Genomic DNA, 72,089 nt, shown 5'->3' on the forward strand with positions numbered 1-72,089 from the left:
TCTTGTTTATTATACTTTTGAGCTGCTGCTGGGGTCGTTAAGACTATAATAAACAAGATCCTAAATGGATGAAAGTGAGTGCTGCTGGCCAGACACTTTCACCTACATGCAGTAATTCACTGTTAAGTGGTCAAAGGTCCCAACATAGATAGATTGTAAGGTTGTAGAAGAATCTATTTGTATTGCATATCACATATTTAGATGCTTATTACGTATACACTTATATATCATGCCCACATATTTATTTATGTATGTGAGAGGTCATGGGTCATGGGGGAGATTGTGTCTATCTTGATCCTCGGCACGGGAATGGTCAAAGCGTTGACTTATGTGTTGACTCTCTGTGCTGAATGTAATAAAATTACTCAATCCATAAGTGTCATAGTTCAACTGTTGCAAATAATAATTTGCAACACATTGATGCAGCAACTGCTGCTAGATGTCCTCCTGATTAGATTCCAACGCGATAGTAACTGTGGGCCCTGTTTGTGGGTTGCAGATTGCAGCCATCTTAAGGCGAAGGAAAAAGGACTACTATTTGAAGAGGCTTCTGCCTGAGATCTTACAGTCTACTTCATTCCTCACTGCCAATGGAGGACTCTATATATTTTTCTTCTGCGTTCTCAGGTATGGAGCTCCCACTGTATGTTCCCAATTGCCCTCAATAATCTCCTTATCTCCAATATGCCCACACACACACACACACACACACACACACACACACACACACACACACACACACACACACACACACAAACTTCTGCATGCTAGCACATACACAATCAGTCACCCATTCAAGGCCTGTCAATGACACTTGTTTTACTTGTTGCGAAAGAGCTGTTGATCTGTTGTCCACAGATACACATTGACTTTTATATGTGTAAGCGCCCTCGATGTAAATGATGAAGCGGATTGGTTTCAACGGGTGTTTTTATTTTTCTTTGAAGCACCATGGATGAACACCGTGAAAACTATGAAAGAGGAGAATAAATACTTTTACAAATGTATCAAAAATATTTCATAGTTTCTCAACAATAAAAGCAGTGCATTTGAAATAATTACTTTAGTACAATTCAACAATAAAATACTTCATAGTCGATTGTATTCAGTGATTCAACACAAGTAAAGTCATTTAGCATAAAACCCAAGCAAACATAAAGCAAAATGCACCAAAACCAAAATATCAAAGACCCAACAAAACAAACAAAGTAATTAAACCTAAAGTAAATAACAAATGAAACCCAAAACAAACAATCCTAACCTTGCTCCGGCTATCGAGGGGCTAATAAGTTGTTTGAACGCCACCTGGAACCTTCATTCATCATCGTCACCCATCATAACAGTTGCCTGTCAAAACTGATCACAGCGGCACTGTGGAAAATACAAACTGCTCAGTACACTGAAGCTACACATGTCTGGATTCAACGTTTATCGAAATAAGATGCGAGGCATTTCTAAACAAACATACCGTGTTGCTTTGTGCTAGGAGCACACACGCCGTCTTCCTCTCTGGACACAGACTGAGTGTGAAAGCGTGGAGGCGTGTGAAGCGAGCTAGTTTAAGTGCGTGCCGGTGCAGGACGTTTCAAAATAAAGGTAACCAAAAGTACAGGAAGTGTCAAAGTAAAGGTATCCCAAAATAACGTAAATAAACAGAACTTCAAACCACAAATAATTGAAGTTAAAACAGCAAGTGTCCCCGACACTTACACTCCCCCCAATCATGTTACGGGGTAACTTATTCTGAGCGAAACATGATTCATAACAAAACCCATCGTTTACAGGCTTTATTTATTTGAAAAGCCCACTATGCTCCACCCCAACACGGTTCTTTTGGGCGAAGGGATTGCTGTTATCGTCTCAGGTGATGACCTTGAGAGGTGCCAACGCTGTTGGGCAGTAATTTCCAATCAGGAGGCCGACTTTGCAGTCTTGAAGTGGCTCTCTGTGGCTCCTCTGTGGATGACATGAGAACGGGAACAATACTTGAAGTGGCTGAGGCTCTTTGAAACACAGTGTGCGTTGTAGCAGTATGGACCTCCTGATCCGAATGATTATCTGTGGAGGTGGACTCCGTCGCCACTTCTCCCACAGATTTCTTGACTCTGTCGTCATGTAGGCAGGTCGGATGTCGTCGACTACACACTCTGCAAGTATGTCTCTTCGTACATTCTTTACTGCCATGTCCCCGCCTTAGGCATCCGAAACAGAGATGGTTCTCAAAAATGTATGCCTTTTTCTCTTCCATTGGTTTATTTGCAAACACGGGACAGGTAGCGATGCCGTGCGCTTCCTGGGCACAGATGGGACAGGTGAATGAGGGTTTGAAGTTTGAGTAGTTATTCTGGGTACTGGTATGGAAAGCCCTGGTTTTTCTCGTTTGGTCATCTGTAGACTGCTGATGTACCAAAAAGGGAGAGGCGATGGGGTTGCAAACTATGTTTGCTTCTGTCTGGATGTACTTAACAAAACATGCAAAGTTTGGGTAATCCCCAGATTGATCCAGTTCCTTCACCACCACTCTGCTCCACCCACGCACAAACCAGTCAGGTAATTTTTTAAGTATTTTATGGTTTTCCTCACAGTCATTCAATATGGAGAGTCCTTTGATGTGTGGCATTGCTTCAAGACAGCTTTGTAAAAAGTCCGAAAATTCTCTGAGTGCAAAAGGGTCCTTTGGGCTGATGTTGGGCCACTTCATTACTTTATCCCGAAAGGCCTTTTGCAGGATAAATGAGTTTCCATATCTTTCTTGTAGAACCCTCCAAGCTCCCTGGTACGCGTCCTCAGAACTTCTGTAAAAGAAGCCTTCCACAGCCCTGAGGGCTTCCCCAGCTAAGTAGTGTTTTAAATAATACATCTTCTCGCTAGAGGGTATTGGCTGTCGATCTATCAATGCCATAAAGGCCATTCTCCAGTCCAGAAACTCCAATGGCTCACCGGAAAATATTGGTGGCTCTGGGGTGGGGAGACGATTTATACTTAGTGAGCTTATGAGTGATTGCGTGAAACTGTCTGTATCCAAAGTAGCTGCTGTATTAATGGCCGTTTGGGATGTTGTTGGCTTTGGGTTTGAATTAGGGTGGGGACGTGATGATGTGTTGGGGGGAGCAGAGGGTGGGTTGTTGCAGTGATCAGCAGTACCTTCGAACTGTTGGTAAACTTGAACCCGTGCTGCTGCCACTCGGATGTCCCTTTGCGCTTTAAGTTGCTCTAGCTTTATCTTTGCCTCTTGTAGTTTGGCTTCTTGGTTGTGGATCTCCTGCAATGCCTTGGCCGCTTCTTGTTTGGCGGCGAGATCTGCTTCTGCGTCGGCTCTTTGGGAGGAAGTGCTGGATTGATGGCTGGAGTTGGATTTCGAGTCGTCGCTGTGTACTATGGAAGAGGGCTTGGGAGGGTATAGAGGATGAGTTCCACGGGACTGCGTACGGTTTTCGGCTTCGTCTGATGCGTTAGAGACAACTGTTTCTGTGTTTGTGTGTCCGAAAATTGAGCCATAGTCTCCTTTATTCAAGGCCATCCTGATGCGTGTTTTTGCGAGCTGCTCATTGAAGGGTTGATTAATAGTTTGTAAGTGTTTTTCCACAATTTCGTTTATTTCCGAGGTGACAATACCACAGGCGTCCATTTTCTGTACGATGTCAGGAGTGGGGGTACAGTTGCATTGGATTGATTTGTAGCATTCATTAATTGCAGTGTGTAGGGTTTGAATAGCCTCTTTCATGTCACAAAGATCCTCCTCTGAACAAAATGTTTTCAACGCTGTTCGAATGCTTTTGGCAGATTGCACCCAGGTGTCATATGCTTTGGTAAATGCTTTCAGTGGTGCACTGGACGCTCCCTCTTCAGGTTCATCAACGTCCAGTGTGACACCTGTTGGCTTTTCTGGATTTATAGGCTGCTGCATGTTTACAGCCGTCTCAGAGGTTGACATTTTAAAGGATGGTTTGAACACTTAACACTTAGAGGGTATTGACATTCAGAGTATATACACCATAGACCATGACACAAGGAAACTCCAAAACAAACTTTGAACCCCAATAAAGAATGATATCAAACACATTAATCACAATTCATGTGAAATGACCCATTTAAATGTTCAATGGTGCATTCAGTAGGCCAGCACTGTTTGATTAATACCTTATACCAGAAATAACACATTCAAAAAAAAAACTTCACCTTTAAAGACACATTGGATTTTCCCAATTTTTGTTTTGTTTTTGTTTTCTTCTTTATTGTCCTTTTTTAGAACCTTCAGTCCGGGAGTGAATGTAGGTCAAAGGTACCTCTTAATAAGTATAGATGCTGTGATGTGAGTGTGACAAACTTGTGAAGATGGGCCGGTGGATTGAAGCACAGGGTGGCTGTAGTTGAGAAGGAGGTGTCGACGTTGAGTTGCTTCAGGGCCAAGTTTTCACTGTAAGCGCCCTCGATGTAAATGATGAAGCGGATTGGTTTCAACGGGTGTTTTTATTTTTCTTTGAAGCACCATGGATGAACACCGTGAAAACTATGAAAGAGGAGAATAAATACTTTTACAAATGTATCAAAAATATTTCATAGTTTCTCAACAATAAAAGCAGTGCATTTGAAATAATTACTTTAGTACAATTCAACAATAAAATACTTCATAGTCGATTGTATTCAGTGATTCAACACAAGTAAAGTCATTTAGCATAAAACCCAAGCAAACATAAAGCAAAATGCACCAAAACCAAAATATCAAAGACCCAACAAAACAAACAAAGTAATTAAACCTAAAGTAAATAACAAATGAAACCCAAAACAAACAATCCTAACCTTGCTCCGGCTATCGAGGGGCTAATAAGTTGTTTGAACGCCACCTGGAACCTTCATTCATCATCGTCACCCATCATAACAGTTGCCTGTCAAAACTGATCACAGCGGCACTGTGGAAAATACAAACTGCTCAGTACACTGAAGCTACACATGTCTGGATTCAACGTTTATCGAAATAAGATGCGAGGCATTTCTAAACAAACATACCGTGTTGCTTTGTGCTAGGAGCACACACGCCGTCTTCCTCTCTGGACACAGACTGAGTGTGAAAGCGTGGAGGCGTGTGAAGCGAGCTAGTTTAAGTGCGTGCCGGTGCAGGACGTTTCAAAATAAAGGTAACCAAAAGTACAGGAAGTGTCAAAGTAAAGGTATCCCAAAATAACGTAAATAAACAGAACTTCAAACCACAAATAATTGAAGTTAAAACAGCAAGTGTCCCCGACACTTACAATATGCAACAAGAATAATGTGTATTCAATCGATGGCGCTTGTTTTCCTTGTTGCAAAAGAGTTGTTGATCTGTTGTTCACAAATACTAATAATGTACTTTCATGGGCTATAATAATAACATATTCTTATTAAATTAAATGATGTTTTCCTTTTTAATAATTGATACTAAGTTTTTCCCACTCTCAGGAAGATGCTTGGAGGTTTCTATCCCTGGTCTGCCGGGTTTGGTGCGGCTCTGCCTGCCTCCTATATCTCCATCCTCATCGAACGCAAAAGCAGGTGAGAGGTGCCTGTCTTCTCTCCTTTGTCTATCTTTGTCATCTTCTTGTGCACTCAAGAAATAAGTGGATTGCACATACTTCAGTTTATGCTATTGAATACCTGTTCATATTGTCTTGAAATGTTATCTATGTCCCAATATATATACAGTATACAGTACATTCTAAAGATCTTTTTTTTTTTTTGCAGAAAAGCAGTCGCATACTCAATACAAAATGTAGTCTATTCATCACAAGCTAATCTTTGGAACTGACAGCTTTTACGTTTTCTAATATGTATTTATTTGTTGGGCATTTCTGCTTTGCTGCAATATGGAGGTGAATTAGTAATCTGGCTAATAATGCCCAAGTAGCGTATTTAAGAGAGACAGGAAAGTGAGGCCTGCGACATAGGTCCTGAGGTGGGAATCAAACCCATTACTGTACATGTCGCCTGCACATTGACTGGTTGAACCCCCATATATCAGTTTAACATTAGTTTGTCTCTGTTTTCCTACTTTCAGGAGAGGACTACTGACAATATACATGACCAACCTGGTAAGAACCGCTCTTTGTTCTGATCTGTACAGTACCTACCAATTGCCTTTAGAAATGACTGCAAAACCTTCACCTTTTATCTTTTTATCTAAACTTTTATTGGTTGGTTGAGAGAGAAGTCTAATTTTCATTGGGCGTTTGAGAGACGTTCCTCGGCTCTCCTCTTACTGTAAAGCTAATCTTATCTGGTGGATGCATTTGATTTTTTAATAGACCGCTTTTCCTGTGTAAACATGCATTTGTAATCTTGCTGGCAGGCCACTGAGACATTGTTCCGCATGGCAGTGACGCGAGGCATCATCAACCCCCTCAAACATGGAGAGGTAAGCAAGGTGGTGGCGAGTGAGGTGTTGTACTGTGTGTCAGATCAAAACAGAGGACAGAGGTATACATCAGTTGTTAACACAAAGAAGTTGTCTTGGCACTTGCCAAGAAGAAGCCATTTGCTTTGGTTCTTGGCTAGAAGGAATTTGTCTTGGCGGTTGGCACGTTATGAGGAATTTGATTTGGCACTTGTTGCAGAAATAACTCGACATGAAACAAATACAACTCACCTATTAGGCCTCCCTACAAAGCGCACATTGGTCTCAGCGAAACGGGACCTTTCAGTCAATGTAGCATTGACAATGTTCCAGTAGACTAGACAAGTACACACTACACAGCACGGCCAAAGATTGATTTTTGGAAAAAGAACACAAAGTTTGAAGAAGCATCTAGCTTTGTGAGGTAAATGTTAGTATAGTTAGTTAAGTTTTTTTTTGTAATTTACAGTAGCTCTTATCCAGAGCGAATTGAAATAATTGCAACTTAAATAGAATTGATGTTTTGACCATTGGTTCTCAAAGCTTGTGGGGGGGGGGGGGGGGGTTCCCAGTTAATAAAGCATCACAATCATTTTAACCACTTTATCCATTTATATGTTGGCTAATGGCTATTCAAAAATAGAAGATATACAAGCTCCCAGTGTGTGACTTCGTGCAGCGCTGCAAGCTTGTATATCTGCTATTGAAAAGATTTGGAACATTTTATATGATTTAGATTTTTTTTGGTTGCTTTTACATAAATCTCTTCTGGGGGTCCCTGGCACAAAACCTTTTCAGATGGGGGATCCGTGGCCAAACACATAATTTTGGGGGTCCACTGTTGTAGACATTCTAAGGGGTGAGGGACTTGAACCAAGTACCCTCAGAATGTGAGCCCCTGAGTCTGTTACTGTTTGTCCAACAAACACCTGTGTGTGTGTGTATGTCCGTATTGCACCTGTTGTGTCTGATGCTATCCGTTTCTGTCCATCTGCAGGTGCTCTTGTTCTGCATAACGGCATCACTTTACATGTTCTTCTTCAGGTAAGCGGGACAATGAGGACAGATGCTTTATGGTGAATTGTTTGGTTAGGTTTATCAAAAGCCTGGAAGCAACAGCTGCCATTTAACCCGTTAAGGCCTGTTACACCGATACGTTGTTGTACCTTTTCAAGCTGGGAACGCCTTCTTGTCATCTTATTTGTTGCTGTATATTGTTGCTGTCGGGCAGAAACCTCATCTCCATATTTTAACTTTTTGTTTTTTCGTAAATGTTTGCCCTACTTGATCATACTTCAGCGTCATACACAAGTATAAAAAATATGATATGCAAAATTACGCGTTTTGAGCATGTAGATCTGCTATTTTTTTATTTGAATCCTGAAAAGGCACAGTTTTGGGGGTTTCCACCCGACAGAGATGATACATAGCAAAATATATTTTTTTTAAATCAGCCTCAGGTCTGGTTAATGCTCGTCTTGGGTTTTTGTCTTTCCAGGAGTAAAGACGGTCTCAACGGCTTTGCATTTTCTGCGTTAAAGTAAGTTATTAACCTCACCATTGATTTTTAAACCAGTGGCTTTTATCTTCTTGTTTGATTGCTGCTGGTTTTATCTTCCACCATAATTGCATTGACCTAATTCCTAAAATCCAAATTGGATACAAAGAAACCTAATCGTATTCTGGGACACCGCACAAGAGCAGAGAATCACTGGACTATACTGCGGTATATGCGATGTTTGTTGATAACATCTCATTGTAGATAGAGAGCTAACCATACTGTCTTTTTATTCATTTATTTATTCCATCAGGTTCATCGTTGGGAAGGAAGAGATTCCTAGTCACTCCATCACACCAGAGCAAAGTTCCCACATGCCCTCAGAGAGGATTGCTGCTATAGAGCCTGAGATTTCAGAGATATCACGAGAGGCACAAGAACGCCCTGGCTCCAGCAGGAAAGATCTGCTTGCCTTCACTAGACGGCTGCTAGAATCAATGTGAGGGAGTACACGCCGTTCATTTATCATGGACTTGATTATGTAGATTATGCACTCACAATAGTCACAAGCACAGTGTGCACAGTAACACAATAGAGCTTATGGTATTGTAAACGTTATTGTCATTACACTATTGTACACTGATATAATTTTCATGTGCTTCCTTGTGTCTCTTTATCACACATAATCAAGCATATGCAAACATGATGTGCACAGTTGTAAAGTTATTGTATCTGTTATCTTTCTTGAATCCAGATGCAAGCGAGGGCCCAGGCATAGATGTTGTAAACATTACCAGGACAACTGCATCGCCTACTGTGTCAAAGTAAGAGCATTTCCTTATTTATTGATCACCCGTTGATGCCATGATTGATGCAACATTTTTCAGTGTAGTTTGAACTCAGTAGTAGATAGATACTATCCTATAACTACTTACCTACACACTCACTGACTTAATTAGTCAGCTTAATGCAACTGTAAACCTAAATGTATATTTTATTTCATTTATCATGTCTAGGGTTTTGTCAGGATGTTCAGCGTGGGCTACCTGATCCAATGCTGCCTCAAAATCCCCTCTGCCTTCAGGCAGGTGTTCACCAAGCCCTCCCGCCTCCCCTCGCTCTTCTACAACAAGGAGAACTTCCAGCTCGGAGCCTTCCTGGGTTCTTTTGTCAGTATATATAAGGTAGGTTTTCCTCACACTCCACTCTTTTAAAAGAATGGAATCTACTGTACACTCGAATACAGAGAATATTCAAACTAAATTATGATAACGGTGTGAAGAACCTATTGCACATTTCATCAACAAGAAACCTGAATGCAACATATTGTTTTATATTCTTTCTTTAAGCTGACAATTATGTATTATTCACAACAGTGTGCTTTCACCCAAATGCTAATGAGAGAGTCAGTCTTCAAATAAACTCTCTTTTAACTCAGGGAACGAGCTGCTTGTTGCGTTGGATGCGTAACCTTGACGATGAGCTCCATGCAATCATAGCTGGTAAGTCACAGCATCATTAACTGTCCAATTAAATCCTTTTCCTTTTCTTCAAGACCAGGAGTCACATTTATCAAGGGTGTGTACACTTGAAAATGATGCTGTGCAAAAATCTTCACAAAGTTGGGAAGCTAGGTACAATTTGCACTCTCTTTGCACTGATCTGTGTTCTGACTGTCACCTGATCAAGAACAGGTATATGTATATTTTTCTACATCTGAGAAACTTGTGTATGCAAAAAATGTATATGCATCCATTTTGTGTGCAGGCTGCACATAGCACATATGGCCCCAGGCCTCTTTACAGGAATTCTCAGGAGATTTGAGCTCTCTTTCTCCCCCTCTCTCCCTCTCTCTCTCTTTATCTCTCTTTCTCGCACTTTGTCGTCTCACTCGCTCTCCCCCCTCCTCTCTCTTTGGTTCTCCTTCTCACTCTCTATCTAGAGACTCAAAACTGTAACAGCAGCTCAGAAATTGTGTTTATTATGCAGTAGGATTGTTTGTGTTGAGAGGCTGTAATTGTCCAAGATTTGTCCAAAGCAGGTTATTATGTCTGCGGTGTGCCTCACTCATGGACAGATTTTGACCAAATGTGCACATTATACTGTATCTACTGAAATAAATCAGATATCCTAGATTTTAGATATGCAAAGCACATATTGAACTTGATTATATAATTATTTCTCTCTTTCCCTCTCACTCACTCCCTTGTTGTTTTCCTGAAGGATTCCTGGCTGGCATGTCAATGTTCTTCTACAAAAGCACATCGATATCTATGTACCTCTTCTCCAAGCTGGTGGAGGTAAGAGAAAGCTTTGCATACATTTTGTGGGTGCATTGTTTCTGTTTACCTGACAGAAACATCAGCCGCTATCCACAGCAAGAGCAAATCATGCTGTTGAGAAGCTGCTTGATGATAAACATTAATGTAAGATTCCCCATGTGTAGAATTGCATGGTAATTTAGCAACACTATGGAAAATGTTCCTCTTCCTGGAACGTGCTTTAAATAACATTTAAAGCATTTTGTTTAGATTTGACTATTTCAATCCTGTATAAATGGGCAGTTTAACACTTGCGTGACGGCATTTAGTCACGTCGTTAGTTAGACATTAGACCTCATCGAGTTAATAATGGATGTGCCGAAGTGACAGGACAGATGGACAGAGATGGGGCCGTCAGACCATTTGGTTACAATTTAGCCTCCACTCTCTGGAATTAAAAATGGATAAATGAACACTGAGGATTTTAGGGCAGCGTGCTCTGAGGGGCCGACAGACAGAAATATGAGGGTCCGGGTCCACAGTCAGTCCATCTCTGAGTTAAAAATGGATAAATGAACTGAGGATTTGAGTGTGCAGTGTGGCATGTGCTGAGGTGAGACAGGCAGGCAGAGAGACAGACATAGAGAGAAATTAAGGAAGTTAAGTTCAGAGATGCCAATTGTTGGAGTTGTTTTAAACACACCATTTTAGTTTTCATTTTTAGAGAGAGAGAGAGAGAGAGAGAGAGAGAGAGAGAGAGAGAGATGCGATTTTTAGTATGCCTCACGTGGTACACAACCAAGTAGGATACGAGCAAGATATTTGATTTGGCTGTCATAAACTGTTCTAGTAGCATTCGAGTTTACAGTGAAAAACTTCACCGTATGACTTTATACACGCATGTTCGACAAAGCTGCTATGATCCCATTAACTATAATAATGACACATCTCCAGGTGGTGGTGTGAAGACATGCCCTCCTTGGGGGAGAGTGGGGAGACGGGTCAATGTAACCTAAAATTAACGCCCGGGATGGTATCAAGGTGCCATAGAAAACGTTTCAGATAAATAAAAAATAGATAATTTCAATGGAATATTTAGGAAAAGTCAGGGAAGGGGGGCCTTCTGAGAGCTTCCTAATTGACTTAACATTTTCAAAATTGGCTGGGTCGGCGCTCAGTCAAGTGTGTGTTAACTGCATGTGTCAGCCTGGTATTTGTAATAGTTGTGTTTGATGTTTGTCCCTCTACAGACCATGTACTTCAAGGGTATTGAGGCTGGCCACTTCCCCTATTTCCCTCAAGCCGATACCTTCATATATGCCATCTCCACTGCCATTTGCTTTCAGGCTGTAAGTAATAAAAGCACACATGCACATAATGATATTGTTTCATGCTCAGGACAACTTACGATATTGTCTCCAGGCCAGGAAAGCATTTTTTTTTTACCCTTTTTTAGGACTAAGAATGGCAATGTACTGTAAGTCCATCCATCCGACTCTCCGCCCGTCACTTTGGTCCCAAACAACATATCTTGAAAACTATGTCTGGATTGCCATGGAATTTGCTGTTCATTGTTATGACCTTTCCTCTAGTACCACCCTTAGGCCAAAACCTCCACTTGTTTTCTGTTAGGCATTTGTCGCTTTTTAATTATGGTACTTTGTGTTTCATTGTAAAGCTTTTGCTGTTGCCTTGCCAGGTCTCCCTTGAAAAACACATGTTTTAATCTCAGCGGTGACTATGCTGGTTAAATAAAGCAAGTCCAGTGAATATACAATATCCGCCCAGTTTCCATTCTACTTTTTGTCCCACACTCCATGTATATGATTTTACATGCCAAGTATTCCAAGTATGGTTTCAAAATGGAACAGGACTCTTGAATGGTAACTGGTTGGACAGTGTAGACTAACATAGCAACATTAGTGAGGTGCCTCGTGTTAATTTCCCTTCCTGACTTTATTACTCACACCAACTCACAGGCCGTGATGGAAGTGCAGAACCTTCGACCGTCGTACTGGAAGTTCCTCCTGCGATTGACCCAGGGCAGGTATGTTAATATGCACTTTGTATATTCATTTTTATTTTGTATGTGTGAGTGTTAAATGTTTTTGTTTCCCATGTGGGAGATCTGGGTTTCAATCCAGGTTTCCCTTGCATTTCTTCCAAGAGAAACCTCTATTTCTCTATTAAAGTAGAAGAGTATAATAGAGAAAGACAAGTGGATAAGATGAAAATAGTGTGCCAGCATTGTTCAGTGTAGCGATCAGGTAGCGATCAGGTATGCCGCTGGCAACACGTCAAACATGTTGGCTCATTTGAAATGCCACCAGGCAAATGTGAATTTGTCCATTTGATTCAGACTGTGGGAGAAAGTATAACGCTGTATCCATAATGTATCACAATTAATATACCTTTAATACGATATCGAAGCAGTAACAGAAACCTCTGTTATAAGTTGACAAAAATATGACAATAGAATCTCTATTCCTTTCCTGTGTTTAGGTTTGCTACGATGAACCGGAAGGTACTGGATGTATTTGGAACCCAGGCTTCTAGGGATTTTAAAGGCTTCGTGCCAAAACTGGACCCCCGTTATACCACAATGCCAGGAGCTGACATTACACTGGGCTGACCTGGGACAAGGCTTAGGGATAGGGGTGTGAGGTGCAGGAGGGAGCAAGGGGGTCTGGGACTCCAGGACCCCCTGTTCTCCAACCCCTTGGCTTCAGTGTTAACATCCATATCAAACGAGCAGCACAGAGTCTTATTATGAAGACTGGTTTGAAAGGTTTTTGGAAGCTGTAATGGCAGCTCAGAAATTGTAGTTATGTATAGAGAGGCTGTAATTGTACAGATTTATCCAAAACAGACTATTAATACTTATTATTTTGCAGTATTGTCTGCTATGTGCCTCGCACATATAACATTTACAGAACACACACACACACACACACACACACACACACACACACACACACACACACACACACACACACACACACACACACACACACACACACACACATACACATACGGGTAACTGCTAAAATAAATCTGAAGTCCAAATTAAGAAGAGATGATTTATTTTGTTTTTTTTAACTTTTACATTTAATTCCCTGAGATCCACAAATGCTGCCTTTGTTGCAGTTCCTAAATCCAGATTATGGAACAAAGGGGATGGAGCCTTTGCCATCAGGGCCCCTACTTTAGTGTACAGTCAGCGCTGGAACCGGTGGTTGTAATACCTGGATGTCCCTCCGATGTACTGTGGGATTTTTTTTCAGGGACGTTTTGCCATTTCGTGCGACAGGTTGTGTTTATGCAAGGTCACTCAGAGAGGGATTACAGAGGTGTTGGCACCTCCTGCAGGTTGACTTGTGACATAGTGCATAACCTAATCAGCCAACGTCTCTTCAAAACTATTGGTGCTTCCCTTGCTGGCAGAATGCGTAAACAAAACTAAATATATTATGCCCACCTTGAATGTCTGACCGCCTTCTGACCAATCACACTGTCCAAACGTTATTCGGCGAGTCAGAACATCTCGGAGGTGCAAGAACAGCCAAACACAGTTTTGAGGGCCACTGCCGAAGTTCTAAGTGACGTCATTTTGTAGTTATAGCCTACCCTGTCCAAACACATTTTTAGAAGTCGGTTGAAGTATGTAGTGGCCTTTATTGTACTCGAGTGCATTGTTGTCTTTAATTTTGCAAAGCACTGTTTCCCTGTTTGAAACCCTGTTTCAGAGAGTTGCTTTATAAAGCGTTATAATTATTATGTTTAACACGATGCCACAGGATTCCTTCATTTTTAACGCTTGTTTTATTTTAGAAGTTACCTGTAAGTAGGTGGGTGGCGTGCTTGGCCAAGTCTGTGAGTTTATCGTAATTGCCTTCATTTTGATGGGTTAGACCAATATTCATGTTCATGATTCATTTTGCAATATGAATATACAGACTCAAGTGTGATTTTCACTAGGACTGACAAGGTGAAATTGTTTGAAATCAGCACTCACTCAGGATCATTTGTGTGGCTTAATGTAATAAAATGTGTAAATGCTTAGCCTTACTGAAGTAACATTGCTATTCTATACAGTCCAAAGGACCCCCCCGAGTTACTTGTGCAGCCCGAGTTCAGCTGGTTGTAATTCTAAATCGGTTAAGCACAGGTGAAAAGTATCTAGTTATCACAACTAGGGTTTCTTTCTTTCTAAAGAAAGTCTGTACTTTCTTTACCTCTACTGAGGTTTTTTTTAAAAAGTGATGTAAATGTATCAAGTACAATAAGAACAAGAAGTGAAAGCAGTTCAGAACTGGAACACAATGATTGATGCCTAAATTCAGGAGCAACTCCCATCATTTTGTTTGAGCTCATGAAAGCCCCAGAATTTCTGATTATTGCCCAAGAGTAGCAAGTATTTTCTACCAACACACTGCTCACTTTATTTTTGATTAATTATAGATATACTGTATGTGGTACGTCTCTTAATTTTATTTTTGACACTAAGTGATTATTTTGAGTAGTGATACAGTAGGCTAATGGTTATAATTATAAAACATCCGGTAACAGTTTGGTGTATGCATTGACGTAACAATAAACGGTGAAGATGAGCAAAGGCTCATGTTGCCACCATTATTTACATTTTGATTATATAAAATATCAAAGCTACAATTGTGTACTTGTTTGTTTACTAACACACACATTATTCAGGTGGACCATCCGGCCACAATGGGACTGTACTCCAGGTACCTGGGAGATTATTGCAGGTGGTTTAATTGTAGAAAGGTTCAACCATTTGTGTCGTCCTGTCTGTAAACTAAGTCTTTAGGGGGGGGTTAATGCTGAAATGGAAGTTTACTAATTACACAAAATGAAGTATCCATTCCCTCAACGGACTACTGACTGGTGATTGTGGAAAAAAAAGAATAACACACCCTGCAACAGAACTCTTGTGCAGAATGTAGGAGAGATGTTTTAAATGAAGCAATATATATATACGTATAAACCACAGCAAATGTATCATACATCATTATCAGAACAATTGGGATGTAAATGTTTGTAATTTATGTAAAAAAAAAAGATCATTGACTTTATAATAAAACATTTTGTTCACTCTAGTGTGTGTGCCAGTGTTATAAATGTATAAAGTGAAGTAATTAATGTTTTAGCCTATGTCGGTCTATTATTATTATTTTTTTTACAAGAGCAAGATCAGTAGACTAATTAAGGTCCAAACCTGTCTTTGGGACTTTATGTGTGGACTTTGCATGTTGTGTTCATGCGCCACGTAGTCGGAGTAATGGGATGTCGGACTTATGGGCAGTCCCAAAAAACTAGTACAGTATGTGCCAGTGCCCTTGAGCAAAGAGCTGGTCTCTGGTACCCAGATATACTCCTAATAGTTGGGTCAAATGCAGAGGATGAAATACCCCATCATCAATACAATACAACAAACTTAACAGGCTGCTACAATATAGGCATTACGTTTGGAAATAGTGTGTCAGTGTATTGGATAGATTTGGAATAGAATTATTACTAATATTATGACTATACTATTATACTAATATTCTGCATAGCTGCATAAGTAATTGGCCACACAAATACAACAGTGAGTAGACATGAGATAATGTAATATTTAAGTCATTGAGTTAGGCCAGAAGGACTACTGTATGTGGCTTACAATAAATGACAAGCAGCTTAAAGGCTGCAACGGACAAGCACATCAACTATGTAAATACAGTATGATTGATCAGATTTGGAAGTAGATGGACAGTCTACATCAGTGGTTCTCAACCAGTGGTCCGGGGACCACCAGTTGTCCTTGAGGGGGTTCAAGACAAATTAATAGTTAGGAACCAAATTGACCCTTGTGTGTCTAACTCTGAGAGTGTACAAATGGAACCAAGTTCACCCTAACGGGCCCATTTGGTTCCATTTGTTCACTCTTAGAGTTAAATGAACACTGATGATGATACTACAGTGTAGATTGGGACCCCCCCAAGAATGTGTCAATTTGGGGTCCTTGACGCAAAAAGGTTGAAAACCACTGGTCTACATGATTGTTTTTGATGCTGATACAAAGACGCTTTGACATGGACACCTGTCACACTGACACTGACCAGTGAATGTGAAACCCCACAGAACAGCCTGTGGAGGTTGAATGCTGTGACCACTACATTACCACGGGAGTTGTGGATTTGTGGCAGTGGTGTAAGGTAACTAAGTACATTTACTCAAGTACTGTACTTAAGTACAGTTTTTAGGTATTTTTACTTCGCTGGAGTATCTCCAATTTTCAGTACTTTTACTTCTACTTCTCCACTACATCTCAGAGGCAAATATTATACTTTTACTCCACTCCAATTATTTGAAAACTTTAGTTACTATGCAGATATAAATTATTACATTATAAAACATATATTAACCACTAGCTCTGTTTTGTGTTTTATACCTAGGCTATTTGAAAATAGCCGGTCTACAAGCTCACAACGTGTCGCATCGAGTGAGCTTGTAGATCTGCTATTTTCAAACATTTTAGTACTTTTACTTTTGGTACTTAAACATGTTTTGATGCCAATACTTTTGTACTTTTACTCAAGTAACATTTCGAACACAGGCCTTTTACTTAAGTAAAATATCTGAGTACTTCTTCCACCACTGACAGCCTGTGGAGGTTGAATGCTGTGACTTGGGCCTGACCACTACATTACCACTACATTACCAAGGGAGTTGTGGATTTGTGGTCAGTCTAGGGCTTAACATCAGACCATGAAGGCGGTTTCACATATCTGAGTGGAGCAGGAAGTGGCCTTGGTGAGAGAGAAAGGATACCATCAGACACCAAAGTATAAATATCCATCTCGTGACTCACTGGATAATCCATGGTTCCTGGTTCAATACTTATTACATGGTTGAGCCTGTTTGCCAGTGGTGTAAAGTAACTAAGGACCTTTACTCAAGTACTGTACAATTTTGAGGTACTTTTACTTTAATGGAGTATTTCCAATTGTTTATAATTTTACTTCTACTCCACTACATCTCAGAGGCAAATATTGCACTTTTGCTCCACTACAATTATTTGAAAACCTTAGTTACTAGTTACTTTGCAGATTTAAAGTATTACATTATAGAAACATTCATTAACCACTTTAGCCCTATTTTATACATAGGCTATTTTCAAACATTTTAGTACTTTTACTTTTGGTACTTTAAGTACATTTTGATGCCAATACATTTCTACTTTACTTAAGTAAATTTTGAATTCCGGACTTTTACTTGTAACAGAATACTTCTACATCGCAGCATTGATACTTTTACTTAAGTAAAACATTTGAGTACTTTTCCCACCACTGCTGTTTGCTGAGGCAATGTGGTTTCTGATGTTCTGATGTGCTGAGTGGACCATTTCCAGCCAGAAATGTCAGGTATCCATTAGCCTATGATTGTTGGTACAATGTGGCCTCAGAAGTCCTGAGTGGACCGGTTCAAGCAAGCAGTCAGTTGTCTCTTTAGCCTATGATTGGTGACACGGCACACTCTCGGAGCTGCTGAGTGGGACGTTTCAAGCCGGCAGGGTCAGCCGTCCTATTAGGCCGTTGTTATTGAGACTAATGGTGAGGTTGGAAATTATTGGGTGAGATGATGTTGGATGATGTACGGTAATTGTAAGCTATCTTGCCCTTGTGGTTCAACCAGATAATAATGTGTCCTACACAGGAACAGACTGCATCACAATGTCACAGGTTTGAACCGGCTCATGGCCTGAATTGCATGTCATCATCCTCCCTCTTTCTCATATAAGCCTAATGTCTAATAAAAGCAGAAATGCATTAAAACTAAGGCATCCAAATGTGGTTGACCTATCAATGACATTTATGTCAGGTAGGGCACATTTATTAAAGTTTTCTGTGGCCTGGCGTGCAGTTTTTTGTTAGTTAGTTAGTTTGTTTATTGTTGTATTTTATATATAATAATGCCTTTATAGCTTTGTAACTGTTTTCAAAATTTCACAAATGTTACTATAGCATAACATTGAGGTAGGTAGAAATGGATACAGAAACTCAGGTGGATAGACAGTGATAATTGCCATGCACCTACAGTATGTATGTATATTGTTTATCTATAAAGTGCTGGGTAATCTTCCAGCTTACCACAGTACCCTCTGCCCCAGCTCTGTTATAATTATCTCCTCTCCTTCAAGTGGCTGGTTTTTAATTTCTGCTTGTATCAGGAATAATTGGAATATCTGACCTGTTTTCCATGTTCTTTATTTCTATCTCTATGATCTTTCATTTCTTGAAACTACATATGTGACCTTGTTAGTACGAAAAATAATTTCACCCACTTTTTTCTTTTTAAATACCTACAGAACATATTGGGATGATTTTTCAGCACCTATATGTTCCTAATGTATTATTACAATGTGAACTGCAATATTTATGTTGTAGATAGAGGACAGCAACGCTCTGTTCTTCTGTGAAAGTCACCACGAAGAAGAAATCACAACCGGAAGTGACCTATGAAGCTGGATTCATGCACATGTCAAAATTAAAGCATAATCGACGTGTACAATTCATTGGTACAATCAGTGGTGTAAAGTAACTAAGTATATTTACTGAGTACTATAAGTACAGTAAGTACTGTACTTCAGTACACTTTTGAGGATGTTTTACTTTACTGGAGTGTTCCCAGTTTTCAGTACTTTTACTTCTACTCCACTACATCTCAGAGGCAAATATTGTACTTTTTACTCCACTACAAGATTACTAGATTTTGATTAGAAACTACTAGATTTTGATTATTATAATAAAAAATACTTTAACCACTTCAACCCTATACATTTTGGCCATTTGAAAATAGCCGATCAACAAGCTCACTTATAGATCTGCTATTTTCAAAAGATTTTTTATATATTTGAAAACTTGTGAAATGGGACATTCTGCATAATGAGTACTTTCTACTTTTGTACTTTTAGTCAAGTACATTTTTTAAATGCAGACTTTGAGTATTTCTATATTGCAATATTGATACTTTTACTTAGTAAAACATTTGAGTACTTTTTCCACCTCTGCATACCAGTTATAATATATCTGGTACATAATATAGCTCTTCGCGACTTTTGTTTTGGAGAATGTAAACCGGAAGTTAATGTAACTAATCACATGCAGCTTTACAGTAAATGTGTTTATGGTTGTAGGAACCATAATAATACTGTTAGCTTTGATACTTATTCCTTTTTACATATCCAACTAACGGATGAATTAAACTCATTACATGGGGGGCAAGAATAAACAGCGAACGAAGGGAAATGTCCGGGTAAGTGGCAGTGCCACGTTAGAAAAGTAAACAGTAAAGTAGCCATTCAAGCTAACTGTAGCTTATTATAACTTTTGACAGTTACATGTGGGGTGAGTGTATTCAAGTGTTTTTACCCAACAACAACAACATTATGTCTCTGTTCCTTCCAGCCGTCTAGTAGTGGCCGGGCGGCCGAGCTGCTGGCCCGGGAGAGCGGCGTGGTGCCGGGGTTCGTGGGCTTCGGCTCCTCGGTCACCACAGAGCCGGGCTACGTGCCTGCGGTCCACGGCGCGGAGGAGATAGACAACCTGGTGGACGCCGAGTTCCGCCTGGTCCTCAGGAAGCTCACCAAGAGGGACGCCGTCACCAGACTGAAGGCAAGCTGAACTCAACCACTTCACATGTCATGATCACAAAATGTTATGAAACGGTGGCCGTTTCATAACATTCCCACATGTCCTTAGTGCCCGCTCTTCCTAGTGCCCAGTTTTCTAGGTGCCCACTCTTCCTGGTGCCCAGATTTCCGTAGTGCCCACTCTTCTCCACCCCTAAGTGCCCACTCTTCCAGGTGCCCAAAATGTTTTGGTGCCCAATGCCCATCTACTAACTATCCTGTTACCACCTGAACTCATCACACATTGATTGATAATAAGGGGCAAATTCAGGGTGTCACAGGCACAGCAGAATAGCAATTGGTTAAAAAGTAGAAAGTGCACAGTAGATACAGTCCTAGACCATACAATGCACACACATGCATTTACTTATGCTTGCAAAGCACACTCACACACCCACAAAACAATGCAAACAATACAACAATGTACACTATGCTCACTTCAAACACACACAGGAATAATAAACATATTGGGCAACCTTGGATGCACAGTAATCTTGTATTGTCCATTTGGTAAAAGTTGTACACTCCGATTACAAATACTGATAAATCTACTCCACCTAGCGTTGCTTTAATAACTTAATAAATAGATAAATAAGATATTAACTTAATTATATCTTGTTTATGTAGGCTGTTCAGGAGTTTGGTACCATGTGTCAGGAAAGAGATGCAGAGGTCGTCAAAGGTGTCCTCCCGTACTGGCCGAGGATATACTGCAAAATATCAGTGGTAAGATGGTCGTCGATAGCAATTAAATAATTTGATGAAATACCCTATGTTATATATGTGATATGGGTTAAAGAGTAAAAGCAAGCAAGAAAAGATCTAACGATCTATACAGCCCCTATACAGTGAAAAAAGCACACTAAACTAACCTTGCTACAATCGTTTTGTGGTGAGTTTGCTAACATTGCGTTTAACAGTCTTATGTGTTCCCATCAGGACCATGATCGCCGTGTAAGGGAGGCGAGCCACCAGGCATTTGAGCAGTTGGTGCTGAAAGTTCGCCGCAGCTTGGCGCCCTTCCTCAAGGGCATTATGGGCCATTGGGTGCTGGCCCAGTGCGACACCTACGGCCCAGCAGCCTCCGCTGCCTGCCAGGTCTTCCAGGCTGCATTCCCGCTGAGCAAACAGAGCGAGGCCTTCAGCTTCTGCCGGGACGAGATCCTCAATGTAAGTGAATGGTGGCGGTGATGCTAAGCGTGGTCCTCATCATGAGTACAGTCAGTGATTAAGACAGGATTTATTCAGGTGCTGGAACCCTTGAATGAACCTCAGGGTTGCTTGAGTATACAGTACTTAAAATCGAATGCGCTGGGGCACGCTGGTAGCTGATGAAAATGGGTGAAGTGCTCCTTTAATATTCCACGATGTGAATTGAATCCATTGGTAAATACCCAGTATAACATCTCTATGTTCTTTCTTCTTGTTATTTCAGGTACTTCAAGACACTTTGTTAAAGGAGACTGCAGACTCTCTGAGTGATCCTCAGTAAGTATTTTTTTTTACTTGTTTGCCCATGATGCATTTGAACTTGGCTTAACCCTTTCTCAGCCTCTGTAAGGCTTTCATGTCATGCTACATTTTTACAGATTTTTACATTATCCAACCCAAAGCATCATATACTAATAAAGTGCCCCAGGCAGGCCTGTCTGATGCCCTCAATACCCTCTAGCGTCATGTTTAGGTGCTAGAGGAGGTCAGTACACTTCTATAGAACGTCCCACATTGTCTGAAATAGATGCCTCAGGCACAAGGCAGGTGCGCCGCCAGAAGTGGGTTCGAGCCCCGAGAGACACACCCGAGCAAGGCACCAGCCAAGCGATTGGCCTACCCATCTGGGGCGTCCCGTTTCTGCTGACCCGGTGCCATTTGAGTTGCATACCAATAGGCAGAGAATCAGTTATGTTCAATCCATCAGTGTCAATATGATCTGTGAGAGGACGCTCTCGGCATCGCTCACCAAAATGCACTTGATCAAGGTGCAAATATGATGCCTTGGGGTGAAAACGGGTTGCCTGATGACAGTCACTGAGATCAAAACTTGAGAAGATCTTGCACTTCAGCCACTCACAGACTAGGACTCAGAGCCAGTCAATTGCACCTTGAACTCCAGTACCGTTCTTTGGTTTCAGTCTTTCAGAAGTGGCCCACAGACCTGTTCACTGTGCAAATTCAAACCCATTAATTGGTTTGGTTTCTTTCAAAATTGGCCCGCCGGTTTTCCTTTTTCTCCCTTGTACAGTGTTTTGTATTTGTTGATGACATGTATTAATGTGTTAATTGTTTATGCTATATGTTGATGAATTGAGTAATACTGTAGGACCACAATGGAAACAAGTCCCCAGGACTTTTTTGTGTTAGCCTTTTAGCCATAGGATGCGTTCGGAAATTGCACACCGGAGCGCACTCGCCTATTAGTTTGTATTGGCCAGTGTGCTCAGTGCTGTATTTCCCAACGCACCCTATATGTCTGACTGTACCACAATCAAAATTCTCAAACCAAAATTAGCATACAAATAGCCTATGTGAGATAATGCACATAATTCCTCTACTGTATATTTTGTTTTTGGCCACTTTGGGTCATTGTTACCTATGGCAGGGTATTGTAATCACTTCTATCTGTGTATCTGTCTCTCTGTGAACAAAATAACTTAATAACACCGTGCAGATTTTCATGAAACTTGGTGAGAATGACCAGGAGGCTGCCATGAAGTGTGCTGGCACGGTTTGCACTGTCATGTTGGTTTGTTTCATTGGCTGTTGTGCCCTTTGCCTCCCTAAGCTAGACTATCTCTGCGTTTTGTTTCCTCTATTCTCCAGGGGTGTGCCAGAGGAGGAGAGAGAGGCTAAGTATCTCCGCATGCTGACCAGTGCTTTGCTGGGAGTGAAGAGGCTGTTGTCCTTGCTGTCCCAGACAGACAGACAGGCCTTGGAAGAGAGACTGGCACACTTGATCAGCCAAGGGAAGTTCTGGAAGTATGGCAAACACAAGACGCCTCAGGTAAACCATATGGGTGTTGAGCAGCTTGCCTTTGATGCAAATGAGCTAAAATCTCAGCAGTTGATGTGACAGTTGTTAATACACTTGGCTCTAACACATACCCCTCTTGCCTGAGTTTGACTCCTGCCAGAGGACATTTGTATTTTTTCCTTCCTTACACTTGTCTTCCATTTGTTTTTACCCTCTTTGTAAAAAAACACAAAAAAACCAAACAATTTGTGCTTTGGCAGGTGCGCGGGGCGTTTTTCGAGGTGGTGTCAGCTCTGTGCCAATATGCGCCAGGGTTGGTCCAGGCTGAAGCAGCACGAGCCTGTCCCGCTGTCCTCCTCAGTATTGACGACACAGACCCCATAGCATTGCCTCCGATCTGGGAGGCAGTGCTTCACATTGTCTCTACTGTCCCAGTAAGCACTCTCCGAGTACTTTGTTTGTGTTGTCTTGGAAAGTAGTTTGAACGCGTTGGTGTTCTAATTTATTGTTGTTGATGATGCACCTTTTTTATGGTGTGTGTGTGTGTGTGTGTGTGTGTGTGTGTGTGTACTTTTTCTGTTCTAGGTGTGCTGGACACATGTTAATGCCAAGAAGGGGTTTTTACCCAAACTCTGGGCTCTTCTGAAGGAGGGTGGCAAGGGCATGGCTACAGCTCTCCACCCCAACCTGATGCCCCTCATCAGCAAACTTCCCCAAGAAGTCACTGACCCAGCTATAGACTTCTATACCACCTTCTTCACCTCACTCATAGAAGGGTAAATTTGTTTCGCTGTTTGTGCTTTGCATGTGTGTGCACATAGGGCCATGTTTTGTGTGAAAGAGTAAAAGAACCTAAATGCAAGTAGATGGATTATGTTGCTGATGGTTGACATAAAGTAACCACTTATGGTTGTGCAAGAAATGTGTATTTACTGATCAGCAACGGTTTATTGCACAGCAATAGTGGCGTGATATTTACAGTGATGAGGCATATTTCATTTGAGCTCAGCTGAGGTATGCTGTATCATGATTTGAGCACGGCTGGAATGCCATCCATTGCATAACTGTGTGTGTTTATGTCAGTCTATCTAGTGAGCGTGCAGTGGCCAGTCCATCAGAAAGTGCAGCAATAGTGAGTGCGGCCATAGAGTGTCTGAGGTACTGTGTGCTACACAACACAGACAAGGAGGAGGAGCAGGAAAAAATACGGACCATGCTCATTTCAAAGCAGGTGAGACCAAATACGTACTGTACTGTATGTGCTCATATCTTTAAATGAATGCTCATATCTTTGAATGTGGCATTTTTAAGCTGAGGTATATGCTTGAATGGGAAAAAAAGAAGGTTCTTAAACGGTATCTGTTATTGATTCTACTTGGGATGTTAATTCAAACTATTAATACCAAAATAAAGAGTTGTTTTTTACTGGAATTTTCAGAGAAAAACTCTACTGGGTATGTTCTCGTGAAGGTGCTTGAAATGTGCTTTGAAAAGCAGCTCAAACCCTTAAAAAATATTGATTTGACTCGTCTCTCCCTGTAGCTCCTCCCACTATTGGACAGCGCTCTTGGAAGCACCTCCCTACAGAATGGTCCTCTCTTTCTATTGGTCACGGAAATGCTCGTCTCCTGGGAAAAGAGGGCAGGCTTACACGATGGCGACACATCAAATGAGGAAGTCTTCCTCAGACTTCTGGCAGACTTCTGGGAGGAACTTAGCTTTCTCTTTGTCCGTTACGTTGACAACGTAGAAGCGGAGCCCAAGGCTCTAGAAGGGGTGGCCACCTTGTTGCAGGTGAGCCATCGTGCTGGGAATGTTGAATTACAATTTTAAAACAATATCCTTGTGTGGACAGCGTGTGATGACGTAAAAAGTTGTAATTATATTTTTTAATGTTTAAATGTTCCATGGTCACAGGTAGGGTTTAGTTTTACAACAAAAAATATATTGTTTGAAATATGCTGTACACCTCCTTAGGAATAATGCTTTTTGTGGAATAGAAGACACACAAGTATTTTTTCCTCAGTTTCTCTGCCATGGCATTTTTACAACTCTTTGTATTTGTACTGTATGTCCCAGAAAAATTAACTAGTCAGCACTAGAGTGCCGAGCAGTGAACCAGCAAACTGAACAAGGTTTCTGATTCCTCCAGGTAATGCGTTATCCTGAGAGAGCAATCAGGAAAAAGCAGCCCCACAAGAGGAAATCTGTCAAGATCTGTTTCGCTGAGCCGGAGGACACGGAGAGGCCCGTAGCTGAGGACGCCAGCATCGAGAAACCTATCCAGCCGTCGTCTGATCTCCTGGAGCCCCAGAGGATAGTGGTTCCTGTGAAGACCAGGCATCTGGAGGAGGTGGTGTGCCAGCAGGCGCAGGTCTGCCTGGTATACGTTACCGAGAACAATTCTGAGAGGCACCTGGTCTTCCTCTCCCAACTCCTGCGGTCTTTCCACACTCCAAGAGTCTTCACCGTAAGCCAAGCTTAATGTTAAAGATAAAGTTGTGCTATAGCTTTGGTTGGGGCGTCTCTGATAAAATGAAATTCTTTGGATTTTGTGTAAATAGTCTATCTAATCGACATTATTATACATCATATGTAATTGAAACATTCCAATGAGTGCATAATTTCACAGGATATCTTCTTTTTTCCTCTACTTCAACAACTGAAAGGATTTTAACATAAAAATACCATAAGTGTTTACATAAACTTAACCCTTAATATCCATAGGTAACATTCATCTACACCATTGGTTCTCAAAGTGGGGTCCGGGTACCCCCAGGGGGGGTTCCAGGGGGTCCCAGCAAAATGTGTTAATATAGCATCACAATAATTTTAACCACTTTAACCTTTTATACTTTGGCTATTCAAAAATAGCAGATATACAAGCTCATAGCGCGGCACTCGGTGCCGTGCTATGAGCTTGTATATCTGCTATTTTTGACTTTGAATATACGTATTTTTAAAGCGAACATTTGAAACTCAAATCTTTGCTTCTGGGGGGTACCTGGAACAAAATATTTTGATATGGGGGTCCACGGCCAAATACATATCATTTTGGGGGTCCTTGGCATGAAAAAGTTTGAGAACCACTGATCTTCACAGTATCACTCTCTACCACTCTTCAGATGCTGGTGAAATTGGAAGATACGATCGCACCTGAAGCTGAGCAGAAGCAGGGAGAGGCAGAGACTCTGACCAACCCGGCCATGCAGTTCCTGCTGGAGCGGGTGGTGGCGTGGCTGGCCGAGGAGGGCCGAAGTGACACCGGTCACATAGTAGAGATGTTGTTCAGCTCGCTGTACTGCTGCAGCCGGCAAGAAACCACACGCATCCTCAACCACATCACCACGGTAAAGGATGTTCAAGTCCAGTGTTCATTTTGACAGAACATTTTGATTTAGTTTTAGTCATAGTCTTTTGAATAAAATAAAATTACATTTAATTTTAGTCCCATTTTAGTCATCTGAAAAGTTTTAATGGTAGTCTAGTTTTAGTCGACTAAATATCATACGATTATAGTTGACTAAATCTACAGTAAATTTGGTCGACTAAAATGTATCTTAGCAGGCCGTGATAGCTTCTTAATGCTTGATCATACTCAGCTGCGTGCAGAAAATACAACGCGTCGCAAGCTTGTAGATCAGCTTTTTTTGGAACGTGACACCTGGGTGCAACCAAGAATAAAACGACTTGTCTTTTAGTTCTACTGGATCTTTTCTCCACCAGTCCCTCCTTAACATTTTAGTCTAGTTTTCATTTGTTGACAAAATTGTCAATATATTTAGTCATAGTTTTGTCATCATAGCTTAGTTTTTATTTAGTTTGCGTCAGTGAAAAAAGGCAGTTGAAGAACATTTTTTGTCATAGTTTTAGTTGATGAAATCAACACTGTTCAAGTCTCATGTTGTGTTTTATTTTGTGTTCTGTGTCTATGTACATACTGTACATGGATTAAAGTTCTCAGTCGCCATGACTGGTCATTTGGATTCCATAGAAGCCGGCAGGTCTTCTCTGGAAGCATGTTACACAGGGAAAATAGTCTTATCTACAAGCTCTCAATGCGTCTGAGAGCTTGTAGATAGACTATTTTTGGTTTCTTTTCTTTAAAGATTAGAGCATTTGAAGTGGTCAAACTAGCAATATGTTTAGAAGCATCTTCCATAAAATCTTAATAGTCTCAGATCTTTCCTAAAAGCAAAGGTTAAAGCCTCAGTCTGTGATTTCTTCACCTGTTTGACACTTGACAGTATGTAGAACAGTAGGAACAATATTACTAAAACATCATCATTTTATAAATTGTGTCAATTGTTTAGAAAACTGCGATAGTGTGGGGAGGCTGCTTTCAGTTTCACGAATCGCATAATAGGACTTGGCCATACATTTTTGTTCAGTTGTGATTTTATTTTGCTTTAATCCATGTACTGTATATGGACTAAGCTATGAATACATGAATATATTGATGTCGATATTGTCCTTATAATAATGTGTAGCGTGTTAATTGTTTTAGGCGTGGCTCTGCGAGAGGCTAGCCGTTTATGATAGGGTCTGTTGTGTGTCTGTCTGTCTATCTGGAGCTTATATCGCAAACCGCCAACATTTGTATGTATGCTGCTGTCAGTAGACCACATGTTTTATACTTTGAAATATTTAACTTTAATTTTGTAATGGAAGTCAATGAGCTGTGGTCATGCTGAAACCTTGCCCACATTTTGAGACATTATGTCATTACTATCATAGATGGACGACATTGGAACCACGTTTCTGCGTGGATCCCGAGATCCACATAATTTCGTAGTTTCATTTATCTAGGTTTATGTATCAGTTGTGTTGTAGTGTGCTGTATAATGAATTGGCTCTAATGTAAGTACTTCTCATTCCTCTTTCTAGATGGATCTACAGTGGGGTATTATCTTGCAGATCATACAAAGGGTAGGTGGGGAGGTTGTTTTGTCAATTATTGTTTTTCATCTTTTCTGATTTTGTTAATATACAGTATATCATGTACTGTTAAAGTGTGTATCTACCACAAAACGTGGATGTTGTCAAATATCTAGTGATAAACAATAAAAAGTCGGTCTGTCTCACCATCAGGCGTGTGCAGACACGGACACTCTTGAGAGCTGCAACGATTGGCTGAAGGGTTCAGTGTTGGGCGAGCGGCTCCTCGGATTGGCGGAGGAGTTGTGCAAGGTGGGAGGCAGCCAATCCAGCAACGCCTCTTTCAGCAGCAGCAGTCACAGCTGGACTCTTATCAGCCTAGTGCTGTCTCAGCATCACAACAATGGTACATTACGCGCACACACACACACACACACACACACACACACACACACACACACACACACACACACACACACACACACACACACACACACACACACACACACACACACACACAGGCGTGTCACAATTATTACATAATCGTCTAATCGCAACACAATTTTCACACATTTCCGAATATAAAAAAAGCAGAAATGGCAGATCTTTGTGACGCTTTATAAACTTGTAGATCAGCTATTTCTGTTTTTTTTTTACATGTATAAAATTATTATATATGTCAATAATTTCTTTGTATATTTAAGTTATTTGTCATATCTACGCTGTGGAATTATTTATTACGAAGCCTAAATGGCAAACAGAAATAAAACATGTATTCATATGTTCCAATGTTCAATGCCAAACACTTGGCTATTAAATCGTTAATCGCAATTATTTGAGTGACAATTAATCGTCAACTTAAATTTGTAATTGTGACACACACACACACACAGCTGTTTAACTGTTCACTAAAACTGTTGGCTGGCTTTATATATGGACAGAGCCTCTGATCGGGGAAGTCTACATGCAGAAGATCCTGGAGAAGCTCCACGCCACGCTCTTGGAGAGCAAGAGTCTGTCCGACGCCGGCAACGTAGAGCCTCTGGTGTCGTTCATCTGTGACGTGGCCTCCACCTTCTTCTCATCCGTACGACACTGCCTCTTGCTGGCGTCTGCTGAGGAGCTGCTATTCACCACTTTCCAACTCACAGCCCAGGATCAGACGCACACACACCTGTCTGGTGGGTGCACGCACATCATGGTGTGATTTGGGTCAAAATCACACCATGATGAAAATAAATTGAGAAATGCAGCTTTAGAATGTTCAAGTGCCTATATATCATTCACCTCAATTTTCATGAAAACACACTTTTTGCTAATACTCCTACAGAGTATCTCAAATCATGTGTTGGAACAATTTATCATTTGGATTTTTCATTGCCTTTCCAAAGTTTGCGAGAGGGGCCCGTTTTACAAAAATCATGAACTCAGCATTCAGTCTACCTAAAATTTGAATCACACATTGAGGGAAAAACTGAGCGTCATATGATGCAAATTCTGTCACCAGCTCATGTACGCGCAGACATCCGGATGCCTCAGATGTTATGACCTTGCTTACTTCATACGTGTACAAGTATGATGACTGCACATGCGCTCAAACAGAAACATCGATGATCTGTTTGAGGAGTGGTTGTGTGAGGCAATCCGTCGCTACCTGCATCTAAACCTATGAAGCCTGGTATAAACACAACCAGATGTGCTTAAATTCTTGGGAATACATCACTGTTATTATTTGATCAATCACAGCAAGTGATGCCTCATTTTGTACTGTCTGAATTGAGAAATTCAACATTTGAGAATGTTCAATGATCCCACCATTACCTGCATTTGGTAAAAATTGTTGTAAAGGTTGGATATCTAATTGTTTTGACCTTGTTTTGACAGACTCCCTTTTAGGAAAGCTGAGGAAAGTGTGTGTGACTGGAGTCCAGTCATTGGTCCATCACTCTGGGAGTAAGATCAGGGAAGGAGGCTTCCTGTATAGCACTGCGCTCTGGACCAAGAACCAGCTACTCACAGCCTCTCTGGACATCAAGAAGTAAGACTGTTACCGCATGATGTTAAAGCTTGTTTTGGAACCACGTTTTTGTTACAATATAGGCCTTTAGCTGAAGCTCTTATCCAGAGCGACTTACAAAGTGAAAGATATGAGTAAGCCTTTCTACTCTGGCAGGGGCGGAGCTTGCCTTTCCAGCACACACGTGCAAGCTACTGAAATCATAATATGATTTCAGTATATTATACCCAACCATATAGTCTAGTGTAAAAAAGCAGTGATATTTCAGTGTAAAATCATAATTATTATGCAATAGGAAAATACAGCCCTAGTCCAATGCATTTTGTTTTCATTGTGCATTTGAAAAACCACAGGAATAGAACTAGGTTTGTTTGGAAAAAATGATGCACTGTAGCAGCCACTCGTCAGATTGAAGTTGTTGGAGTAGGTGTGCATGTAGTCATACTGTGTAACATTGTCTTAAAGTCATACTGTGTAACATTCATTTTAGTTGTCTTTTACAACAGCTGTACAGCTGTAAAAGGAATGCTGCAGACTCGCAGAGTCCTAGCGCCCGAGGATATTTCAAAACACAACAACAATATTTATTAGCTGTAAAATACATAAATAAATACATTTCTGGTGCATTTCTGGTGCCTATGTCTGCACCCCATGACTAACACAGCCTGGGTAGGCAACCTGGCCTGGTAGAGATCTGGAGTTCACTTTTCTAGTATAAAACGTTTTATTTTTGTTTTCATTGTGTGTGCAAAACAATTGGACTCTGTGTTCAAGGGCCTTAAAATAGCTTGGCAGAATAGTGTCGAGCTGAAATGTACAGTATAAAACCATCAAATTGGCAAGGTCAAAATGTTACATATTGCTCCAAGCCAGGGACGTGCAGAGGGATTTAGAGAGGCAGGGGCTGGAATTTCAAAAGGGCACCTACAGTATTGCCGTCCGACCCGATTACCATACTTTTAGGCCCGAACACCCTGAAAAGGTGTCATTGCGTACTTAATGTCCTCAAAGTCACGCATCCAACAAGATTTGAACTGAGCAGATTGGACCTTCCGTTCCAGAGATAATGGCCAAATGTCATGAAAACGGCCACTTTTGCCCATTTGCGATCGCCAATTTTCGATTAAGTTTTGGCCATTGTCGCTCGTTTTTCTTTAATAACACGGGCTAGGAAGTTCGAACGGTGACAAACTAGATACCTGGGTAAAGTTCACTTTGAGCTGCATCCAACACATCCACTGCCATTTCCACCGGCCTTACCGTTAGGCTGCGAGGGGCAGTTACATTTTTTTGGGGGGAAATATATATATATATATATATATATATATATTTTCCTAGTCTGGAGAGGGCACTTTTTTACCGACGGCTAAAAGGTCAGGTGCACAAGCCCCCTTTCATGTCTATGTGTAAACGTGCCTGCTCCAAGCCTACAAATGAACTTTTCATCTTTGCAAACTTTGTCCAGATACCAGTTACCAAAAAAAATTAAATTATTTAATTAAACATCAATTAAATATCAGTAGGCCTTTAGGTTGTATATTTGTCCAGATTGTTGGATGTTGGTCATGGGTGTCTGCCTGGCACCTATTGAAACACACTTATGCCTACTGGATTAGGATTGAAACTGGGATAGGGATGATCTTTTCTACTATACTATACAGTAGGTAAAAAAATTACAGGAGGTAGTCAAATATTTGTTAAGAAATACCGCATATAAGTGGTGCAGCAGTTGAGTCAGAGTAATGATCATTTTGTTGATACTAGCAGGTAATTTTGCAAGAAGATATGCATCAAAACTCAAACATTTCATACAAGCAAGTAAGTGCAAACCCCCGCAAGCACTGTACTGTACAATAACCAAACAATGATATTTTCCTCACCAGTCATGGACTACATTACTGGCACCCCCAGCTGCAGAGATTTTATTTCTCGCCTCATCCTCCACAATGGCATGTAGCACAAAGCCTTATATATGAGGAGTGCAATGGAGGCTGTAATGACCTTTTTTAAGCAAAGTCCTGACTTAGAGAGGCGTGAAAATAGTTTTTCTTTTTCTTAACACCTACCTGTGTCTCTGTCTGTTCTTCTAGCTGTAGTGGAATACTTCATTTCAGCATTGACATTTCCCACGCATACTGAGCTCCTTTATGACCAATTTTCCTCCTCTTTAATACAATGATGAGTGCCCACGCTGTATATGTTAGGCTAAATTATGAATGATTGTCTTTTGTTATTTTAAACCAGCTAATAAGTGTTTCCCCCCTCTACATCAGATTAATGCCAAATTATAAATACAATAAAAGTACTTTTTTCACATTTTTTGAATTTCCAGCATTTCAGATCTGTTTCTCTGGCTTTGAGACTTATTCCAGTCCAATCCAAACCAACTTTATTTATAAAGCATATTTAAAAAGAACAGAGTTGAGTTCTGTACAGCCAATAAATACAACAATAGCAATACAAATGCAATATATATGTGTACAACTGTCAAACTAGGTTACATTTTGTTTTAAGACTTGTTTTAAAAACGGGTAGCGTGGGGGTAACCATTAGCCTAGCATTGCCAGACTGATCACGTGGGATTCGTGATCAATCTGTCAATGCCAGGCTAGTCAACCATACCATAACATAACACGATCACGGCTACCTGTGCGCTGTTCCATTTTTAACAACCTCATCCACCTGACCCTGTGATTCTCTCCCAGTCTGCAGGTTCTTGTTCTGGCCGTACAGAATCTAGTGGAGACCCTCAACTCGGTCTGTCAACAGGACTCTCCCCTCTTCACCCACTTCCTCTCCCTCCTGACCCCCAATCAATTAGAATGGACCAGAATCAGACAAGCCCTACCCAGTCAGGTGAGTTAGACACATAAAGCCTGTATTGTGTTTGTCCTCTGCACCATTGGTTCTCAAAGTGGGGTCCGGGGACCCCCAAGGGTCCTTGGGGTGATACCAGGGGGTCCCCAGCAAAATTAGTTAATAAAGCTTCACAATCATTTTAACCCCTTTATCCATTTTATACTTTGGCTATTCAAAAATAGCAGATATACAAACTCATAGCGCTGCACTCGGTGCCGTGCTCTTGCATATCTGCTATTTTTGACAAATATTGAAAATGTGTGCAAATCTTTACATCTTTTTTTTTAAGGCCCACATTTTTAACACAAATCTTTGCTTCTGGGGGTCCCTGGCACAACATATTTTCAGGTGGGGGTCCGCGGCCATATACATATCAATTTGGGGGTCCTTGGTACAAAAAAGTTTGAGAAGTCTTTAGAACCTGAGTGCGCTATACATTTTCCAGGAGTGAATACATTTCTAGTTTGGGCGATCCAGTGGAAAATGAAGCCTGATATTGTTTACAAACAAAGCTATAATGAGACACCGGGGAAAATGTATAATCCTAGTTATCCTTTCAGTCAGGTGTTTTAAGAATATAATGCTATGCAATCACATCAAAGTAGTTATGTTTGGTTCTTAGGATTATAACTTGATATACTATAACTTGATGCCTCTTGTATCTTGTCTCTTCTTGTTCTCCACCCTCCAGTGGGTGAAGAGTCCCTTACTGCATGGCCGTCTGCGGGTGGTTTGCGACTATCCCTGCATGGACGCGTGGAAGATCAAGGTGTCCTCGAGGTTGCCAGCCCACCTGTCTGCCTGTGCCCTGTTAGGAAGAGTGGTCCATACCGCTGTGACAGTGCCACGTGACCAGGAGGAAACGGCCTTTTCCTCCTCCTCACACCTGCCAAACCTCAAATACACTGGTGAGCTGGTCAATGTAACTTTTATACTGTTAGAGGTGGGATCAGTAAAACTAAGTTATGCCATGTTTAAAAGCTACATGTGATATTTAAATAACTAGATCGGGGCACCGGCCTATTCGGGAACGATGCAAGTCAGGAACGATGCAAGCTGGAAATGCATGCCCCAGCCACTTATGCATATCCGTCGTCAGAATACTTTTTGTCCCCCTTTTATGCCCATATATGGATTTTTTTAATAAGGCATGCCCAAATATAGCGGTCTTAGTGGCGGTTCTGCACCATGTAATGTGTATGTTTGTGATTTGTGTTCCAGTTGCAGAGCTGTTGTATGCAGCGCAGTGGTGTAAGGAGATGGAGTGCAGCCCTGCCGTTGTGGCTGACTATCACAACCTGCTGGCTGACTGGGAGCTGCCAACGGCCCTCCTCCACCAGGTTACAACCAAAGAGCTTCTGGAGACACTCTACACAAGGTGATAATACACCTTATCACATTATAGTAATACGATCCCCACTCCTTGGGGGTATTTTTGTCAGGAGGAACAGATGTCAACAAGTAATCTTCTGACGTGACGTCATCAGGCCTCTCATTCTCTACAGCATTGGTTCTCAAAGTGGGGTCCGGGGACCCCCAGGGGTCCTTGGGGGGGATACCAGGGGGTCTCCAGAAAAATGAGTGACTAAAGCGTCACAATCATTTTAAACCCTTTTAAGCATATTTTATGCTTTGGCTATATTTTTGAAAAATCTTGAAAAATCTTGAAAATGTGTGCAAACCTTTAAATCTTTTTTTTTATAGGCTACATTTTTAACACAAATCTTTGCTTCTGGGGGTCCCTGGCACAGCATATTTACAGCTGGGGGTTTGCGGCCACATACATATCAATTTGGGGGTCCTTGACACGAAAAACTGCTTTACAAATACTTTTATTTAAAAATGATCAACTTAGTATGGATATGCTTCGAATATCTCCTGGTTGTTGGAAATAAAATTGGATAGTATTGCTAAGCTAAATTAGGTCTATTATAATTGTGTTACAATGGGGAGCATGCCCTTATAAAGGGGCGCGGCTGGTGTATGCAGTCTGCATTTTAGACAGACAACATGTTTGTACCTAAGGCCAGGGTGAGCATTCTCCGACCTCTGGTCTGCTAGCTTTCTATCCTACAGGGAAGTTGATTGCATTGACCTGAGGCTGGTGCCCATCTCATTCTGTCTAATCAGGCACTTGCCAGGAGAATAACTTCCCTGTAGGATAGAAAACCAGAGTTGAAGAACCCTGCCCAAGGCTAGCTTGTAGCAGAGTAGCTAGACACCTGTCTCAGGTGGAAACTTTTGGGTAGCAGAGTTTGGGGAGCCTGTAAATGTCCAGGTAACATTAAAGACCTGGTGAAATGAAAAATACATTTTCACACTTCTAGAGCATATCCGTGGTCATCATATGGGCATACCTAACAATCTTTTTTTATTTCAAATGTTCCTAAAAAGTGGCGTGCAGCACATGGCTGCAGTGAATGAGATTCCAGCGTCCCATAGCGTCAAGTCAAAATATAATGACCAAAAAAGCCATTGCACCTGGCCTTTAATGATAGCTTCTGGGAGAAGTACTGTTTTTTATTATTATTATTTATTTATTTTTGTCTGAATCTTGTATGATATAATTTCCCTGTAGGTCAGTGGAAGACGGTGGTCTGTGGTCTCTGACCCTGGAGAGCTGCATTCAGACCAGTGATCTGGCCAACACAGACAACACCTCATTCAGAATGCTGTATGGCAGTGCAGACAGGTGAGCAGTTTATTACGTCCCCTCTGGAGAATGTACAGCAATGGAGAGATTACAGTATACAGAATAGGAAATTGGCAACCGGGATATAGAGAATATGCATACATGTAGGGGAGAGAGTGTGCTGTGCACCACATGTAGATCACTGTGACCCTAAACACCTAATCACAATCACAACTTTGTCAAGCAGGGGATTATTGGTTACCCTGCCTTAGTTTTCCTTGTTCCATTATAACTCACAGAATGCTTCTTAAAAGATGTTAAATGCATTACAGCTGCACTAGCTACAACAGAGGATGAAAGGGGGGTATGGATGGACGGGGGTGGAGTTATGTGTAATGCAGACCTTGAGCCAGATTCAAACCTGTGGCATTGCAATTGCACGATAGGGCAACCCCCACCAGGGACAGGGGGTTGTCCTGACTAAAAGAACGCTTTTAAGTTGGTTGAATACTTCGTAACGGTCTGAAGTTAGCGGTCATCTCAAAACGAGTTAAACACAAGTTGCCTGTGTTGTGCGCTCCATTTCTCAGTTTATTCCCAGTTTCCCAGAGCACCTTGAGCACACTGCAGGTGCTCTGTCCTGCCATGACCGACGAGGAGAGAGACACGCTCATAGCCCTGGCCACCGCTGGAATCATCAACTGGCAGGAGACCAATAGTAAGACCACACACATACATGCATTTACGCACAGTACATTTGCACTTTCAGTGTACCGTTAGGGTTGTTTCTGAACTTTTGGAGAGGTCATGTCTTGTGCCTTCATGACTTCCTATGACTGTACGTATCCTAGATGTGTGTGGGTGTCTGTCCGTACTGCTGTGCTGTCTGGAGGCAAACACACCCGTACAGGAGGAGATCCTGCAGGCTATACTGGCCACCATGATGCAATGGAGGAGCTGCAAGGAGGACTGGTTCCTCTTTAGCAGGTAATACATATGCACACACAGACCACATACCTTCATAGATTCATATGAACACATTCATAGTTTCAACAAGTCTATTGTCGCGAGGAGATGTATGGTAACATTAGTCAACATCCTGTCAGCTGATTTATATAACTTTTTAGTTAAGCAGTAAAAAAAAATATTTGTTGAGAGACAAAGTCTGTTTTGTAAGCATGCACTGGCCAAGAGGCAGGAATGTTACACAGGTTCACATGTGTAAAAATAGACAAAATATAGGACAAAACTCCATAAAACAAATACATACAGTACTGAATACTCCAGTGAGAGTCCCTGAAGTTTAAAAGTCCTTAGAACAGAACAGTCACTGACCAAGTAAATACAATAAAATACTGATATAATAGCAAATAAAAACTGAACCTCAAAGCTGGGAGAATTTGACCACTAGCAAATTGAAAACAATAATAATAATGAAAACATTTTTATTGACATATTTTTTTAGGCTGGCTCACTAACAAGTTCTCTAATAGTTTGTAATTTCCCAGGGCAGTGTTACAAACACAAAGTTCTGAAAGGTTGGAATATTCAGCAGTGTTATTGTTTAGAGCCACAGACCGTGTAGGGATACAACGATCTATTATTATTCTATCAGTAACCTTTTTGATTAATCGAATAAGCAACTATATTTGAAATGTTTAGACTTTCTTTTTTTTAACTTTTTTCCTACATGCCCAAAATATTGATCTATTTCCCCCCCTCAGTAAATTATCGATTACTTTTATAATTGATTGAATCGACTAGTTCGATTAACTGTTGCACCCCATACCGTTTAGGCCTAAATGTTGTTATATATAATGTATGTCTTTAAACAGCTCCGTTCCCGGGCAATCCACTGTAATGCTGTGTTTTTATCGAAGCTACAGTATAGCTATTCATGAACTGATTTGGAACTAGGCCACCAAGTGAAGGCAACAGTCTGCCTGGTGGAATAGAAAACTAGCTGTTGTGTGTGTGGGTCCCTGGAACTCACTGTCGTCGTGTGTTTGATTGGTCTTGTTTCTATTTCAGTGACCTGTCTAAAGCATCTGCAGCCCAGCTCATTCTCACTGTGGAGATGATGCGTTTCCTTTCCTGGCTGGTGACTCATTCTCCCACAGTTCTCGGGGGCAGCCAGTGGGACTTTTTACTTTGCTCTATGCTAGCCTGGCTGGAGGTATGATATGAGTCATAAAAAACTATCTATTTTTATTTTATTAACCCTGTTAGAGCGGGAACGCATACTGTCTGTGTCATTTTTGATTTTTAGCTATAACCATTATATTATACTTTGGGCTATTCAAAAATAGCAGATATACAAGCTTGTAGCGCGGCACCGAGTGCCGCGCTACAAGCTTGTAGATCTGCTATTTTTTGAAAGATCTTGAACATTTTGTTGAATACATATATTTTTTATACATTTTTATTTTTATTTTTAACTAAAGTCTTTGCTTCTGGAGATCACTGGAACAAAATATGTGACAAATGTTTGCTTTAAAAATAAATATTCAAAGATTTGTACACATTTTCACGATTTAAAGAAAAATAGCAGATCTACAAGCTCATTGCGCGGCACTCGGTGAGCTTGTATATCTGCTATTTTTGAATAGCCAAATAAACCTAAAACGACACCGATACTTTCCCGGTCTAAATGGGTTAAGGGAGGAAGTGTGAGTCCAGAGAGTGGCAGTTAATCAGGGGACAACTTGTCACCCTGAACCCCCAGTTTTTATTATACAGTAATATCTATAAACCATAGCTAGGCCCTTCAAATTTATTTCTCAACCAATATACTGCTACATCAGTTCATTTATCCACCCTTGACTCACTCTTTTTCTCTCACACATTCAGACTACCAGTGAGAATGTGAGCAGTTTGTGGAACCCATGGGTGCAGCTCTTTGCGTGTGAGGATGCCGCGCTGATCGTGAAGCTGAATCGGTTCTTTGCAGCGCCCCCTGCAGACGTTCTGGACAAACTGCCATCAGAACTGATAGGCGAATGGACCGACTTCTTCATAGAGGGAATATACAACCTATTGCTGCCCCTGCCTGTCAGAATATCCGGTATGTCTGTTGGGTGTGTGCATAAGGTTTAAAATAGAGGGGTTTATTTTATTTTATTGGAGTTGCCAATATTTGAGCGAACAAAAATTAAATTGGTTTGAGCTTTTGTTTTTATTTGTAATTATATTACAAATAATACAAATAAATAAGAAGAGTCTTAAGGTGAAGCTAAGGAAGTTAAAATTAAATACATCCTTAAAATAGATCCTTAAAATAACCAAATAGCATGGCTTCTACTAAGTCAAGAAAATGAATCACTTGATGTGTTTACTCAACATTTTGCCAAATCAAGAGACCCAACTAGGATGTATCCAATGCTCCCTACTGTAATAAGATAGTCCTAATCAGCCATTTTCCCTAAAGATGCTACAAAAGCTCCCTTGCAAATGAAAACGAAACATACATGATGGCTGCCTTCCAGTTGTCACTGAGAGAAAGAAAGTACCTTGTTCGCAGATAGCCATTAGCTTGGCCAATACATACACTATGGAGCCTCGTGGCACATCATGGCAGTTCTAAAATATAATACTCTCACCAGGTTCAAACTAAATTAAAATTTCAATGAAAAGTGACAGCCTTGTGTTCAATGGATGACAGTGGAAGCCTGTGGCTTTACTGGTGAACTTTTATGCTTCAATGTGTGCAACTGTAAAGAGTGTGGTAGGGTTTCACTGTATATACGCATCTGTGCGGCCTCAAGTTTCTTCAAATGAGAAATAAGAAAAGAACCATCCAGGGGTGAGATTTGACAGGTTTGGTGTCACGCCCCCCTTTCTGACCGTTTCCTCTGATCTGTCTGCAGACACTTTCAACGAGCCAGATGACCCCCTGTTCCCATTGGCTGCGCTGCAGTCGGTGGGTGCGGCTCTGACCTATGTTCCCGTGCAGCAGCTGAGCCAGAACTCTCTGCCGGCCCGGTTCATTGCGGACCAGAAGACCAACCTGCCAGAGTCCCTTCAGACCCTTCTCAACACACTCTCCCCTCTACTGCTGTTCAAGGCTAGACCTCTGCAGATCACAGTCTACCACCTAATGGACAAGTTAGTGTGTGTGTGTGTGTGTGTCAGTACATGTGTGCGAAGTATCAGCTCTCAAGACAAAGACATTTTGGGATTTGTTTGAATTCTTAAATAGACTAAAAGGCCATGAAAACACTGTCTGTGTTCAGAAGAACATGCCTGTGTAAACTGCATACTGCACCACGTACTGTATGTACTATTATACTACATCTTATACACCTTGTAGTAGTATGCAGTACAGTATCCTTCATGCAACAATTACCATAGCGTACCACACAGACCACCTGGCCGTTACGTTCAGCTGTGCCACCAGACCATTGACTTACCTAGTGTGAGCATTTACTTGAGAAAATGTCTTTAAAGGTGGTCCAATTGTTTTAGTGCGCAGTAATGGGGGGTCTCCCCATCTCTCCAGCTCTTTCGTAAACACAAAATTAATTTTCTGATCAGGATACCAATTCTATCCTATCGGGAGAGACAACTCGTAACAGAATACAATACAGGATAAACAAGTGACATCGGAAGTGATGAAACACCATAAATTCTAAGCTGATTAATGAGCAACAAGACAAAACAGGGAAATCAAATTTGCAGCAAAATAACAATAGCCTCTTTATTCATTGAAATACCTGTAGCTGTCTTTACCATGGTATGATATCTGTGAAAATTGCTTTGAATGTTAAATCAGAAACCACTGCATTGCATTGTGGGTACAGCACACCATGAAGGCAGTTCTGGTTGTGTATTGGACAATTTGGTCCTTTAAGCCAGATTTAGTTTGAATACCATACAGTACCAGTATGCAATTCCGAATATATCGATAAGCACCATGGACATTGATTTGAACAGATTTTATGTTTAACAATTATAGAATTGAAAATTGCTATATTAATTCAAGCACTGTATTTGTTCAGCTGTTACATCTCGCCCTTATCTCCTCACTATTAACAGAAAGTTTAACTATAACTAGAACATTGTACAAATCACCTCTGTATCCATCAGGCTCACAGGGGCACAATAAAACCTCAGAGACAATTACATAACATTTGACCAAAGATACGGGAAAGTACGGAAAAGCACAACAAGCAACAGACAATACCAAAAATCATCATGACCGATAATCGTGATTACAATATTAAACAAAATAATAATGATGATCATCATTGAAGCCGTAATTGTGCAGCCCTAACGTAATGTTAAACCCTTGTGATGAAAACAGGATAATGCCTCAGCTGCCGGAGTGTGATGGAGAAGGAGATGTCAGCAAGACTGACGACGACACAGAGGAACCATGCCTGTAAGTTAGAGGGAGGCTGATTACGGATCACTTCTATTTAACCTGGATTTGTTCAGGGGAGGTTGACTCACTGACAGAGCATGGATCGCTGCTTCACAGCAACGCCCTGCATCAAAGCCACACACAGTTGCACATTATTATCCAGGATCTGCCTCTACGCAGATTAATTTGCAACAATTAAAATTGTGATATACGGTTATGCAATTAATTAAGCTGACAGAACAGTTTTGCACATTGGGTGTGGGTGCATTTCAAGTTTGACAGTGCCACAGGGTGATGCCAATGCAGGGTAGTTTAATCAGGAGAATATGAGAACGCTACGTAGTAATTAAGTGAGTACCCCTTTATTTTATACAGCCCATCCTGTCACCAGCAGCCAGCAGTGCATAAAGACATATTTGCGCCGCAGCTTTTTAATCGCTTAGCCTGAATGCATTTTTTTTCCTTATTTAGTACCTGCAGTAAGTGGTTTCCCTACCATGTTCTTCTTCAAATGTATTTATTGCCCTTTTGGGAACCCTTGACCTTATTCCACTTTACATCGTCGATACAGCACGATCAATAAATAATACACTATGCTGTACATGTACATTAACATAAAAGGCTTATAACAGGAATTTAGAGGCAGCCTGTGAAAATGAATGTCTTCCTGTGATCAGCTCTCCTCCCATGCCTCTGATGTCCCTCCTGTCTGCCTGTGAGGACCTGTGTGAGAGCATCCTGGCAGGAGTCCAGGTCGGAGAGTTTGCAGCGGTCCAGCCTCTGAGCGTTGAGTACTCGTGCATCCTGGGATACCTTCTGGCTTGGAAGCTCCTCCTCACGTTCTTCAAATCCTCACCCTCCCATGTGAGTCAAATACCACTACACCCTTGAACCGTAACCGTAATTGATTCTCAGGGGGGGGGGGGGGGGGGGGGGGGGGGGGGGGGGGGGGCGCGTTTCACTGAGCCAGCCCAGCCCTGCACATGAACTCTGCGGCCGCACTGAGGCGCCTGCTGGAAAGCATCCCAGCCCAAACATTAACGTAACTAATAATTGGGCCGCGCGACTCGGATATGACCGTAATAACCCTAAAACATTTTTAAAAATATATTTTTAAAAAAAAAAAGCGGCCCACCGGGCATTTGCCCGGTACGCCAAATGGCCAGTCCGCCGCTGGACCCCTGGGGGTTCCCCTGATAGTCCAGGCATTCTATGGAAAATAAGGGGTTAACCTCGGACTAATTGCAACAGAAACTCTTTCAACTAATAAATAAATAAATAAATATGACACCACAATGAGAACCACTGTTGTACAGTACATAATACATGTTAACAATGTTAATGATGCAACAAGGCTGCCTAAATGCAATTTCTTTTGTGGTTCTTTTCTCCCGGCTGGTCTGTCCCAGTGTTCAACAGACCAGTCAGTCTAATTCCTTTAAAAAAACAAAACGAATAAAATAACAAAGCCATTTTGTAATTAAATCTGTTCAAATTAGTTCAAGTTTTGTATTTGCTTTCCCTATTAAGTAGGCAGGCAAACAGACCTAACTATTTGTAAATTTGCCATCACATTCCTAAATGCTTCCATGTAGTTGTACAGGTGCTTTGGTGTTGAGATAATTATTTCAGCAATACAGTTTAGCGCTTTAGATTACGTTAGCGTTGAGAATAATAGTCTAGGCTACTATAGTACTTGTCCAAGGTATTTTTTGAGTATGGCAGAGTATTGTTTTCTTTTATACCACTTATAGCGTGGACTTTCATTCATGTTTCTTTAGGCAAGTTAGTTAGTTGCCAAGTTACAGCAGCGGCATCAAGTGCACCCCTCTGTTGGGTCAAAGCTCTTTGCCAATTATGTCTGCATTCTCAGTTGTTTGCTCAATACATGACGGCTGTCTGATACGTGTCGTTTATGGAAGAAATGCACCTTGTGCAAATAATACAGCCCGATAGCTTAGCCTCTGGACTGTGGAGGAGCCAGGGGTTAATGCTTCACTTCAAGTGGTCTGCTGGAACACATCATTATCTCACTGCTTTGTCCATTCATTTCCCATTATTATAATTAACATGGAAAGATGCATTACTCCCAGGCTGGGGACCTTTAAGATGCGTTCACCAGTAGTGACAAACAGGGCTTTCTGAAGTTCATTGGGCTTTGAAGTCCTATATATTGTTTATGCATTAATTTATCATTATCTAACCCTACTGTATATCAGCTCAGATGATTGGATAACATTTACAATTTGGGGAGTGTTTGTTTATTGATTTTAAAATCCGGAATCCACTTATAATTGGATTTTCTCTTATCACTGATGCCATAGACATTTTAAGCATTTAGCATAACTTTGCTGTCCGGCAGAAAACAGCTAAATGTTAATTTTTCAGGAACTGACAAAAACAAAACAAAAAGTGGAGTTAGGAGATTTTGTTCATCATTGATAAGAACAGAAGCGCTTTTTAATACTTTTCATTGGTTCAATATTTTTTTTACCAAAACACAACGTAAAGGGTGTTCAGTAGCACTGATTTATGGAAAAAAATGCAAAAGTGTCAAAATGGAGTTAGCTGGTTTCTGCCCGACAGCAACGATAAGCTCTTGCAGAGCAAATGTATTTAGTAGTAAGGCTGAGAGGGATACGGTGTGGGGAACTAAAAAGGCTGTGGCAGTAAGTATTGGAAGGGTCCCACATCTGCAGGGGGTACGTACTGTAGGGTCCCTCTGACGTGAGAGTGATGTCTCTCTCTCTCTCTCTCTCTCTCTCTCTCTCTCTCTCTCTCTCTCTCTCTCTCTATTTCTTTGTGTTTCATCTCCAGCTCCGCGTTCAGTATTCCCTCTATCTGAAGAGAAGCCGCTCACTCCACAAGCTACTCCTCAACCTCTTCAAAATGATGCCTGAAATCCCTGTCTACCCTGGCCAGGGGGCCGACTCCAAGGACGCCAAGACCTTCTTCACGGAGAGCCTGTCTCTCGCTGTTGACAGTAAGCACAATACTGTACATATACATGCACACTTACAGTACACTACACCAGGGGTTCCCAAAGTTGGGGTCGCGATCCCACTTGGGGTCACGGGACACTGACGCTGGGGTTGTGAAATTATTTTGGGTAATTTATTTTTAATCTTTTTTTTTTTTTTTACAGAATGTATTTCAATCTAAAAATGATTACAAATAGTACATTTTACCCATCTCATTAGGTACTGTAAATGTGATTGATTGAATTCTATATTAACAAGATTATTAACAGTACGTAGTACTTACGTAGTAAGTAGTAGGCCTACAGTCAAAAGTCATACTAAAATACATTACAAATGCTCAAGTTCATGTGCATAAATTACCTCCACGGTTAGGTGGGCCGCATTATCAATGGCCGCATTATCAATTATCAATGGCCGCATTATTTTGGGGTCGTGGGCTGAAAAGTTTGAGAACCCATGCACTACACTACAGTACAGCCACTCTCAAACATTCAGTACGCACACTCACTGTGAAACTACACTCAAGCATATGGCGAAGCATAATTCTTCTTTTGGTTATTTCCATCCTGCGTTTGTTATGCGAGTGGGCACTCCGCTCCCTGCAGTGTTTATTTATTGAGACAGAATGTAGGATAAAGGAGGTACCGAGTGGAAGGCTCTGGCACAATGAGATCACAGGAAGGCCAAAAAGGGAGAGAAAGCCGGTGGTACTATACCGACATCAATACATGTCATTGTCTATTCATAGCTTCGGCCATATATCTTATTTAAACATAGACCCATTTTTCTAATACCCTTTTTATTTTATTTTGCATTTCTTTACATTTCCTCCATCCATTAAACCATTACCGAATTTAGCTGAATGCCTGAGTCAATGTTGGCTAAACATAATTGAGTGGTTAATAAGCCATTGGTATTTGAATTTCATTTCGAATGCTTAAAAATGTATTGAAACTCAATGATAATATAACTTTGACAAATATACCTTTTACTTGACACTCTCTTTGCTCTCATTTAGTATCCCATAACCTTTTACATTTGATCCTCCAGAATTTGCAAAGTCAATGCAAGGTCAAGAGAATACACACCAAACGCACCGCGACCAAACAGCCTTTCACTTCCTTGTCTATTGGACCCATTGTTCTGTATCACAAAACGTGCCTGCATACTTCCTTATTGACTACTGCTGCATTTATTGAGGCTCTGATTGGCGTTCGGACATTATACCTCATCTGGGCTCCACGCCTTGCGTTAAACCTGTTTTCAGTCAGTGTTGGTCTGAAACCCAGATTTTAGTTGTAAAAAAAACAAAATGAATGCTTTGGAGAGAAACATGCAGGACTTTCGTGTGTAAGCTTTAAGATGACTTTCACCAAACAAGAAGCATGCTTTTGTTATCCTCCACACTCTCTTGTCTAACTCATCCCCCGCCCCCTCCTCCAGAGACGGAGGGCCTTCAGTGGGAACTGCCTCACTTGGCGTGCAGCGTGTATTACAGCGCGGTGCAGGACCTGCCTGCCATGGTGCGACTGTGGTGGAACAGCCAGGAGAAGAGAGTGTGTGCCGTGGTGGAGAAGTTCACCATCAAGTATGTCAGCCCCGTGCTGTCAGCCCAGGAGATCTCTTCTGTCCACAGCAGCACTCAGACATTCGACAGCATGACAGTAAGTTGGCAAATACAACGCCGGCTGTGTGCAAGTATAAATATTTATGTGTGTGTGTGTGTGTGTAACTGAATGTCTTTTCTACCAAAGAGGAAGGGATGAGGGTCCAAAGGCGACACACGGACTCTCCACACCGCTGCTTTCTGAAATTGTGCGCGCGTGCGTGTGTGTCCGTGTTCTGCACTAAAACAGGCTTAAACTTTATGAGTTCATTTCCCCAGGTTTTACTGTTTGCAGGTTTACTATTGTTCCTAAATGTCATCAAATGAATCTTCTATATTCTGTGACTTTAAACGTCATAAATGCTGTGACCATAGTTAAGTCCTAAGTACAGTTTTTATGTCTAAAATCCATAGCCCTGGGGATAGATTAATACATTTTTATTTTATATGCTCTTTTCACTCTAAGGAATAAACATGGTTGAGTGCAGTGCACTGTATATTGCAGTGAAATACAGTGAGTTGGGTCAGGGAGAATGTATTCTTTCTGGGGACAAAGAGTCATGAGCACAAATCATACAGGAACAATTATACATTTGTTTAGTTTTTTGTGTTGCTGTTTTTATCCTATTCTGCTCAATATCAAATACTGTAAGAATCTGCCACTTTATTGCCCATTTACATGAAAGGCAAAATCACCTTCAGTTAAATGCACCTCTTCCCAGCTGGTGCAAGTCATGAATGGGTTCTTGATACATTTCTCAGAAAAACATTGCTTTTTTTTCTGGATGTTGATACGTGCCGATCCAATTAGAGTGCTACAGCAAGAACGGCAGACAGCTCATAATCCATACATGTACTCTTCTTATGATACATATTGCTTTTATGTCTCCTCCAGTGACTGACGCTTATTTGCCTTTTTACCTCCCTTTGATGTCCCACCACTTTTTTATTTACTTCTCAAAGTGTTGATCTTCAGAGCAAATGTATACTGTAGCGTCATAAATATGTTTACGCTGCCCAGCGTAAGTATATTGCTAGATTGATTGATGTATTCCTTGTTTTGACTGCTGGAAGATACTAGAGAGGCTGTCACAATCTCCTGACTTGAACCCCATAGAACATCTTCTCTGGTGGGATTTGAAGCCCAAGAATATTAGTGAGCTGGAGGCCATTGCACATGAGGAATGGCCTAAGATTCCTCAGGAACACTGCCAGAGGCTGGTGTCTGGCTATGCATCACGTTTGCAGCAGGTCATAACAGCAGAAGTGTGCTCTACTAAAGACACTTGGGTTGAATAATGTGAATTTTGGCAGTAAACCTAAATTCGCAATTGAATAAATACAAATAGGTTGAAGAATTTTGAGTGCAGTGTATGTATATAATATCTTGTCTTTGTCGGTTGGAAACCTCATATGTCCAAAACTGTTACTTTTCAGGATTCAAATTCAAAAGTATCAAAAGTAGCTGATCTACAAGCTCAAAACACGAGAGTTTGATACTTTCGCGTGACGCTGTAGTAAAAAGTTAATTATGGATGTGTTGTCCCGTCCTCAGGTGAAGGCTCGCTCGGCAGCGAGGGAGGTGATCGCCACCTACTCTGTGGATGACATCTTCATTGAGCTGGTGATCCAGCTGCCCCAGAGCTACCCTCTGGGCTCCATCACCGTGGAGAGCGGGCGCAGGGTGGGCGTCTCCGTGCAACAGTGGAGGAACTGGATGCTGCAGCTCAGCACCTATCTCACACACCAGGTACAAAACACACACTTGTCACTTATATATCAGTGGTGCTCAAACGTTTTCATGTCTAGGACCCCCAAAATGATATGTATTTGGCCACGGACACCCATCTCAAAATATTTTGTTCCAGCGACCCCCCAGGAGCAAAGATTTGAGTTACAAATGTTCGCTTTGAAAAACATATATTCAAAGATTTGCACAAATTTTCAAGATTTTTCAAAAATAGCAGATCTACAAGCTCATAGCGAGGCACTCAGTGCCACGCTATGAGCTTGTAGTATAAAATAATGGTTTACGTGGTTGCACAGATGGGTTCCCGGTTTTAATGGGTTAATATGTGGATTAACATGTCTTATGTACACCCCCACCCCCCTTAATTTTTTTGCCTTTCCCCCCATTTTGTCCCGTCTGCATATTTTGTCCATTGTGAGCATGACATTTTTGTGTTTTCACGCCTTGCGGCAAAACAAGTTTCCCATCAGGGACACGTGAGACATAAACACACACAAAACGGATAATACAGGAAAATAAATACTCATTTGCTCAGGCAAAATCAAAGTAACTTGTTAAATTCCTGTGTTGCTTTTGGGATGTATGTATGTATGTCTGGGTGTGTGTTTATGCATCGGTCCATCTTTGGCCATTCATGTGTGCATATTACATACACATGTCATGGGTGTGCATCTAATTGATCTGTCTGTATGCGTGTGTGTGTGCATAGAACGGCAGTATAATGGAGGGTCTGGCTCTGTGGAAGAACAACGTTGATAAGCGCTTCGAGGGCGTGGAGGACTGCATGATCTGTTTCTCTGTCATCCACGGCTCCAACTACTCTCTGCCCAAGAAAGCCTGCCGTACCTGCAAGAAGAAGTTCCACTCTGCATGTCTGGTGAGACATAATAGATGGATGTCATGTCTCTGACACAAACACACACACAGCTATTTTGCAGAATTAACATTTTTATTTTTGTAAAGTTTTGCCTATAATGCCATCCACAGGTTGAAGGTGGTTAACGTACTCGAATAAAGCCATTGTATTCTCTCTTTTTCAACCTTCTTCCTCTACAGTATAAATGGTTCACCTCCAGCAACAAGTCCACCTGTCCACTGTGCAGAGAAACCTTCTTCTAAGAGAGAGACCATTAGTACAGTGGTGGGCCAGTGACCTGCTCCATTCAACAGACCAACTTCGCCCATGAGGAGAGAGGAGTCACACCGATGCTTCATAGAGGAGGTTAAAGACTCATTCCTCACTTCCCATGGTGTCGTTTAATTCCTCGGAAACATCATCTCTGTTCAAAACAAGTACATGTCAAGTATTTTTCTCATAAAGGAGCTTTAATAGTACCTTACATTTTTTGCTATTATCTTTGCCCTCATTTAGCATTCCAGGACCCATTAGTTATGCCAATATTCCACACCCCTTGAATCATCATGCCAAAATCTCCACGCTCCTGCGTGCACCCTCCGTCCCCCACCAAAACGTAAACACACACTTCCTCACACGCACGCACGCACGCACGCACGCACGCACGCACGCACGCACGCACGCACGCACGCACGCACGCACGCACACACACCTGTATCACTATGGCAAGAGCCAATATTTGATATCTGCCTCAGGGCTCAGACATTTTAATATCATTTTTTAAATGTAATGTTTAATATAATTGGAATTTTGAAGTTATAAACTGAAAATATAGTAACCTAGTATTGCCATAATGTTATGTCTACAACACAGCGTAGGCAATGATAGAATAAAGATCGTGCTTCTGTGCAAACATAGAATAAGCATAGAATAAACAGTGTGCTTCTGTATAGAAACATGAGAAGAGAGCATGAGGACGGATGGGATAACCTAAACATTTTTGGGGGAAGAGTGGGTCTTTAATGGTGAATGGTGGCTACTGTTTTAAGCTCTGTTAGGCAGATCTACAAGCTCACAATGCGTCGCAGTGGGACACACGCTTGTATATCGGCTATTTTCAGCATGTGACACCGCCGACGTCGTATGACTAAGTACAATGAGGCTCTTAAGTCCAGTGCGACTGTAGCTTACACATGCAGCAGTGAGAAGCCTTTGTAGAGTGTCTGTGGATAAAACTTTGGCCAGAATGATAAATGTTATGCTCAATTCGTTCAATAATTTAAAGTCTTCAATTTCGTCCTAAATTCCTGGTCAACTTGAACTCGTAGTACAGTAGGAGTAAATCTCAATTTAGCCTCGAGTATGGTTACAGTTTTAAAATAATTGCCGCTCATTTTGGTGATTTTAAGTCTTATTCATTGGGTTACCATCTGTCATTTTGTTGTGTGACATGTACAGTCTGAATAGAACATTGCTAAATGTTCTTTTCTACCCCCCCCCCCCTTTTTTTTTTTTTACAATTGATGGGTTTTTATTTGTTTCGGCTCTTTACTTTCCAACTATACAGTTCCAACTTCTCAAACACCTGCGAGTAAGGAAGAACTCAAAACGGTGTCAGAAGAGCAAAGATTGATGATTGGGGTAATTATTGTCCGTTCATCAATATGACATTTTGGCTAATAATTAATGCAATACAATGCCTAGTCTCACGTGGTCAGACCCTGGTCTTACATCATGAATTCCAATGTTCCAATGTTAGGAGGGTCTGAATCACAAGTCAGCATGTCTGAGTGTTGCCAGAGAAAATCACAGGTAAGCCTTTGAAATCTCTGGTTTCACAAATATTTCCTAATATTTAGGAGTTGAAAGTTTCACTCTAATTCTTGACTGTAGCAGTTCAGCGGGTACAGAGATGCAGATGATGAGGTATGACAACATGGCATTTTTCTTTTTTAATCTCAGAACAAAGCTGAAATACGGTTATGGCCTTTTTAGACTGCGATGGCCCTGAGTCACGGCTTAACTTCCCAGTTTCTCCCAGGGGGTCTAGGTGCCATTGCAGCAGTGTCATATGATGGCTCTGGGCCTCCAGAGCTCTGCTGGTTTTTATTCTAGCTGCTATATAAGCAGATTAATTTACTGCACCAAGCCTCTGTCAAGTTGATTGCGATTAACTTTCTGGTAGAATTGAAAACGTAGCGATTGCCTGGCTCCCTTGGATCAGAGTTTAGAACCATTAAAGCCTAATTTATACCACACAAGTGTTACTCGCTGAACTGATTTTCTGTCAAAAGAATGTGGCGCCGCTGCGTCATTATCATCACATGATGAAAACAATCAAATATAGGTAGATGAGGGGGTTGTTCTTTGAAGGGGATGCATTGTTTCTCTGTGGTTGCAGTGGTTAAACATATCAATGGAAATTCATTTCTGCCGTCTACTCTGTTTGCCTATGTGTGTAAATGATGCTGAAAAGTGAATAAATCCCACTAGGATGGGCAGACATTAATTTTTTTTGTTTTGTTTTGTTCATCATCTAATAAAAATGTATTTTAACTGAATTTTCTTTGAAACATCACCCTTCGGCCAAAGATAATTACCTAGTTAGGAATTTGGTGATACAGTCTTATCACCAAGTATAGTTGCAAATATCCTCAGAGCAGACAAAGAAGACGAATAGAAATAAATATATCAAAACAAGTGCTCAGGGAAATGAGCAAAGGATGAGGACTGCGTGTCTGTGTCTATACAGTATCTGTCTCCTGGGCATGTCTGTCTCCTGTAGAGGAGTAGAACCTTACCTCAACAGCTAAGGAAAACATCCCTGCATGACTGTACTGTACTTCCTGTAGTACCTATTCTAGCCAACACATACAGTAGGATAGGAGAGGGAAGCTCTGATTTCAAACTTACTGTTGCCTGGTAGGTCATGCCTCTCCAGGAACAGGCAAGGAGAAAGTAACCCTGACCTAAAATTCACCTGCTGCCTTGCCACCTGTCCACTGTGCAGGCAACCCTTCTAAGAGCGAGACCCCCCCCCCCCTTAAATGTGTATAGTGATTGGCCAGTGACCTGCTCCCTTCAACAGCCCCACCCCACCCCGCCCAAATAAGTTAGATACCTGTATGTCTGATAAGTCACAACCTGTCGCGGTGCAACGCTTTGTGAGTTTGTACATTGTCAATTTTCGGCACATGATCGGCATCGTACGGCAGATATATCGGGCCCTAAGTTCCATTTAACTGTAGCTTACACATGAAATAGTGTGAAGCCTTTGTAGAGTGCCCTATGGATAAACATTTGGCCAGAATGATAAATGTCATGCTCAATTGGTTCAATAATTTAAAGTCTTCAATTTGGTCCTTCTAAGATGAGATAAGATTTATCTTAGATATTTATTTGTTGTTAGATGTTGTTTACCATTTCCTTTTTGATGAAAGGGTTGTTTTTTAACGGGGTTCATTGTCTCTATGTGGTTCGGTTACAAAGATCTGTGTTAAAGTGAATAAATCCCAGGAGAATGGGCAGACATTGAAGTTAATTTTTTGTTTTTTCATCTAATTAAAACGTATTTGAACTTAATTCTATTAATTATTTTCCCATCTCTGGTCCTGGTCTAGCCTGGTTCCAGACCATAGACCCGCCCACTCTCTGAGTGGACTGCTCCTCTTGGTCTGGTGTCATAATGTGAGCCTATGGCTTTTCACGGTCGAAGAAAAACCTGTCAAATCAGAGTCGGAGGTGGGGGTGGTGTAACGACAAGCCAATCAGCTAATATCTGCTAAAACAAGCTGTGCGATGACGTCAGATGTAGGCGGATCCGTGGATGTCTTGTGATTGGTTTAGGGAAATTTGAATCCCCTCCCCCTGGTAATCGCGGACACTGCAGCCAATGTCAGACTGAAGCTCCACGCAGCTTCAGGCTGATAATCAGGCTAGTCCTGGTCTCTTTTGTAGAGCAGCTGCATTGGGGCTTCCGTTATCCATTGAAAATATCACCTTTCACCTACGTATCAATATACGTATCTATGTCAGTCTTTTCACACGTTTACGTATGTATGTACAGCATATACAGTAGTGCATGTACTGTATCTATCTATGAATGTGTGGGTGCATCTGCATGCAAACATTACACTCCATCCATCATATCTTATGGAGGAGTATTCAGGGCATGTGTGGGAAGTTGGCATATTTTTCCCGTTAGACTTAAAAGATAAAAACGGTAACCCGGTCTCTGCACCTGTAGACAAACGTTAAAAGGCTCTACTTAATTCCTGATAGCTCTTTTCAACCCAAAAGCTAACGGGCCGTGAAGTGTTACTTTAGGATGACCTACACCTCCAATTAAAGTTTTTAGGTGTCACTATTGCTCCCCGTGTAAGCGAACCTGTGCCAGTTTCCAGGAGAGGACTGTTAATTAGACTTTACCCGTGACTGCTGGCACCAATCTCCCACGGTCATTCATCTCGTTCTCCTGCTCTCCCTTGTCTTGAATAATTTATCTGCTTTAATGGAGGCCTGCTCTCATCACAGTCGCTCCTGTGGAATTAATTATGACAGATTAAACATGATCAATGAATTTAGCCCTATCGCTTGGTCTGCTGCCCGTGTTCGTGTGTGTGTGTGTGTGTGTGTCTGTGTGTGTGTGTGTGTATCTGTTTGTAATTCATTACAGCAGTCAAAAATGATCAATATATTTTGTCGGCATCCATCATCACATGGCCTTGACCTTTTTAATAGCCATTGATCTGTTTGCCATGCATTAATATTTATCCTGAACGCCCCCTCCCCTGATTCTGCTCTAATGCTCACACACACACACACACACACACACACACACACACACACACACACACACACACACACGGCGGCAGCTTCAGACCACATTGCTCATCATCTGCTTAATTACACAGTATAGTACAAATGTCTGAAGCAAACAACTGTATAGCCTTATAGAGTACAGTCAACTCTTCTTTCAGTTATGTCGATATTGACCACCAGATGGCAGTGTTGACTAAAGACTAAATGATACACCAGAATTATTGCCTATAAGTAACTTTGGACAGGAATTTGGCTTGGTGACTTTCTCCTAAAAGCAGATTTTTAATGTAAATTAAAGAAAATGGAAGAAAGCATTAAAGTAATATGGTAGGAATTGGAGTATTGTTTATACGCACATGGCTTAAAAATATCTGGCCTGGCTGCAGGAGTACAGTACAAAATAGCTATACATATAATATCTATAAATCGAGTTGATTGGGAATATTTCTAAGTTGTGTAGAGATAAGCAGCTGTGATACATTAACTGGAACAACAAATATTTCAGTGATAAGTGCTTAAGTTAACAGCAGTGAATTCAAACGCACCAATTCAAATATTGCCACCATGCTGATTAACCACTTAACCCTCTAGACCTGGACCTGCGTTGGCTCTGTACCGCTCCTTTCCCCCTTCCTTCCTAAAACTATTTGCGATAGCCGATCTACAAGCTCACAATGCATGGCGTTGAGGCACATCGTGAGCTTGTAGATCTACTATTTTTGGCTAATGTTCGACCCAGAATTGGATGCTGGTTAATTCTCATTCTTCTCAATCTCAGTCAAACTACTATAAAACCATGCAAAAAAAATGTTAACGAAAAAAGAACCAGCCATCTAAAGTGATGACTGGTGAGTGTCTGGTGCAGAAACGGTGTTGTGAGCTATAAGGAGAGCGCTCTCTTCTCTGGCAGAGTGAAGGAGGGAGAGCGAGAGAGAGCGCGGGTCAGACGCTCCACGTTTCTCCCTCCTGAAAGCTGCGAGCGCCTGAGGTGTTATCCATCCCATTAGCCAGCCTCCTGCTCTGACCCACTTGTGAGAGTCTACTCCAGTCCCACACAAGCTTCATTAGCAATCGGCCCGTACGTATACACGGCCAGCTTTTTCATCGGCCCTGCCGGGTGCCGGCCTTCCTTCCAGTCTGATTTGGAGGGGACTTGGCTTGGGGTACTTCCGAGCTTAACCGGCTTGTTGTGCAGAATTCTGCATGCCCACCAGGAAAAGGCATGCGCCTCGCAGGAGCGCGTACACGTAGACTGCGCTTTAACACGGCATGTGTCCACTCCCACACGGTGCGTGCCTTTCCCCGGTGGGCATGCAGAATTTGGCACCAACACCTGCCCTCCCAGTCTGATTGGCAGGGACTTGGGTTACTTCCGAGCTAGCCAGGGCATGCTTAGCTCCCATTCAGCTCCCCCTGACCCATTTGTAGCCTATTAGCATTCACAGCCATTTGTAGCAGGCCTGTTCCTCCTGTCTGACTCATGCCGTTCTTTCAGCACCACTTTGAAGCTGTCATCCAGAGGATCAGCCCCTTCCTCACCTAAGGAGGCTGTCCAGCTCCTTATCCAAGCCTCACTTTATCTCCAGGCTGTACTACTGCAACTCCCTCCTTGCTGGTCTGCCGGCATGCGCTGTCAAAGCCCTACATCTGATCCAAAATGCTGTGGCATGTATTCAACCTCCAAAAATGTTTTTCACGTCTCCCCCTTCTGCAACCAGGGTTGCCAGATCTGCTTATAATAATTTCCCTGCAAGATTTTATTTGAAAATAGCCGATGAGCTTGTAGATCTGCTATTTTCAAATAGCTGATGTATATATTAAAGTTCTCATGTGGCCCATAGTCGCTTCTTTTGGTCTGGTTTTCCTAGACCTGGTTGCTTGTTTCTCTCACAGAATCTGGCAGCACTGTCTGCAACCACTTCTGTGGCGTCCGGTTGCTGCCTGCATCCAAGTCCAAGGTAAATCAAGGACATGGAAATCAACTTCAGGACATGATCCACCCCTACACCCCTTCACGGACACTTAGGTCGGCCAACGGCCAACGCTCCAAGTGTCCTAGACTCTCTGAAACTATTCTCCCTTCCGGCTCTCAAGCTGTGGAAGGACACCCCCCCCCCCTCCAAGTCAGGACTCACTCTCCCTTTGCCACCACGTTCTGAAAACTCTCCTATACCTCACCCCCTAGCACTTCTCATTCCTTGTATCACTTACTTTTTTGGGCGGTGCAACCGCCCCTATATGTGAGATTTGGACATCGATCCAAATTGCACCCCCCCAACCCCGCGCTGTGATTGGCCACCAGTGTACCCCCCTAACCCTGCACCGTGATTGGCCACCATGACTCTGTTCAGGACTGTGATTGGCTAGAAACACATGACACATGTGCATATCCCTATAAATACGCACGCACACTTAAAAAAAAGATCACTTCCATCACTGTGATGACCACTGTGACCACACCACCCACTTCACACTGGGTGTGATTTTTCCCTATTTTGATGCTAGTTATACCATGTAGATGTTGGTTTACTTGTTCGCCTGCTCTGCATCTTAGAGACACATACTTTTTGCTTTGCCACAGAAGCATAGTGTGTTGTTTAGAATGCATGCTAGGTTTCAGGTTTGCATGGTATCCTAGATACTTTGTAGCACTTAATAGTTTTCCTCGTACTCTATTTACATGAGCATTTATACCCTGTTGTTTGTTGACTAGGTTTCTTCATGCCACTTAATCTGATCTTGCACTTTGTGAGTCACTCTGGATAAGAATGTCTGCTAAATGCCTGAGCTGTAAATGGCCTTTTTCGTGTGTGTGTGTGTGTGTGTGTGTGTGTGTGTGTGTGTGAGAGAGAGAGAACATGGACTTGTATTACTGTGCTGATGTTGATTTTATTGCAATGGATCCCTCTCCACAACCTTTCTCGCCCTACAATGCAATCCCTTTCCCGAACTCTCCCTCTCTCCCATGCCCCAGCACACGCAGCATATGAAATTACAAACAGCACTCAATCAATACCAGAATCTCAATGTAATCTTGGGGGAATTTATCAGATTCGTTTATGTGAAAGCAGAGTAGAGAACTTTACAATTCCATCGGGGCCAGCCCTCCCTCCCATCTCATTCGTCTCAAAGGCTCAATGATCCATTTTTATTACGAGTTGCTGTTATGAATGTAATCAACAACAGACATGATTATTGATCTCACTCTATTGGCTTCCATACATGCGTTTCGATGGGTCTTAACCCATTTAGACCGGGAAATAATCTATTTTTTAGATTTCTTTGGGCTATTCAAAAAAATTGCAGATATACAAGCTCATAGCACGGCACCGAGTGCCGCTCTATGAGCTTGTAGATCTGCTTTTGATATATATGTATTTTTAAGCGAACATTTGTAAAATATTTTGTTCCAGGGACCCCCCCAGAAGCAAAGATTTGAGTTACAAATGTTCGCTTTAAAAAATATATATATATATTTAAAGATTTGTACAAATTTTAATGATTTTTCAAAAAAATAGCCCAAAGAAATCTAAAATTTACAGAGATGCGTCCCCCGGATTGAATGGGTTAATCTGGAGGCCCTCAGTCATCCAATTGTAAAAGGTGTTGTGGGGAAGACCTGGCCACAGTTTGAATCTGTTCTACTTCAACTCACACAGAGTCTGACTGTCACCATAGATGCCCACCTTTCAGCATTTATTCCTCCTAAACGTTCTCTGTCTTGGGTGTAAATTAATAGCTCAGTAAGTATGCAGTGAAAAGGGGGACTACAGCGTGATCTATTGAGTCTTTACATAATGGTAATGGCTGCCGTATTGTAGTGGGGAGAGAGTATTCTGTTCATATTTATGCTTTTCTGATCCACTTACTCAAGGTTAAGCACCTGCAATGCATAGGCCTGCACAAACATTTCGTATAAATAGACATTTAAAGGTAGACGCTCCCTCCGGCTCTGAAGCGTCTGCATCTTGGGCGCGCTTCCGCAGGGCTAGCGGGAAACTTCTGCGTGTGTCACAGAAGGGGGGGCGTTCGGTCGGCCAATCAGAGGCAGGTGGGGGCGGGACAACTAGATTCTGGGAAAGTCCTGGGAAAGACGCGCTGTGATTGGCCAGTAGTCCAACGCACTGTGATTGGCCCGTAGTCACTTTGAGTGGGAGCTTCCCCCGCGGAAGAGCCTTGTATTCGATACAGTTCGCTCCAATGAACTGCAGAGGCCAATGAGGTATCTAGGTTTCTATATCTATGGGAGCCACGGTGTCACGATCTTGGCCTCTGCCCCTGCCCTGTCTGCCCTTTCCAGCCCACGTTTTGCCCTGTTGTGACTGCCCTTGCCCAATGTGTCCTCTCCCTTGAGCTCCTCCCTCCCTCCCCTCGCCACTGTGGACATTGATTGAGAGACTGGTTCCACCTGGGGTTCCCAGCGGTGACTGTTTGCGTTAATTGAGACTGTGGGTGTTTAATGGGTCTGAGTGTTTGTTAGAGTTGCCTGTTTGTTTGTCAATGTTTCCTGGGAGTTTGTTCTTGTTAGCGTGGGTACTTAGTTACCGTTTTGGTCCCTCTGTGCTTATGTTTCTTGTTTTATTAAGAAAAGTTTGGTTCAACTTCAACACTTGGTTTCCTGTGTGTTCCTGCACTTTGGGTCCTTACCAGTTCCTGAGCCATATCGTGACACATAGTCCACATTCAAATAATAACACCTGAAAAACAAGTCCAGGAAGCACGGATCAACGTTTTGACCCGACCTTTTGCACGCAGCCATGATAAAAACTGTAGATGTTTAGCTGATACTGCCATTCAGTATGACTAGGGTTAGAGCTTAGTTAGACAGATAAATGTGAGTTCCCTTTGCAGTCTCTGAGGTTCACACAGCTGGGTCTACTCTGCCAATCACAGCAGGAGGCCAGTGGCAGTCTCTTATCATGTTGCGCTCCCCATGGATGCTTGGGAAACCTGCAGGCTCGTATGCTCTTTGAGGAAGTGCTCCATATAGTGTGGTCTGGCCATGGAAGGTAGAAAGGAAATGGCCTTTTATTCCCCTTAGCAAAATTTGATTTACTGTTCTTCCTTAAAACAGTGGCACTCTGTGAGAGATGGTGCTGTTTCCATAGCGAATCCCAAGGGCATTTAGATAGATCATACTGGAGAGTAATCAGACATTGAACATGCTGGAGAAAAGCCAAGAGTGAAGGTAGAGAGCTGAAACCAAAGCTGTTATTCTTACATGCCGCGTTAACGATCGTCCTCCAGACAAGACGGAACCACTGCAAGGTGTTAAAGCAATACGTTCTTATTGAATCTTGTCTTGTCCAGTTTAAAAACATTTCCCCAGTTGGTGCCTGAATGAGTGGCAGCCTGTTTCAGGAGCTTATCTTAAACCAATCATGATCTATTTGAAATAGAAGAGTTATGTCGGTATTGGTTACAGCTGCACACCACACTGCAACATCCTGTGGGAGAATTTAACTTGTTTGAAGAAAGTTAAATTACAATGTACGGACCGCTTATTTCCCTCTATGTCTATCCTCTTCAGTTTGCCCCAAGAAATTACAATTTCACTCTATTGATTTGGGGGTTGTGTGTGTGTGTGTGTGTGTGTGTGTGTGTGTGTGTGTGTGTGTGTGTGTGTGTGTGTGTGTGTGTGTGTGTGTGTGTGTGTGTGTGTGTGTGTGTGAGAGAGAGAAATCTGTGGAGACTCATTGGGACCCTACATTTTGAAATCTTAAGACACACCTTTTTAGCATTGCTTTTACCTAGGCTTTACTCTATTTTATATTCCTTTTTAGTTTTTTAAACCTTAATCTTATTGTATTTCTTTTTAAATTGACTGTCCTTTTTCCTTCCTTAAATTACTCGTGTGTTTTTCTTCTGTTCTGTAAAGCGCATTCGGTAGCACCTACTGTATGAAATATGCTATATAAATAACGTTAGATTTATTAATAGACCCTCAATAAGTCAGGAAAAAAACCTTGACGGGAAAGGAAAAGGAAGAATCCTCAGGAATTATCACAAAAGAGAGGACAGGCATGTAATAGGTGCAGTGTGGGCAATTATCCATGTGTAAAAAAGAACAAAAGAACAGTGATGGTAATTATACCAAATTATTCATAATAGTATAAGTAGTATATTAATAAATGAAACACAATAAGGGATATCAAACGGTCAGTAAAGTTCGCAAGTCAATTGCTATAAAATATGGTAGTTTTGCAAGAGCACAGATTGTTTTCCTTGTCCCCAAAAAGATGAGATCAGAGTCAGTCTACAGCTGCAGTAATAAACTGAACCACTTTTGAGTATACAACGCTGTATGGTCAAATTATGGACCTGAGTGAGAAAACATTGAATCCTCAAAGTTTTTGTACAATTATGAGAAGCTTAATTGCCAATTACTTTTACGATTACTTGTTTTGTAATCCTAAAAGAACTTAATGGGTTCATTTAATGGGGCTCAGTGAGCGTGATGGAATATGTTAATTGGTTTTTCTTCTATAAGGGGTGCAAAAATCTAAGGTGTGCTTGTGATGTGAGCAGGCTCTGTAGATATATCATGGCATTGTTTCAGAGCGGTGAGGACACCTCTACTGCTCTTCTATCCTACCACGTAGTTTACAACGTTCCGACATAAAGAGAATGATGCCAGCACTCACGTCCTATCCTTCAGGGACTTCTTATATTTTATTTAGACAGGTAGTAACACGGTATACGGATTAGGCATAGAGTTGAAAGGCGTCCGTCTACTGTGTTGCCTGTCTTACTTTAACACATTCAAACCGCATCTGTGTAACCACTTTATCCATATTTTATACTTAGGCTATTCAAAAATAGCAGATCTACAAGCTCATAGCATGGCGCCAAGTGGTGCGCTATAGAGCTTGTAGATCTGCTATTTTTGAAAAATCTTGACCATTAGGTGCAAATATATATATATATATATATATATATATATATTTTTAAGGGAACATTTGTAACTCAAATCTTTCTGGGGGGGTCCCGGTAACAAAATATTTTGAGATGGGCCTCCGCGGCCAAATACATGTCATTTTGGGTGGTCCTTGACCTGGGAAAGTTTGAGCACCACTGATATTAAAGCAACATATGTTTTCAGAAAACTGTTAGATTTAGAAGACATAGAATCCCCAGAAGAAAAGATTTGAGTTAAAATGTTTGCTTTAAAAAAAAATATATATATATCAGAGCATGTGAGCGGAGCGGAGCGCGAGCGGAGCGGTGAGCGGAGCGACGCGATTTTGACGTGAGCGCGGAGCGGGTTATAAAAAGGTTGGAGCGCTACTCAGAGCGAGGACCGCCTCCCGCTCCAGGCCGCCCTCGCGGGGGCCGCGCACCGAATGTTTGAGCATGCCCGGTCGCACGGACTCAGAGACACACAGACATCCGCAGTGCACAGCGCGCCGAGATTTCATTAGAATTTCTGCTTTCTTTTTCTTTTCTTTTCTTTACTGTTGAGCGACCCGGTTTGAGCGGAGCGTGGAGCGAGATTTGCGCAAATCAACGTGAGCGAGGAGCGACGGGGAGCGGAGCGCGGGGGGGTTTAACATGAGCGAATAGCGAGCGGTATTTCAGCCCCCTGGAGCGCGGAGCGGCATTTTCACCCGCTCCGCTCCGCTCACATGCTCTGATATATATTCAAATTTTCACGATTTTTCAAAAATAGCAGATCTGCAAGCTCGGAGCACGAGCACGACACTCTGTGCCGCCCTATGAGTTTGTATATCTGCTATTTTTGAATAGCCAAAGAAAAAATGACACGGATTCTTTCCCGGTCTAAATGGGTTAAAATAAAATATAAGAAGTGCCTGAAGGACAGAACGTGGGTACTGGCATAATTCTCTTTATGTGAGACTTTTTGGAGTCGTGCATCCAGCAAGGTTGTGGTATCACTGTTGTTTGAAGTCGTGCTCATATTCCTTCTAGTTTATAACGTTCACTCAACAGTCCTTCGGGATCTTAATTGAGTCCTAATAATACAGCTTGAATGTAAATACTCTTGAGTCATCGGAAATGGACTTGAGAGTCACTGGTTGAGAGTTTTCTCAAAGAGAAAGGTCTTGGAAAGCATCCCACATTTCAGCGTATTTCAGCACAATCATTTCAGTGCTATCCCCGAGGACATAACCTGACAGGTTGCACACATGCAGTAGATTTGAGAATTTAGCAGCTATGGCAACCTCCGCCCTCCTAATGGTGACGCTTTGACGAAACAATGTTCCTCTACACACCTATCTTCAAGGGCGAAAATATGTTTTCTAAATGCGTTTTGTAGTTTTTCTGTTAGTTTTTCCAGCTATGAAAGTGAATGTCTCACTCCACTTCTAACAAGGTCAGAGCTGTCAGGGAAGAGCGAGGCCGGCGTGGTGATATACTTAGGTCAGAAGGCAAAGCTATCCCTCACGCGCACACACACGCACACACACACAGTGTGTTGAGTAGAGTGGACTGGAGGGATGGAGGGAGGGACGGTGTGAGACAGAGAAATGAACAGAGATTGGAGCAGGGTGGGGGTGGGTTGAGATTAAGTCAGACCAGGAAGGAGAAGTAGGAGCGAGGAAGAGGCCAGCCAGAGATAATGGAGAACTGGAGCAGAGAGAGAGAGAGAGAGAGAGAGAGGAGGAGGCTCGCTGCCCTCGCCTAAAGCTGTGTTGATATGACAGCGTTCTGAAGCCTAATCTGGGGCCAACTCATTCCACTGATAAATGCCGTGGCTTCACCAGCCTTCACAATGAGAGATGCATGCAGTCTCTCTCTCTCTCTCTCTCTCTCTCTCTCTCTCTCCCTCCCCCCATCCCCCTACTCTACATCTACCTTTCACTTTCTTTCACTTCACCACTTTTCTTCAGACTGTGCAGTCGCCTTGGATTAGTTGTAAAAAAATACATAATTAAAAGAGCCAATTAACTCCTGTGTGCCATTACTGTAGGCTATACATGCACAATACCCCATACCGTTCATAGAGGACCTTTATCTTTGTGACATGTGTGCAATTCAGCCATGTTGGTATCAGACTCGCAAACCCTCAGATATGCCGGTTATCGCCGCCGTGTTTCACTGGATGTACTTTCGCTAATGAGTAATAAATAAAACTAATTAAGTTTATGATAATGGCATGATAATTAGACAGTGATTAGTCACTTACCGCATGACCACTTTGGTATTTCAATGGAGTGGAGTGCAGCGATAGAGGCAGGCTAGCAAAAAAGGAGAGAGAGAGTGAGGAAGATGGAGGGAGAGAGACATAATAGCGAGTGAAACAAAACCCACCCACCTGCCTTCCGAGTTCTGCGTGGCTTATGGGTGACTGCTCAGTTTGTGCGTATACACTCTCTCTCATTGTGCAATGCCCATATCTATGCTATAGCAAAAATAACGAGGCAATCAATTAAGTTAACCATGCAATTAAGTTAATTAATTACTTGCATGCCCAGGAGTTTCCTGGGGTTTGCACAGTGGAACACGGTACCAGACAGACCAGTGATTAGATTACCGTGTCACTTATGCCAATTGAGGCTGAAGTGCGGAAGCCTGTGTTGTGACCGTTCTGCCGGTTCTTATACCTCCAAATGAGTAGCATAATGCCTCTTGTACCACACAGCACTGGTGAGGGTGTCCAGGCCTATGTCTGACAAGGAAAATGCTTTGATGATGCGTGGTTGAGTCTTTCGCTGCTTTCTTAAGCACAGCTAAACACAAACAACATTGTTTAGAGGGAGAGTGAGAACAACAGAATGGACAACGTGCATACAATAGAAGTCTTATCCATTCTTTGAAAATGCTTGAGTTCCATTGAAGTGTGGCTGTTACGCCGTAGGAGGGTTTTTTACAGCAAGGATCAAACGTGTACCACCCACATTACACATGTAGTAGTTTTCTTGAGAGGGGTCTTTTTTATTGCCGTAGTATACAGCCTTGATCTATGATCTGAGCTTGTTATGTCATCGGACTGTCACGGAATTCATTATGTTAAGATGTGCAATCCTGTCAAGAACCGTCAAAGATAGCACATAAAATACGACGGTTATTCATAGCTAACTGGCACGCAGACTGCATACCCTGCAGACTGCAGGTCCTTTCTGCTCTCGGTTTCATCTCTCAAGTGGTTTCCGTGTAATTACTCTGTAATTTGTACATTATTACATTGCGCCATTGGGACATCTATGTTGTTCCTCTGAGTGTGCTGTACAAGTTGGACTCGACTCCTCCTCGGTCAACTTCCCCTTTTTGAATGTGCCTTTCATGATGCAATTAGACCACTTGTGAAGTGGTGAGATGCACTATTTATGCTGTGTCCCAGAGTGCACTGCCAGAATGTAAGTGTAACTACTGTACTTTTAAAAATGCAGCTTTTTGCCAATGAATGTTCATACAAAGATTTGAACAAGAGCAAGTAAAACAAGTCTCACGGACGCAGAGGACAAATTCAGCAGTCTTTGACCTGTCTATGTACTCTTTGTAGTCTGTACTGCTGTGGCTGCCAAATGCTAAAGAGAAAAGTGGAGACGTTATTTAACATGACTGAAATTAATAATAATAATAATAATAATAGCTTGAATTTATATAGCGCCTTTCATAAACCCAAGGACGCTTTACATCAGAACAATGAAAAACTAACAAACAAATGAACAAACAAACAACAAACAACTATATGCCATAAGCCTGAGAGAATAGGTGTCTTTTCAAGGCATTTTTAAAAGAGTCCAGTGTTGGAGCACTTTAAATTAAAACAATTCAGTAACCCTATTTCCCCCCCATTGCTTCCTTGTGTAGATAGAGGGATAGATACCCTTATTGATACCGCAGGGCAATTTCAGTTGCCCAGAGGCAGCACATTAGTTGAGAGAGAGTTACATGTACAGAGAAGGAAAGTATTGTCGTATACAGCAATACAAAGGCAAGGAAAATAATAAAAAGCACCGTCAATACAGAACAGCAGTATACAATAGTATACTCCTATTCAACTATCCTGCACTATGCAGAAAAAAACAACACAAGGTTACTGTGTCCTCACTAAAACTAATAAAGTGTCCATTACAGTCAGTGCAATGCCAATCACATAAAGTGTTTACAGTGTAATCAGTACAATAGCCATATGCTAAAAGTGTCATTAGAGGACAGAGTCCTTTATGCATCTATTATTGTCTCCGCCAGGCCGAAAGGCATGGCGAGAGAGTATGTTTTACCCTCCGTCCGTCCTTCCGTCCGTCCGTGTGTGTGTCCGTGTGTCCTGTCTGTGTGTTACCAGCTAATCTCCGGCACCGTTGGCCCGGTCGCTGCGAAACTGTGCACACACACTCCCTGGATGCCAATTCAGAACCTCTGCCCCACATTTTTCACATGAGCCTGTTATAGCGCCACCAGGAGGCCGATTTGTGCAAAACCCATTTTTTCCCATTACACCTACAGCTTTTAACCAAAAGTCATGCAAATCGGTACACAGTATCTCTATAGTCATGTGATCAACCCGGATCTGTCCGATTTCCCATAATGCATCCTCATTGGCTAAGGTTGGCTTCCAAAGTTTGCAGGATTGGTCCGTTTTGAACAAACTGCCTCCAATCATGAACGCAGCTTGCCATTTCCATAAAATTGCACACGCACATTCCCACTAGGCCGAGGAAGAAATGCCACTTGAACATTTTCAAATCAGCCTCATGGTGGCGCTATAACTGGCCGATTTGCATTTTTAACTATAACTGCACCGATCTGCGTGAAACTTTGCACGCACACTCCCTAGAGGCCAAGGAAAAACATTGGACTGCATTTTTCACATCTGCTTTTTACAGCGCCACCAGGAGGCCGACTTATGTAAAATACATTTTTGGAGATTATTCCTTCAGATTCTGTCCAAAAAACACGCAAATTGGTACACAGCATCTCCATATAGTAGGGGGTGCTAAGTTTAAAATCGTTACGCGGCGGATAAAAGCATGAAATTTGATACAGATGTCGCTTGGGTCATCCTAAAACATCCTAGAAGGGGTGCCCAAAAAAATCTTAAACAGGAAGTGAGTTATGGACAAAATCCAAAATGGCCACCTAAACTGTTGACCGTTGACTCAAAAGACACCAAAAGAATCTCCAAAAAGCATAAAATTTGGCACACATGTCCCTTGGGTCATCCTAAGACATCCTAGAAGGGGTGCCCAAAACAATCTGAAACAGGAAGTGAGTTATTAACCAAATTGAAAATGGCCGCCTAGTGTTGTCGATTGACTCAAAAGACAACTAAAGAATCTCCAAAAAGCATAAAATTTGGCACACATGTCCCTTGGGTCATCCTAAGACATCCTAGAAGGGGTGCCCAAAAAAGTCTTCAACAGGAAGTGAGTTATTGACAAAATTGAAAATGGCCGCCTACAGTGTTGTCGATTGGCTCAAAAAGCCTATAGAATATCCAAAAAGCATACAATTTGGCACATATGTCCCTTGGGTCATCCTAACACATCCTAGAAGGGGTGCTCAAAATAATCTGAAACAGGAAGTGAGTTATTGACTAAATTGAAAATGGCCGCCTACAGTGTGAAAGATGATGCAAGATACCTAAATAATCTCATAAAAGCATGAAATGTGGTACAAATGTCCCTTGGGTGATCTGAACGCATCCTACAAGGGGTGCCCAAAGAGGTTTTAAACAGGAAGTGACCGCCTAAAGCAGTTGACACAAAAGAAAACATAAAGGGACGTCATAAAAGTGTACCATTTGGTACGTACATTGAGTGCTTCTTAATATATCCTAGAAGGGGTTATTTATTTGTTTGTTTGCTTGTTTATTAAACTTTTTAGGAAGGGACCATGTTGAAGAAATTCTAAATGGCTGTTTAAACAGTTCACCACGGCAGTCTGCATATTATGCAGACTCAATACGACAGGTTATGCAGTGCATAACCTGCCGTATTTTGTAGTCTACCTTCTGTTTTCATTTCTACATCATCTTATTTATTTTACTTTCTGCATTATTTTTTTTTATTTTACTCTTTGAATCTTCTTTATTTATCTAACTCTCTGCATATTCTTATTTATTTTACTCTGCATCTTATCTTACTCTGCATATTCTTATTTTACTCTCTGCATCTTATTTATTTTGAACTCTACATCTTCTTGCTGGTTTTACACTCTATCTTCTCATGTATTTTCTTCTTGATCATTGCTGTTTTTTTGTGATTAGTGTTTAGTAACTACATGTATTCATGTATGCCATTTCGCAATTACCAGCACATTGGCATAATGCTCTGCAAGGTAACCCAGCATCCCGGCATCTACACTTTCTCGAACTGAAGGGCTCAGCTTTGCAGCCACACTTGAGTTCTCTACAAACTCTGGCAAGAGTGTCCATAAAGGTGTCCACGAATCAGCGACTTTAATCCATCCATATTTGTCAGGAGATGGTAGAGATTGCATAGCTTTCAGGCTTCTGGACCAAATGCCAGATTGGCAAACTGCTCGATTTGAATGTTGTAGCAGTGCAGCCCGTGGGGGAGGAGTGTTTTCCATTGAGAGACTATTAAAACTTTTTTTAGCACCCCTTAAGATGCATTCAGATCACCCAAGGGACATTTGTACCAAATGTCATGCTTTTATGAGATTTTTTTTTTGAGATGATGATGCAAAAGTGTCTTTTGCATCATCTGTCAACACTGTACACGGCCATTTTCAATTTAGTCAATAACTCACTCCCTGTTTCAGATCATTTCAGGCACCCCTTCTAGGATGTTTTGGATGACCCAAGGGACATGTATGCCAAATTGTATGCTTTTATGAGATTCTTTAGTTGTCTGTTGAGTCAATCGACAACACTGTAGGCGGTCATTTTCAATTTTGTCAATAACTCACTTCCTGTTTAAGATTTTTTGGGCACCGCTTCTGGGATGTCTTGGGATGACCCAAGGGACATGTATGCCAAATTGTATGCTTTTATGAGATTCTTTAGTTGTCTTTTGAGTCAATCGATAACACTGTAGGCGGCCATTTTAAAATTTGTCAATAACTCACTTCCTGTTTAAGATTTTTTTGGGCACCCCTTCTAGGATGTCTTAGGATGACCAAAGGGACATGTGTGCCAAATTGTATACTTATATGAGATTCTTTAGTTGTCTTTTGAGTCAATCGACAACACTAGGCGGCCAATTTCAATTTTGTCAATAACTCACTTCCTGTTTCAGATTCCTTTGGGCACCCCTTCTAGGATGTCTTAGGATGACCCAAGGGACATATGTGCCAAATTGTATGCTTTTTGGAGATTCTTTTGGTGTCTTTTGAGTCAACGGTCAACAGTTTAGGTGGCCATTTTGAATTTTGTCCATAACTCACTTCCTGTTTAAGATTTTTTTGGGCACCCCTTCTAGGATGTTTTAGGATGACCAAAGGGACATCTGTATCAAATTTCATGCTTTTATCCGCCGCGTAACGATTTGGCCATTTTTTGTGGTTAGCACCCCCTACTAATAGTCATGTGATTCTGATGGATCTGTCCCATATTTCATATTCCATCCTATTTGGCTTACAGTGGCTTCCAAAGTTTGCAGGATTGGTCAGTTTTAAACAAAATGCCTCAAAACATGAATGCAGTGTGCAATTTCCGTGAAAGTTTGCATGCAAATTCCCACTAGGCCGAGGAAGAAATGCCCCCCTTTTCACATTCACATTGGCCTTTATAGCGCCACCAGCAGGTCTAATTTAGCAAAACACATTTTTGGAACAAAATGCCTCAAATCATGAATGCAGTGTCCCATTGAAAGGCCTAAGAAGAAATGCCACCCTTTTCACATTGGCCTATTATAGCGCCAACAGGAGGCCACAATAACCTACCTGACCTGGCGGAGACCTGTGCTCCGAGGAGCACTTTTTCTAGTTCCAGGTTATGTTACACACCATTGGGTGTCTGGTGGAAATCCTCATGGCACAAAGGACATACCAAGTCTCATACAGCTAGGTGAATCTGTCATCTCCTGCTCAGATGCCCCACTATATCTAGGTGGAGGGGGTGGGAGGGGTTCTCCACGATGGCATCCAGCTTCCTCGCTGTAGCGTACCTCCTCCACCCCCTCCAGTGAGGTCCCCACGACGGAGCCCGCCTTCCTCACCAGCCTGTTTAGGTTGTCAGTGTCACTCGCTCTGTTGTGATCCCCCCAGCACGTAATTCCAAAGAACAGAACACACGCCAAAAGATCTGAGCCTTCTCAGGAAGAACAGTCTGCTCCTTCCCTTGTTGTAGAGTGCACATGCAGACTATAAAAAGTCCACCACCATCTCCTTGGTCTTGCTAGCATTGAGCCGCAGGCGGTTTGCCTCGCTCCATTGCACAAAGTCCTTCACCACTGGCACACTATCGTGTTCAACAGTGTTGTCACCTGAGATACAGCTGACCACCGCAGTGTCATCTGAGAACTTCTGCAGGTGAGAAGGAGTTGAAGCGGAAATTAGATGTGTAGAGAGAGGGTGAACAGGAAGGGCGACAGCACTGTGCCCTCGGGAGCGCCCGTGTTGCTCACCAGCACCTCCGACCGACAACCCTGCAATCTCACATACTGCCCGAGAGGTAGTATGTGTACATGCCACCCATCAACGCAAGTTTCTCTGCAAGCAGTTGTGGCTGGATAGTATTGAAGGCACTGGAGAAGTCAAAAAATGTGATTCTGACTGTGGTGCCTTGGGTGTCAAGGTGAGTGAAGGCCATATTTAGCATGTAGATGATGGCATCATCCTTACGACTGCACCCCATGACTGACACAGCGGTCTGGTGGAGATCTATATGCTCCGAGGAGCACACTTTTCTAGTTTTTATATTGATTTGTCAGGCACGTCCAATATATGTTTGTCTTCAAGATAAAGTGCTTGTTATTACAGTAATGCATGGTCGGGGTCGCGAGTCACTGAGCACACTAACATCTTTGCTGTTGTATTTGAAGCCTCTTTTTCAGTTGGTACCCTCCTCCCTGTGTTGTAATGAAGACACTGACAGTCGATTTAGCACACTGTCACTGTGGCACACTTTGCACGAGAGGCCACAGCTGTCTCACGCTGATAGCACGCCATGTTGCGTTTATGCATCATATTCCAACCACTGTGGCTTTAGCAAGGTACGTTATGTACACAACTCACCACCACCCCACACACACACACACACACACACACAAACACACACACACACACACACACACACACACACACACACACACACACACACACGTGAATGCCCTTGAAGACAACATGTATACTCTGACTACATGCACGCAAATGGATGAAGTTTGTATGAATACATTTTCATGCTTGGTAATGTAATATGGCTTAGTCATTTATCAGTGCTGAAAGTGTGGTTAGCAGAGCTGTATGGCTAACAGAGAGGTTAGTCTCTCATCAGCACGCAATGGAAAGTGTCTCATGAAAAAGCTTATAGTGTAGAACTCTACCAAGGTCTAAAATGTTTTGTTCATTTGAAAGTTTCACCTGATGTTGTCTAGAGGAATGGTCCGGGGTTCACCAAAATTAAAATGTGTCTTCCTCCTGGGAGTATGAATGTACGCAGCAAATGTTGTGTCTGTTCAACTATGGGCTCAGGAGGAGATGGCCTGACATTTTGCTAAAGGACAGTGAATAGCATTCTTTCCCCTGGGAGAATGAATGGGTAGATGTTTCATGGCAATCTGGCCATTACTTTTCAAAATATGTTTAGCAGAAGGACGAGGGTGAAAAACTCCTTGGCAGAAGAAATGAGTGTGGGGGATTGAGTGAGAAAGGAAGAGGTGTTTCAGACATGCTTTTCATTGTAAGAACGGGACCGAATGTGTTGAGGTTGTTAGCTAGGGGACATGCTAGAACTCCAAACTGTCCATTTGACAGGTGGTGCTGAATTTCTTTTCCAATCACGTAAGCTACCACATAAACTGCAGGTGGTCAAATCGGAAAAACATGGTGGCCTGGTCATACACTTTCTCTTATTCTTATTAATGTTTCTGAACATGTTTTGCTTTGCAAAACATGTTCACCTGTTTTCCAGTGTATAACAAACACCGGTGATAAACATGATCACGCTAATCTTCATGTGCTCAATGTCATTTGAGTAGAGTGGCATATTTCAATTCTGGCATATTTCAAGTATATATTCCACCCGTCCCACTAGTGGCCCCAAGAGATCCTGCTACTCTTGAACAGACCAACCAACCATAACATTCTGGCTAAGGGAAAAGGTGGAAATATCCCATCAGTCCTGACTTTTTAACTTTGATCTGGAATCTGAAGTATTATTTTCCAGATGCTGTAAATATGTAAGAATTTGTCATTTGTACAGAAAAGAAGTATAGTCAACTCCCAATTTAATGGCTTTATTTAAGGCCCACCATACAAATCAGTTCATTACACTTGGACCTGGACTGATAGCCTATCACTTTACACACTTTTCTACTGTATATGTGTTGTTGTCCATTAGCACTGACCGGGCCATACCCACTCTTGAACTGGTGGTCTCCGTTCAAGAGAACACACACACACACACACACACACACACACACACACACACACACACACACACACACACACACACACACACACACACACACACACACACACACACACACACACACACACACACACACACACACACACACACACACACACACACATACATTCTCCCTCTTTGCCTGGGGCCTGCACCTGGGCCCTAATAGTGCAGGTGAGGGGAGAGGAGAAAAATAGTCATTTTATGTTCCCCTGAGTAAACTGGGGAAGCTCGCCCATCACTCACTTACCGATGGCATCTATTTTTACACACACACACGGAAATACAAAACAAATGCACACACACACTGGAAAGAACAATTCTTTAACAAGCTCCCATGGGTTGGAATGTGAGGTGGGTTCAGGCATGGTTCTACACACACACAATGATGTACGTAATCAAGTTCACACACACACTGTAATGTAGCATACACAGAGACAAGGGTTTATTCATACTATCTCTTTCTCTCTCTCACACACACACTATAGTCAGGTTCACTATGTGTTCTTGTTCAAAATTTGTGGAGATTAGCAAAACAATACTTTATTTTTATCTTCAGAACATGGGGAATCCAAAAATCTATGTTTGCATTTGCACAGACACCTACATGTCCGCCATATTGGACGTTCAAAATGGCCACCATAAAATACATAATTTGTGATATCTTGGCTTCTAAACAACATAGAAAGTTAATTAAATATGCTAATCCAATGTTTTCTGGGTCAAGGAATCCAATAGAGACCTAAAGGATTGTGCACAGGGACTTGCAGTAGCGCCACCTAGGGGATGGCCAGTGAAATTCAGGTTTACTATGTTAAAAAATATATTTTCGTTAAAAAGTTTAGATTAGCAAAAATATACACTTTTGGAATCTTCAGAGCATGAGGAATCCAAAAATCCTTGTTTGCATTTGCACAGATACCTGCATGGCCCACCATATTGTTCAATATGGACGACATAAAATATATAGCCTAATTTGTGCTATCTTGGATTCTAGACAACCAACCTTAGTTAATATGTTTCCAGGTCAAGGAGTCCAATAAAGACCTCAATGTAGTTATTATATAAAATCAAGAAAACAAATGGAAATGGAAAATATAGTCTTTATATTTGTGTAATATCAACACATCATTGACTTTATTACACCACAGGTTTACAGATGTAAAGAAATGGGTAAAAAACTCCATTGTTTCTGTTGTTTTCAAAGAGAAGAAAAGAAAAGAAGAGGGCGGGGAGAGCAAGGAGAACAATCTATCAGTAACAGAAAACATGTCAAGGATATACAAATGGCAACAGATACAGTATGTACATGAGATTAGACATAAGGTGCAAGGTGGTGACACTTTGGTACTGTAGGTCTACATTAGCAGCAGGTATGTACATGAGATTACACATTAACTTGCAAAAACAGTATTGACAAGTTATAAGATTGAACTATATACACTAATATCATCTATCATTCTTTTACGGCTCTTCATCACTGTTAGGAGGGTCATTTTCAGCATTACAGTCTGCGTCGTTTTCGCAGTCACTTCCAAACAAAGTTCTGTGCAAGTTGTGTCTCCTGCATGAACATCTCTGGGTTGTACAATGGGTTTTGCACTGACATCTGACCAACTCTACAATGGCCTGTGGGGCAGGAGGAACCTTTGTGGTAGTAGGTAGTATCTCACCATGGCTCCATGTTTGAGTGGGTCAAAAAGACTCTGCCACGTCACAGTGGCTTGGCACCACACCCTACTTTGATCATGCACACGTTCAATGTTCTCCTCAAGGGCACCAACGGTAGGAGGCAACTTGCTGCTTTATGCCAGATGTTTGCAAAACAGATACCTCCTTAGGTCAGGACTCAGGAATGCTTGTTATATGGATGCCCCTTGGGCAGTACATCATACAAAGTTGGCCAATGCATCATTCACCTCCTGTGTTAGGTCGCCTTCCTCTGTTAGTTTCTGTTAGTGGTCAGATGTCAGTGCAAAACCCATTGGACAACCCAGAGAAGTTCATGCAGGGGACACAACTTGGCTTGCACAGAACTT

The 72,089-nt window shown here is 41.8% G+C and overlaps 2 protein-coding genes across 2 annotated transcripts in view; both read left to right on the plus strand.

Moving 5' to 3' along the window:
* Positions 1 to 15,229, plus strand: part of tmem135 (transmembrane protein 135) — a 16,351-nt gene extending 1,122 nt beyond the window's left edge. The window contains exons 2-15 of the mRNA XM_084073662.1: positions 500 to 627; positions 5,437 to 5,529; positions 6,032 to 6,065; positions 6,323 to 6,388; positions 7,365 to 7,411; positions 7,866 to 7,907; positions 8,179 to 8,364; positions 8,620 to 8,689; positions 8,882 to 9,049; positions 9,304 to 9,367; positions 10,089 to 10,165; positions 11,377 to 11,475; positions 12,106 to 12,173; positions 12,629 to 15,229. Coding sequence (XP_083929788.1) covers positions 500 to 627; positions 5,437 to 5,529; positions 6,032 to 6,065; positions 6,323 to 6,388; positions 7,365 to 7,411; positions 7,866 to 7,907; positions 8,179 to 8,364; positions 8,620 to 8,689; positions 8,882 to 9,049; positions 9,304 to 9,367; positions 10,089 to 10,165; positions 11,377 to 11,475; positions 12,106 to 12,173; positions 12,629 to 12,758 — 1,272 coding nt within the window. The 3' untranslated portion in view covers positions 12,759 to 15,229. The remainder of the gene's footprint in view (positions 1 to 499; positions 628 to 5,436; positions 5,530 to 6,031; positions 6,066 to 6,322; positions 6,389 to 7,364; positions 7,412 to 7,865; positions 7,908 to 8,178; positions 8,365 to 8,619; positions 8,690 to 8,881; positions 9,050 to 9,303; positions 9,368 to 10,088; positions 10,166 to 11,376; positions 11,476 to 12,105; positions 12,174 to 12,628) is intronic.
* Positions 15,230 to 19,315: 4,086 nt separating this feature from the next.
* ltn1 (listerin E3 ubiquitin protein ligase 1) lies at positions 19,316 to 48,431 on the plus strand. Its single transcript, XM_084074503.1, has 32 exons — positions 19,316 to 19,441; positions 19,594 to 19,800; positions 20,445 to 20,543; positions 20,757 to 20,987; positions 21,253 to 21,305; positions 22,638 to 22,818; positions 23,049 to 23,222; positions 23,374 to 23,564; positions 23,872 to 24,019; positions 24,331 to 24,582; positions 24,941 to 25,258; positions 25,914 to 26,138; positions 27,676 to 27,717; positions 27,880 to 28,072; positions 28,608 to 28,847; positions 29,551 to 29,704; positions 32,389 to 32,539; positions 33,234 to 33,450; positions 33,764 to 33,920; positions 35,121 to 35,234; positions 35,765 to 35,892; positions 36,026 to 36,161; positions 37,206 to 37,350; positions 38,025 to 38,238; positions 39,041 to 39,278; positions 40,477 to 40,554; positions 41,214 to 41,400; positions 43,354 to 43,519; positions 44,961 to 45,181; positions 46,679 to 46,873; positions 47,583 to 47,750; positions 47,930 to 48,431. Exons 1-32 carry the CDS (start codon positions 19,400 to 19,402, stop codon positions 47,990 to 47,992), a joined length of 5,328 nt encoding a protein of 1,775 aa, XP_083930629.1. The 5' UTR covers positions 19,316 to 19,399; the 3' UTR covers positions 47,993 to 48,431.
* Positions 48,432 to 72,089: the final 23,658 nt, after the last annotated feature.

The sequence above is a fragment of the Gymnoscopelus microlampas genome, assembly GCF_963454915.1.
Source record: "Gymnoscopelus microlampas genome assembly, chromosome: 12".
NCBI lineage: Eukaryota > Metazoa > Chordata > Actinopteri > Myctophiformes > Myctophidae > Gymnoscopelus > Gymnoscopelus microlampas.

Excerpts from the sequence above, each read along its gene's own strand:
- ltn1 (XM_084074503.1), top strand. The coding sequence starts at position 19,400 with ATGGGGGGCAAGAATAAACAGCGAACGAAGGGAAATGTCCGG. Across the intron at positions 24,020-24,330 it reads CCATGCTCATTTCAAAGCAG|CTCCTCCCACTATTGGACAG; the intron begins GTGAGACCAAAT and ends CTCTCCCTGTAG. Across the intron at positions 46,874-47,582 it reads GCACCTATCTCACACACCAG|AACGGCAGTATAATGGAGGG; the intron begins GTACAAAACACA and ends GTGTGTGCATAG.